At 47.7% G+C, this 60,948-nt stretch overlaps 2 protein-coding genes across 2 annotated transcripts; one reads left to right on the top strand and one right to left on the bottom strand.

Annotated features, from left to right (window-relative positions):
• The first annotated feature begins 754 nt into the window (after positions 1–754).
• Positions 755–27,847, top strand: LOC135389226 (serine/arginine repetitive matrix protein 1-like). Its single transcript, XM_064619292.1, has 5 exons — positions 755–832; positions 11,455–11,510; positions 18,266–20,968; positions 25,176–25,472; positions 27,199–27,847. Exons 1-5 carry the CDS (start codon positions 793–795, stop codon positions 27,511–27,513), a joined length of 3,411 nt encoding a protein of 1,136 aa, XP_064475362.1. The 5' UTR covers positions 755–792; the 3' UTR covers positions 27,514–27,847.
• An 8,115-nt stretch (positions 27,848–35,962) lies between these two features.
• On the bottom strand, positions 35,963–40,087 carry LOC135390072 (uncharacterized). The gene is made up of 2 exons (XM_064620082.1): positions 39,227–40,087; positions 35,963–38,208 (listed from the first exon to the last, which is right to left on the bottom strand). The coding sequence occupies exons 1-2, from the start codon at positions 40,017–40,019 to the stop codon at positions 36,164–36,166; spliced, it is 2,838 nt and encodes a 945-aa protein (XP_064476152.1). The 5' UTR covers positions 40,020–40,087; the 3' UTR covers positions 35,963–36,163.
• Positions 40,088–60,948: the final 20,861 nt, after the last annotated feature.

Raw genomic sequence — 60,948 nt, 5'->3', positions numbered from 1 at the left:
TCGCCTCCTACTTCTGTTCACAACAATCACTTTGTTTACAAACCGTTTGACCTCTGATCATCGACGCAGCCATTTTTATGGTCACGGGTAAGTTGACGTTTGCAATGCCAAAACCTGTCCAGAATGCATTGCGTTCAAGCGACACGTTTTCGTCTATGGACCGATGTGTGATCGGTGTTCCTTGTGGTCCCCCCTGTGGTCCCCAATCTCTAGTCATTCGAGCTCCGCGATATTTCAGGTGCGCACGAAACCCAACAGAGTAGAATACTTTACGTTTCGAGAGGACGGCTGTCCCAAGTGACAATGTACAAAAATATCGATGATTTCCAGCTTTTCTTTTTTTCTTTTTTACGCTCCATATAATACGTGGCTCATAAACCTAGAAGTCAGAGCGCTTTCATCGGCCAACGTCCGTGCGTGACACCCATCGCTCTAGTCTCTGTCCTCCCTTCCTGTAGAAGCTTCTTCAGCGTCCCATTTATAGAACTACTATCACACAATAAGAACCTATTTAGAGGTGCGGAAGCGCTACACTACCTCCTCGCAACACCCCTCCTAACCGTTGCACTACTTTCTGAGAAAAATGTCGAGTAACGCGACCTCCACCCAAAACCCTTCACGTAATTTTAGGTCGGCGAACAGTGCGTGAAGATGATACGGCAAGACAAAAGCGAAAGCCTAACAAGAAATACAAACCGGTCGACCCTCGTATGCCAGAAGAAGAAGGACTCACTCGATTCATTTCTCTTTCCGCAGGAGGAAACGGTTCCTGTCTAAGAGGAAGGCGAGGTCATGCACGTCATGGCTTCACTCTTCCACGTGGGAGTCGCAGGTAAGAAATGTCTTTCTGGGTTACGCGCAGGGCAGGGTCACGTGCCCTTACACAACGCTGAGTAAACAATATAAATATACCCGCGTTCGTTGTGAGAGGCTACGCCCCCTGGAAGAATAAGTGCACTGCACACATCCGATTTGTAGCGAGCTTTTCGTGAGCTTTCCCGGCGGTTGGACAGGAAGTGGTATACTCTACATATAGCTGGGTTGACATAGATATATAATGGTGAATTTGGAGAGGTATCGTTGGAGTGTGCAAGTGCAAATAGAATCAAGACGTGTATGATGAACACACAAGTAGGATGTACGCGACAGTCTGGTGCTGCGTGTATTTTGTTTGAATGGATATGTAGCTCTATTAACGCCGAATGTAAGCATCTCGAGCTTTATAGCTAAAGCGACAGCTTTATGGAGGAAGCATATCCTGATATTCTATGACCACGTGACTGCCCTGTATTGTTATTTTTCTGCAACCACTAGTATTCTCCTGTTCTACTGACACTATGTCACAACGGCACTGATGCTTGCCCCGCCATTATTTCACTATGCATTTCGCTGGTGAATATTGCTGATGTAAACACCATAAATCTGTCTCATCACGACTGCGTCACTACTGGCGCGATGTATTCTTTCTTTCTTTTTTTTTGGTACTGCGTAATAATTATCGTAGGGGTTGGCCCTCACAGGTGACATTCAGGCAGGACAGTATCTTAAAAACAGAGCCTTGCTCGCAGTTCTAATTTCTCTTTCTTAATTTCATTCTCGTGGGAGCAGTGTTGAGAATCGAAGAGCGTCCATATAAGGCACCTTGGTATCAGTGTTGTGGATCTGAAATCTCGGATATGATCTCCATCTCGATACAAATCCACTTGAAATATATTAATATTTCACTGGCGGTTAATCAATGAGTAAAACTTGGACTTATAGTGTTCCCAACAAAACCGTAGAAATGCATCGTTCCAAGCTGTCCTTTATTTTTAACCATCTCCCTCCTTTTCTCGTTCTACCACTAAAGGACTGAATCAGTTTTCTACAGAGAGATTTTCATTGAGATTGAATCCTTTTTCTTCAGAGTGACTTTGGATTTGGATTCAATCACTTTTCCGCAGTGGGACTTTAATTTCGATTGGACCCTTTTTCTGCACGCTTTAACTGCACAGCTTCGATGCTTATGATACTGTTCCCTATCCACACTGTTCCATTGAAAATGAATGACACGCACTTAACCTACTCGACTCCATTTACCGGATATGAGATGCACCGCTGTGTGTCACGAAAGAACGACGTACAAGAATGTGTAACAAGGCTGCCTTGGAGGCCTCTATCGCACAAAACCACCGAACCTGCCTACATCACTCCCTCATTATCTTGTCAACATCTCATCAAGATCTTCAGCTACATTCGTGACGATTCCCATCAGCTGTGAGGCCAACAACGGCAAGCTGTTACCGTCACCACCACCACCACCGCCTGATACTTAGCATAACTACATAAGTGTCACTAAGATGCCTGGCCAACCCACGACCAGATGGGTTAGGCTTGTAGAGCGAGAAATGAGGCGACCAGGCTCTACTGAGGTTGATGGGTTTAATGACGGTTAATGGCGATGAACCGAAAACGAAAGCTCGGGTCACGCGCAGTGCTGCGCGTAACCGATGGCGGTGCTGGTGATGATTATGACGCTGCTGCTACAGGGCTCCCCCCCGTGGCGGATGACAAGGCTGGCGAGGAGGGCCGAGGTTGGCGGAAAGGTCGGGCGCCGAGGCCAAGGAGTGCAGGAGCCGGACCCGAGGCGGCGGGCGGCTCGTAGTGTGCGAGCTGCGGCGCCCAATGCACTCGACGTGGAGGGGGAGGAATGCTGGAGACAGGAGGTGAGGACGGACGTAGGGAGGGCGGGTCGGGCGATACCAGAGGTGCCGACTCCAGGAATGCGGGCTTGAGCCTGTCGATGGCCACAGTGTCAGGTCCCCGTGGAAGATCGAGGCGAAAAAACTTCGCGGCTCGCGAGATGACCTTGTAGGGGCCGTCATAGGGAGGCTGCAAGCTGGAGCGCACAGAGTCCCGGCGGACGAAGACGTGGGTGGCTTGATTAAGATCGGGGCTCACGAACACGCGTGTTGCGGGACCGGAGCGGGTAGGCGTGGGCTTGAGGTCCCGGAAGAGCTGGCGGAGACGGTCGATGTAGGAGGAAGGGTCGTGCACGAGCGGGGCCGAGGGGGTGAAGAATGATCCGGGAAGGCGGAGCGGGCAGCCGTAGACCATGTGGGCCGCGCTGCAGTCATCCTGGCGGATCGCGGCGCGAAGGCCAAGCAGGACGAAGGGTAGACGCTCGGGCCAGGTTGTGTCGCCGTGGTCAGTGGCGCGGAGGGAAGCCTTGAGCTGCCGATGAAGGCGCTCGACCAGGCCGTTGGCAGCCGGATGGTAGGCCGTGGTTCGGATGTGATGGGTTCCGAGGGCGCTGCACAGGTGACCGAAGAGGGCCGATTCAAACTGGCGTCCTCTGTCCGTGGTTACAGTGGACGGGACGCCGAATCGGGAAACCCAGGAGAAGAGGAATGCGTGGGCCACCGTCTCTGCCGTGATGTCAGGGATCGGCGTTACCTCCGGCCAGCGGGTAAAGCGGTCGATGCACGAGAGCAGGTAGCGGTAGCCTTTGGCCGGAGGAAGCGGGCCGACCAAGTCGATGTGGACCTGGTCGAAACGTGCATCTGGCGGAAGGAACCGCGATGGAGGCGAGATGGTGTGGCGGTAGATTTTGGACCGCTGGCAGGCCAGGCAGGCCCGCGCCCAGTCACGGACGTCGGCATTCATGCGAGGCCATATGTAGCGCTCTGCGACGATCTTTTGCGTGCCGCGCACGCCAGGGTGGGACAGCGAGTGGAGGGCGTTGAAAACATGCCGGCGGAAGGCCAGGGGAACGAAAGGGCGCGGGGTACCAGTAGAGGTGTCGCACCATAGACTTGCCGTCGAACCGGGGAGCGAGATCTCCCGAAAAGTAGTGGATGAGGCGGGGGAGGAACGAAGATTGGCGAGATCTTGATCAGCGTGTTGCGCCTGGGCGATGCCGTCCAAATCGACCGCGGGGGGCGGATGGAGAGCATTGACGTCCGGCCGCGAGAGTGCGTCGGCAGCGGCATTGTCTTCGCCTGCGACGTGTCGCACATCGGTCGTGAACTCCAAGAGGTAGGACATGTGGCGGGTTTCACGAGGCGAGTGGTTGAGGGAGGCCGATCGCAGGGCGAACATGAGAGGCTTGTGGTCGGTGTACAGCACAAACGGGCGGCCCTCGAGAAAATGGCGGTAGTGTCTGCATGCCAGGTAGGCGGCGAGGAGCTCACGCCCGAAGGTGCTGTAGCGTGTTTCGGCTGGCGAGAGACGTTGGGAAAAGAAACCGAGAGGTTTCCAGTGGCCATCCTGACGCTGCTGCAAGACTGCGCCGACAGCAGCAGTGGAGGCGTCGACGAACAACGCTGTCTCGGCGTCAGGACGAGGATGGTGGAGCAGCACAGCATCTGCCAGGGCCTGCTTGACCTCTTCGAACGCACGTTCTGCTGCCGGTGTCCACTCCAGAGGGGCAGCACGGGCCTCTTTCGGATGGTCAGCGCCGAGAGCTGCGTAGAGAGGCTGGAGCAAGGCAGCACAGCGAGGCACAAAACGTCGGTAGAAAGTCACGAGGCCGAGGAATGAACGAAGTCCTTTGCGAGAAGTGGGGGCAGGAAAGTCTCGGATGGCCTGGACCTTGGATGCGAGTGGCCGGATGCCTTGCGGGGTGATGGTGTGTCCCAGGAAGGTAAGGGTGGTAACGCCAAACTCGCACTTGGCGGCATTGATGGAGACTCCGTAGTCCTCCAGGCGCGAGAACAGGGCGCGCAGATGGGCGCGATGAGCCTCCGGAGATGGACTTGCGACGAGGATGTCATCCATGTATGCGAATGCGAAGTCCAGGCCGCGGAGCACTTCGTTGATGAATCGTTGGAATGTCTGCGCAGCATTACGCAGGCCAAAGGGCATCCGCACGTATTCAAAGAGGCCAAAAGGGGTGGTTATAGCAGTCTTCGGGATGTCAGGGGGATGGACGGGAATTTGGTGATAGGCTTTGATGAGGTCTATCTTGGAGAAGATGGTCGCTCCGTCAAGATTCGCGGTGAAGTCCTGAATATGGGGAAGCGGGTATCTGTCCGGTACCGTGACGATGTTGAGTGCACGGTAGTCCCCACATGGGCGCCAATCACCAGGTGTTGCTTTGGGCACCATGTGGAGAGCGGAAGACCACGGGCTGGAGGAAGGCCGAATGATCCCCAGTTCGAGCATGTGCTCAAATTCCCTCTTGGCAATGACGAGGCGCTCCGGAGCCAGCCGTCTGGGGCGAGCGAAGACAGGGGGGCCCCGTGTCACGATGTGGTGAGTGACGCTGTGGCGAGGTGGGCAAGAGGCGTGCGATTGGCGCAGGACAGCGGGGAACTCCGTGACAATGTCGGCGAAAGCAGTGGGCAACGGTAGCCGTATGGTGGGACTAATGGCGGCTATATGCGCTGGAGCTCCATAAACGTGCAAAGAAGTAGTGTTGTCGACGAGGCGCTGGCGTCTAATATCCACAAGAAGGTCGAAATGGTGGAGGAAGTCTGCGCCAAGGATTGCGAAGGGGAGGTCGGCGATGGTAAAAACCCAACGAAATACTCTGCGCAGGCCGAGGTCAAGGGTGACGGAGCGTTGGCCGTAAGTTGAGATGGTGGACTTGTTGACGGCCTGCAAAGCCAAGTCTGGTTGTCGGTGTCGTTTTTCTGCGGGGGTTGGTGGAACGACGCTCACGTCAGCCCCGGTGTCCACCAGGAAGCGACAGCCGGATACGCGGTCCGTGATCCGGAAGAGCCGGCTGTTGTCGCCCCCAGCCATGCCAGCCGTTAATGGTTGGGGGGGGGGCGTTTCCCGGCCACGAGCAAGGGGCCTGGCAGTTCCTTGCGGCATCGCCGAATTTTCGATGATACCAGCAGAAGTGGTGCTGAGAGGGCGAAGGAGACCGTTGACGGGATGGCGAGCAGCGACGGCAAAACGGGCGGCGAGGGGAACGTGGTCGCTGCGGGGGAATGGCGTCCACCCGGTTCACAAGGGCCGCCACCGTAGTCTGGAGTTGCTGGAGCGACGTGCTGATGGCATTGATTGCAACAGAAGCCTCAGGTGCCACAGAAGCCTCAAGCGGTGGAAGTGGCGGTGTCCGGCTGGGAGGCGAAGAGCTGGTGGAGTGCTGGTCGCCGTTCATGATGGTGGAACGCTAAAACATCACGTCCGGGTCACCAGTTGTAGAGCGAGAAATGAGGCGACCAGGCTCTACTGAGGTTGATGGGTTTAATGACGGTTAATGGCGATGAACCGAAAACGAAAGCTCGGGTCACGCGCAGTGCTGCGCGTAACCGATGGCGGTGCTGGTGATGATTATGACGCTGCTGCTACAGGCTAATCAACCGGAAGGACTTCCGTACGTCTTGTACAGAAACGGTGAAGCCGAACATGTGAGCAGAACAGCTAACGAAAATATTACTAGTTCTCGATGATGCTCCTCCCGAACCGCAAAGGTCGCAGCAGGACATATAGGAACTAATCCTCGCGTGGAGCAAGTCTAACACAGAGCACCTGCCACCTATTGGGTGTGCTCGCGCTGTCTCTCAAGCGGTCTGAGAATGCTGTTGCGCGTGCCTGCTGTAAGATGATGTCTGCAAGTTCGCAAGGTGCAAACACTAAGGTCCTCCACGCATACACTTGCGAGATCCAAGAGCCGATCGCAGGAAGAGAACCGGTGGTGAACAAAGATATGGATATGGACTTCTTATTGGCTGAATTCAGGGCCGCGGTACACCTATCACATGTCGCCAGGTGCAGAAGGCATCACTTATGGTGCCTGGGAGCTCAAATATTTGCACCGCGCTACTCCACAATAAAAGCGGAATAAGGCACCGCAAAAAGAAATGTCCTATAATCTCGGACATGTCGCAAGACGGACAAGTGTCCGTACGACATATCCGAAAGCGCTGCAAACGTTCACGCAGTGGAAGGACGCATGGTCCAGCTTCCACTGGAGGCTAGCGTGCCGTGCGTCCAACCAGCCGGCAGTGGTACGACCCCAGGTGCACTTCGTTTGCGCTGGTGTTCTAAAAAAATGACAGACGCCTGTCTTCACCATGGGTATTTGACGTGCAGGCGCCGCATACGGCTACACATGGACGAAAATGAGCAAGGAGTATCTCTGCCTAGGCCGCAGCCCAGAACTTTCCATGAAGTTCTTGATTCACTGGATTCACAACAATGGATTAGTACATACATATTGATACTCCTGGCCCGTCAAAACCAAAACTATTCCCGGGATTTTAACTTGAGGTTTGACGAGGACCTGAAATGGTGCATTGCAGGTTGGCTGAACATTAAAAAAAAAGAGCGTCACCTTTACAATGTTCATGTACACATATACAATGTTCAATCGAGAATATTACAGTCTACAGCATTACAACGAGAACGATCATTAGGATGCTTTAACATTGTGCTACCACATATTGAAACATACAGTGACGCTGCTATTTGTCACTGCAAATGGCTATGGCATGTCTGTATTGTCAACATGCGGGGAACATGCCTATCAGGAGGTAGGCCTCTTTACACGTACTCCGATTCATACTAACACACAACATCACTTTTTTTAAATTTTTATTCACAACCTTTACTTAGGTGTCAGAGGTGAAAAATAATAGCATTATTTACACGAGGGTCGAGACGACCTTTTTCGTTTTCTTCATCACCTGTTTTTACGTTTAACGTTCGCAAACAAGTCCTGATGTCATACCGTCCTTGTTAGGAAGTTGTCAGGAGTTGCATCCGGTGCAAAAGCAACTATGTTGGCGAAGGTCATGACATGGGTACAAAAAGACTGTATTGCACACTGTAGGATGGGACAAAAAAGTTATTTACACGTGTTTATTGTCATCAAGTAGGATAGTTATTTATATATACAGAAGGTGTATTTACACGTGATCGAATGGCTGATGATATTTACAATATATGATGAAATGTACACTAAAACCCATACCATACTAATAACTCTAATAATCATACATTAGAAACGAAAGTACTATAGAGACGATAGAACACAAGAAGCTTTCAGGATAATGCAAACACAGCTCAAGTAGTTCGTATTGCCAAATGTAGGCTTGTAGGCTGATTAGGTGAATCACAAAAATAGTGAACCCATCTTCCTTAGCGTTTTGGCTTACTATTTCTATATCTTTAGTTTACCAATCTGCATTATTTTTCTAACAAAGCTAACAATGCTTCTAGTTATTTATACACTTGTATTGCTAGCGAGGTTTGAGACTGTATGACTGTATTTTTATTACAGTTTATTTATTTACGTGCCCCCACAAAAGGGAAATTAATCCCTGACGTGGCGGAAGGCACACGACATGTAGGAATACAACAACAACAACACTAACAGAACTTGAAAAACAAAAATTTGACAAGAACGTCAAATAAAATTGATAAAATACACGAGAAATAAGAGAGAATAAAAGGTGCCTAATACATCAGCTCCACAAGTTGTTCTCTAAGTTCGCGAAGAACATTCACACATCATATAATAATACCGACTGTAGTAAGCGGCCAGTACAAAAGGCAGGAGTTTGGAGTGTGCGGTGACGAGGGACTGAGACCACTGGCGCTGGACTCAATGAATAAGGCGTGAAATAGGTTGACAAGCTATAACCTATATGAAAAGTATCAGGGTGACTCTTGAATTCCCTAAAAATTATTGTCATCAATTTCACAGCTTTATATCCCATACACGCAAAATGCGGTACCTCTTTCGGATTGGCTCCGTAGTTGTGTATGAAAGATTACCGACAGCTCCTCCACAGTTCCCTTAGAAGTCGGCCCAGGACGCACATTCCCCAGGGCGTCAGTCGTGACGTTGCCCACATACGTGAGGCCGACAACGGCAAGCCCTTTCACCATCACCACCACCACCACCACCACCGACAGCTCCTCACCTCACAGACTCACAGACTCGTGTAGCGCTCTCCAAATGGTGATGAACCCCAATGCAATAGTATTCTAGCCCGGTGTATCAGAACATCATGTGTCCAACGCAAATCAATCGGTGAAGACATCTCCCTGCAATGAATTCCCTCCCACGTGGGCATCAGTGGCAACGAAAAAGCGGACCAACTATCAGCTGCCGCCCACCGCAGCAAGGGCCCCTGTTTGCCAACGCCGGGAGACAGCGACAGAAAATATGTTACCAATTATATATTTCTAATACAGCACCCTGGGATCCGGGACATCCTGGAAAATCATCAACTTGATCTCCCGTTGAAAGGACTTTCTCGCAGTACACAAACCCTGCTCTTCAAATTCCGTACAAGAAGCGCTTTTACTAAATCGCAACTATTCAAGATTGACTCTCTGGACAACGCAAATTGCACACATTGTCAGCAAATCGAAACTATCGAACACATCCTGCTTCGTTGCTGTGCATATGCTGTGGTGATGGATAAGTACTTTGGCCATCGCAGGAATTGTGCTGTGGATGATGTCCTACATTCCAGCGATGTACGTGCCAGCAGTGCGCCGTTCAAAGCGATAATACTTCCGAGGCGCTTGCTCTATAGGATGTCTCTCCGACGTAGTCTCTAATTCCCAGTCACGGCAATGTCTGTTCGATCTGTCGTGTACCGACCTCCACCAGCGAAGTGTGTGGCCGTACAGCTCACTAGCACGGAGTCCAGGGTTGCGTGAATGAGAAACATTACGCCTGACTGTCGCTTGCACAAGGTCCGCCGAATGGGCCAGAAAAAGAAGGAGTCTTTACTACTTTAAAAGAAGGATAGTCTTTAGTTCGGATAGTTAGTTAGTTTAGTTAGATTATCAACCACCGCCGAGCGTTTTTGTCGTACGTCAACGATGGAACAGCAGCCGATATTCCCCCCGCTCGGTCAGCATTGCGATGCAGCTATACCGCACGTCCACACCAGTTGTCACGTCACGATGGCGTCGCTGAAGGCCTTTCTGGTGCGACAGCGCAGTACACAGTACCACACCAAAAGGCACAGGACGCACTCGCTTCTCATAAAACTCTCAGTAGCAGATGCAAGCAATGACGGCGCTATTCTGGCGTCACCTGTTTGCCACTGAACCAACGGTGCGGTGGAAACGGTCAAACAGGCTGCACACTGTCGGGAAGCACCGGGGTATCGCTATACAACGCGCAGTTAGATTCGTGCTGCACCACTCGTTCTTCTCGTGGTATCAGCGGTCCGAAAAAGTCGAGGTCTTGTCGTTGATATCTTTCGAATCCTTCGTTTCGGACATCACGCAGCCGGAGGACGTCTAGCGCCTCCGAAGCGGGAGCAGACGTTGTTGCTCACATCGACCGTGGGATATCGGGTTCAATGAGGAGCTGCCCTACCACACACATCACATAGTGACACGCGTGGCGGCACTCATCACGTGTCTACCGTGAAGGCAAAGAAGGGCGCACGCAAAGTTTCGCGCACGGGAGATTCGGGGGGCTATTGCAGGCCTCCCAATTTCGCTACGGTTGTAGCAATTGTGGGGAAACGGTTCTCGGGCGCCTAACATTCCATACCGAACAAGAACAGAAACAAAGTTGTGTGCCTCTAGACTGCTCCTTTAAGACAAACGTCGGCACAGTTCCCTGTCAACAGCTCCCGTGGCAGTGTGGTTAGGATGATCGCTTTCCACGCCGAGACAGGGAGGTGACACGGGTTCGAATCCTGTCACCGGCTGTGCTGTCTGAGGTTTCCCCTGTGTTTTCCGAAGAATTTCCGGACGAATGTGGGCACAGTTCCCCATGAACTCGGCCCAGGACGCATACTAACCATCCTTTCTGTCCCCCATGCACTCCTTCCTGCTGTCCTCTCTCCATTGAAAATTGTCCAAAGCCTCCCTCAATGGTGGCAAAAGTTTCCAGGAGGAAATTGCCGAAAGTCCCACAATCCTCCGGCGAGTACGTCGCCAGTTAGAATTTTTTATCACGTTAGGTGAAACACCCTGTATAAAGAAAATTTATTACATTAACCTGATGTAACGAAAGAAAGAGAGGACTCCAACTTAACGTAACAACAAACAACTTTAAGCAGACGCTTCGCCTGTCATACGACGGGCATCATCAGTGCAAGACTGAGCGGGAGAGCTGACAACCAACCGCTACTTAAGGAGATGACAGTATTGTTCGGGAAGGGGGCACAGTTTTTGTTACAATGCAATTTCGTTTGGTCATCTCCCGGCTTTTGGAGTATTTTCGCATTAACCTGATGACCGTATTACTTGGTCTTACTACGTAGATGGGTAGAAACCCAGCGAACCGGTGGAGATGTAGGAAGGGAGTTGCCTCAGGACAGAAGCCGCCGATATTTCGAACAGAGACTGTTCTTCCCTATGATGAGGACGGTGCCCAGAAGAAGAACAGTCTCTGTTCAAAATATCGGCGCCTTCTGTCCTGAGGCAACTCCCTTCCTTGGTCTTACTACGTCTTTTATGTCTTGATCTTGTATGGCGAAGAGGAATCTTATATGTTGCCTTTCAGATATCGTTACTTCTCTCTGTCTTCTTTTGTTTTAGGTCTGACTGTGATGCTCTTGCTCTCAGCGATTAGTGGAGCACACGGGGAAGAAAACGTAAGTAGGCGAGCGCAAAACAACGTACATAACGAACACAAAGCGACTGGATGCCCCGACGATTACGTTCTCTCTGGTGGTCGAAGTGAGAGTCGTGGACTAAACGGCTCAGAAAACCTAGTACCCTAGCCACACGGCAAACTTAATGCATTAAACGGAATGGTATTACCTTCACCTCCTAACCAACCATCATCTCGAATGACAACGTTCTCTCCCCAGATTCGTTGAAGATAGGAGGCGTACGCCTTCTTTGTGACAATTATGCAGGACATAATTACAACAGAAAAGGCGTACCCCTCCTGCTTCCAACAAATCAGGGGAGAGAACGACGTCATTCGAGATCGATATACACCAGATCGTGATACACTCATATAAATGAACTTCACCACATCGCACACTCCTAGTCAACTGTCATCCCGTGTGACATTGTTCTTAACCCTGATTTGCAGAAAGCGAAGGGGGGTGGGGGGTGGGGGGGCGTACGCTATTTTTGTGGCATTATGCAGTTTATTATTGCCACAAAAATGGCGTATGCCCTCTGTTTTCATACAATCAAATCAAGGGAGCGAACGTTGTCACACGAGATGATGGTGTGCAAGGAGCGTGTTATGCGGTGAAGCTATGTTTTTAATGTGTAGCCGAAGGGTGGTGCTTGGGGGCGACTGCTGCACTCGTAAGAATGAACTTCACCGTTTGGCACGCCCCTATCTAACCATCATCCCGAATGACATCGTTCTCGCCCTTGATGTGTTGAAAGCGTCTTTTTTGTATCAATTATGTGCTGCATAAGTGGTACAAAAAAAAGAAAAAAAAAGAAAAAGGCTTGCACCCCCCCCCCCCCGTTTTTAACAAATCGTTTAACAATCGTTGATCGTTTAACAAATCGTTAACAATGTCGTTTGGGATGGCGGTTGGCTAGGAGCATGCTATGCGGTAAAGTTCATTTTTAAAAGTGTAGCGTAAATAACGTATTAGATATATGATCAACTACTTCGTACGAATGTGGATTAGGAGGGAATAGTCAAAGGAGCACTGACGTCAACCCCGAATCATTTTTTAATGCGTTAGCATTAGGAGTGCGAAAATGGCAAGAGCTGTATGTATATGTGTGTGTGTGTGTGTGTGGGCAGTGTACCGCCTCAGTGGCGGTGAATCGCCCACCCCATTACCATCCAATGTATGTGTGTGTGTGTGTGTGTGTCGGTGTATGAGATGGTGAAGCCTTACTGAGGCAGAGGCATAAGTGGGCATGTAAAGGGGATACAAGACGGTACATGTAGATGGAGGTAAATGATTTGAAATTGAAGTAGTCGATGATAATTAAGAGTAAGAGGTAAGAGGTAGTAGAGGTAATTAAAGGCAATTAAAGCAAGAAAGTTGAGTTTAAAGGTGATGAATGTAAGATATATGTAATTAAGAGAACGATTGAATGAAATAAAAGATTACCGAAGGTAATCGCAGGTTACCGGTGGTAATTCAATGTAATTAAACATAATTAACGTCAGTTGAAAGGGAATTGAGAGTAATTAAAGCAAGTAAACTTGATTAAAGGGAATTAAATGAAATTGAAGATAACCTCAGGTAACCTACGGTTACCTTCGGTAACTAAAGGGTAATTACAGCGTAATCGAAATTCGAAAGTAATTGAGGCTAATTAAAGGTTAATTCAATGGACTTACATACAGTAATCGAAAGTGTCGAACCGGAAGTCAAGTATAGACCGGAGGTGGAAAAGCAGAGGTCCGGTTAGAGCAGAAGTGGGGTACCGGAAGTCGAGTTGAACCGGAAGTCGATACTGGAAGTCTAGTATAGAGGGGGATATGGACAACCGGAAGTCGAGGTCAGACCGGAGGTGGACAACCGGAAGTTGGGTTGAGACCGGAAGTGGATACCCGGAAGTCAAGTATGAACTAGAAAAGGCGCTTAATGCTAACGCATCTTTCTCGCATTTACCACCAAATTGCCACTGATTTTTTGTTTGTTTGTTTGGCTATGGCGTGTTCTGCAACGAACAGAATGAGTTCTCGCGAAAGAACGATGAGCGCAGACGCGAGACCTCCGTTTTGTGCACCTTTACAATATTCTCCACCTTGGCAAGACCGTGTTGGAGAATGAAGGAAGTAGGAGGGTGTTCGTGACGTAGCCCGTTCCCCTGACATGTGACTCGCGATAGCGGGTGTAAGCAACGCGTGAGCTTAGAGGATAGAAACAAAGACGAAAGGGCACGGGGACCTGTCGACGTCATGCGGGGATCGTGGCGGCCATCTGTGGGTTCTTTCTCAGACAGCTTTTTTTTTTTATTTGATTGCGCTGTGTCAGGACACCGCACAGCGAGAATGTATTGCATGGCGGCTCTATTGGACTGCTTGACGAATGGGAAAGCTAATTGCCCTTTAAAGGAGCTATGAACTCTACCAAGCTAGCCCGCCGACCGTGTCGGCTCCAAACGGAGATTTTAACTGTGACACATTTTGTATAGATGAATCCGGTAGGCCACACACACATACATACCACCACATACATATAGCACGCTCCTAGCCAACCATCATTCCGAATGACAACGTTCTCGCCCATAATCTTTTGATAACAAGATGCGGAGCTATTATGTATCAATTATGTACGGCTACAAAATAGGCTCCGCCTCTCGTTTTCAACAAATTTGGGAAGAGAACGTTGTCATGCGGGATGACGGTTGACTAGGAGCGTACTATGTGGTGAAGTTAGTTTGTAAGAGTGTAAAGCAGAACGTTATGTGTACCTCCACGTTGGCGTCTGATTGCGTGCTACAATTCTTCAGATGACGTAACAATGGATAGAGGTATCTGGATGACGGTACGTCTACCCTCCCGTATCCGAAAAACAGTGAGTTTTTGTATTAACGCTGCACATGTTATGGAGGAGAAATATGGAACAATAAATTGTAAATGGAATTACGAAGCGTAGAATAATAATAACCTATACACCTAATACACCTATTACACCCGTAACTAAATACCTGCAAGCATGAGTTCTTACCTCCTTTAAGCTTAGGAGGGAAAAATGTGTCTCAAACCAGTGGCAGTGTAAATGTTTTAGGGTAGTTGAGGGTGCTATACAGTTCAGTCACGTGATATTAGAATATGTAAAAACCAAGAGGAAGGTACTAAGAATTTAGGGTGAGCTAGTTATGAAGCACGAGGCTGTTTGCGCTTTCCTGGAGCACATGGTGCAGTGCTACACTTAAGTGTCAAGTCAATGGAGCAGAGTTTCCGAACTGGCCTCAGTTGTCGGCGCTGTTGGAGAAAATAAAAGGGAGTCAGTAAATCAAAGCTATGTAACATAGCGGGCTGTAACGTCAAGATGGGCTGATTTTCCTCGTGGCTCATCAACAATACAAACAAGATGAAACATGCATGACATGCAATTGAATTTTTTGAATCCTGAAAACAGGATGTTTTTTTTTATCCCTTACAGATGGTTTTATAAAAAGCTATGAGAGCAGCACGGATAGCATTTTTTGGTGCAAGTGATTGGAGTTGCAGGTCTCACACTATATATAGTGAAGCCGAAATCTCCATTTATTTATCTTTAAAATGAATCAATCACCATTTTTTTGGAAATGAGATACACAGCCAAGCAGACATTCCCTCTGGCTAAGAGTATGTAACTTCTATAAATGACTAATTACCTAGTATCGACGAACTAGCTCTTTAATTGGGCAGGTTCGGGCAAAAAGGAGACAGTATAGAATGGAAGGCAGTTTTCGTTCAAAGCCACACTCCTGAAAGAAAAAAAGATAGATCAATAAAAATCGTGAAACGAGCACGTATGTTGGAATATACATAATCGAGTTTCGCTATGCAGATGAGGCGAAACCTAAACCGCAGGCATCGGGAGCGCAGGGAGGACAACGCTCATTCCACGTCAAAGGACCACGTGTTTTGAAGCGATAGATATGGTTGGAGCAAGTGTTGATCTGCTGGCTATAGACCAACAGTTTTATGGGCCAGATAAGCCACCAGAGCGCGTGGCTCAGTGGTTAGCGTGCTGGCCATGTCACGTCGAAACTTGGAGGTACCCCGGTTTGAATCCAGGTGCCGGCTGTGCTGTCTGGGGTTTTTCCTAGACGCTGTGAGACATATGTCGACACAGTTCCTTTAGAACTCGGCCCAGGGCGCACATTCACATAATGACGTTGCAAACCGCTGTGACGCCGACGACGGCGAACTCTTTCTGCACTACCACCACCGGCGCCAGATAAGCCGCCGATTGCGAAGGTCATGTTCTCACTGGGCTCCTGATGCGCGCGGGTTCAGTTTCGGATCATTTGCATATTTGGCGGTGGATATTTCAACGCACGTGCTCGTTTGAAGAATGTTTTACAATGAGAATGGCTTTCAACAAGAATTGCTTCCCGTTCTGCGTGCTCTCGATTGCTCGAAGCCCTTTAATTAAGTTGTTAACTGATTACTTTTATCAATTTCTGATCTAGCAGTTACATACTCTCCTTGAGGGAACGTCCGCCTGGCAAAACGGTATCTGAGCTGCTCTCATAGCTTTTTTGTAAAAAAAAAAACATCTGCAGCGAATACAGACCCCGGAATACACACCCCGGACATAGACATTCCGCGTCTTGTCCCTTCCGGTGGTGGTGGTGGTGCTGGTGAAAGGGCTCGCCGTTGTCGGCTTCACAGAGGTGGGCAACGTCACAACTGACGCCGTGGGGGAATGTGCGTCTTGGGCCGACTTCTAAGGGAACTGCACCGTCATATGTCTGAGTCTGAAAGCGTCTGAGGAAAACCCAGGAAAACCCGAGACAGTACATCCGGCACCGGGATTCGAACCCTGGTACCTCCAAGACTCGACGTGATGCTACCCACGGAGCCGCGCGAGCTGGTGTCCTCCTTCTCCCAGTCTTCCAACAGAAGGAGTTGCTCGGCCACTGTCAACGAATTGTGTTCGTGGATCCTACAGGAAATTACAAAGATGATGTTACCATGGCAGCACGACATCACGTTTGCTGCACGCCCTACTCTTTCCGCAAGTTTTTATGGACAAATTGCATCGGGGACGGTCGAAAGATGAACCGATTCTCGTAGCAAGACAACGGTCACGCATTGTAGCGACGTATAGATTTGTATCGCATGTGCTCTCTGAAGTCACCTCTATAACATCCACTTCGTCTGCGAGTGTAACCGTCGAGGGCCAGAGCTACTCGATAGCAATTGCGGCGACATGACCAGCGCACCCTTTATCGTTGCCGAATTTCAAAGTGGACCAACTCACTTGCCTCAATACCAGCTGAACTAAGCCCACGTAAAACCTGGTGCCTGCATGGGACGTCCGTATGGGTTAGATTTTAAACGGACGTTCCGTCTTGACTGGGCGTCAGACTTGGTCGTGGCCCGTGCGCACTTTATGAAACACGCACACGTACAAGCCACACGCCAACTGGCCTGTCATGTCAACATCGGTTAGGAGCTCGGTTGAAGGTCAAAGTGCATTTCTGGCAGAACGACATTACTGACTTCCGAATCTGCCGTCTCTTGGGGGCCATTTTCTCGCGCTATTCGCGCCGAGAAGTTTGGGAGTCGCCCCCTGGTGTTCACTGAACGAACCGTGTCGTGGGGATATTCCCGGGCAGTATTCGCACATTGCATTGCGTATCAAGGCATTGCACGTGTAAGAGGCTGTCCAGCACTGATATTTCCTGGTGATTCATGACGAAAACGACATATGTGTTCCAAGTAAATCTCATTTTCATTCCAATATGGCAGTTTTTACTGTAAGCAACAAAAACGCAACCGAAACGAAGATCCCCACCAAGAGGCGGCACAGTGGCGTTCCTAGTGAGGGTCTCGCCGCGAATAGGCCTTGTCGCGTTACTCTCAAACCACCAGTCTCCGCGCGCTCCGTAGCCTCGTTCCCAGCGACGGCACAACGGCAGGGGGGGGGGGGGAACTGCCGAAATTGCTCTTCCCATTGGGGTGAATACTGATGGCCGCCGTCTTTCATGAGTACGACTGACGATAACATAACATTGTCATCCGGTAAGCATCTGGGTAGCGTATCACCGTTCGAAAGATAAGGAAAAAGAAGACTGCTTGCTTCGGCGTGCGATATGCACAGTTGTTCACGACGAGGAGTACTGGTCGATGCGATATCTTTTCTACAGCGGTTCCAGAGCGGGAGAGAATGAACGCGCACCACATGAACACGAACGGACACGAAAATGAACGAAAACACACACGGGAAAATGAAGGAACTCGGCAAACAGCAGTCCACACGTGCACAGTTCCTGTGACCACCACGGAGTGGCAGCACTAATGGTGGCGCCCATTCCTTAAATCGCGTTCTTGTGTTTATTGATTAGGACAACGTCCCAGAAGGTCCCTGGGGCGGCCATAAGTTGACCCACTTCACCTAGAAGGTATCGTCATTTGCTGTAATTGACATAAAATATAATTTCCCTATTTTATAGAACTCTGTCCATAGCTACTGCGGACGCCCTGTCTAGTATGGAATAAGGCATGTAGATTAAATACTGGCGATGATCATAAAAGGAAACGGCAAGGTAGAAGAAAGGCGCGTAGTTTTTGCTTAGCACTCGTAGAAGCCGCGGACTGCCTGAAGGTGTCGATCGCTTGTTCTGCGGTCTCCTATTCGGCTTGTAACTCTCTTTGCAGTCCTTATGTGTACCACGTGTCTCAGCTTTCTGCACGCCAAAATGCATATTTTGAGCACTCGCACTGATACAACGTGGCTTGAATTTCCAGGTCGCCTCAGCTGCCGATACGTTAGCGGCCAGCGATTCCAGCGATTCAGCCACCCCTACTACGGCACCGCCTCCGCCGCTACCTACTAGCGAAGACTCATCTACACTTGAAGTCAGACCTTCTTCCGAAGTTGAAGTTCTCAATAAGAGCCCGCTCTTTGTCAGCCAGATCAGACCCACCGAATTCGACTCTCCCTCGCAGCAGTCGCCGCCGACCTTCGACACAAGGGCATTCGAAGAAGCGGCTGCCGCCATTCCCAATATTACTGGAAGTGGATTCCGCTTCGAGACTTTCCACCAGGCATCCGAAACGGGGGCCAACACGAAACCCCTTAACAACACCGGTACTTCACATGTAGAAAGACCGTTCGAGAACTTTGCTGCTCCAGGCGCAGCCAGGCATGAACACTTCTTCACATTTACAAACTCCAATACAACTTCCGAAGTTAAATCACTTCCTCTATCGCTACCGCCGACGCAAGGTCAGGCTCAAGTCGCAGGCGGAGCGCCTAGATTCAGTTTCCGTGACACAGCAAACTCGCAGGCGGATGATACTTCGGATGAAAAGCCGCGACCTACGAAAAAGCCCGTTCGAGTCGCCTTCATTAGGTTCCGAGACGGTACGACAACTATTCGCCAGCGACCAATTCAAAATGCTGGTCCGTTCGCGAACAGTGCAGGTCCTCAGAGAGATGTGCAGCCGCGTACGACGAGAATCACGTTCCAGTCCAATGGAGGGATAACACCTAAGGCACCAGCGTTTCAGCAGCAGGCTTTGCGTTCGGCCGTTTTCCAAGGTACGGTGTCGCCGAGGGAAGGCGATGTTCAGGAACGTACGTTTACACAAGGGTTAACTGCACCACAAGCTACACCACGTCGTAACTTCCAGTCTAGTCAGCGTCCGCAGGCAGCGAGTTTCCCAGACTTTCCTCCTCGACCAGAGCAACCTTCGCAAGCGGTCGACCAACAATCTGTTGTTGACTCTAAGGGCCCCCAACAGCGCCAGGATTTTACTCCTCAACTGCAGAGCTTTCAAAGATTTCCTGTTCAGCCCGCACAGCTGCTTCAAGGCGCAGCAAAAACTGACAATGGAACCCCTCAGCAGCAAAAACAACAACAACAGAACTTGAGGCCCCCTTTTCAAGGATTTCAAAGAATTCCTATCCGTTCCGAACAGCCACTTCAAAAAGTGCAACCTAACGAAAACGCTCCCCAACAACGCCAGGACTTGAGGGTTCCATTTCAGGGCTTCCAGAGATTACCTGCTCGTTCACAACAGCCGCGTCAAGATGCAGAACAGACTGACGACAAAACTTCTGAACAAAGCCAGGCCAGGCCTCCATTTCAAGGTTTCCAGAGGATACTCACTCCTTCCCAACTGCCCCGTCAGGACGCAGAACAGGTTGGCGATAAAACGCATCAACAACGCCAGGACTTCACCCCTACCTTCCAGCGTTCGCAAGGCCCGCAGCAGGTCCAGCCAAGACCACAGCAACAAACATTATCTGACTTCAGACCAAGACAAGCTTCTCGCACATCCACATTCCAGAATTTCCAGACCCCTCAGCGACAGACACAACCAAGTGAACAATCAAACTCCCAAGACGTGCCTGCACGCCCAGATTTCCGAGAACCATTCCAACGTTTCAAAGGCCAGCAAACACCAAACCCACAGCAAAACTTACTCAGCCTGAACCCACAGACCACCAGGGCGCCAGTTTTCCAAAGTTTTTCAAACCGAGATACCCAAGCTGGCCTGCGAGACCAAGTCGCACCACCTCAGCGGCAAGACTTCACGCAAGCCAACGACCGTTCGCAGGCACCGCAGAGGGCACAGCAGCCCGCACGCTTCAATAGCGGCCCAAACCCAACACAGGGCCCAAGAAATGTCCAAAGATTCCCGAACATCCAGCCACTACAAAGACCACAAGATACCTCCCGAGCGCCAAAAATCGAGGTACAGGGTTTCTTGCAACCACCGCCGCAACGACCTCAGAACCAACCACGACCGACACAACAACAGCCTCCAGTTCTTCGCAACTTCCAACAGGCTGGCAATCCACCTGCAAGAAACGCATTTCAGTCACCTCAAGCTCGACCAGAACAAGCACGTCAACCACCGCCTCAAAACTCCTTCCAGGCCCGGACACCACCACCTCGTCAAGACTTCTCCCCACCTGTGTCGCCACGTGACGACGGGCGGAATGCCGTGCAACAGAACTTCCAACCGTCTTCTCCGCCACAGGCTCCAAGGCAACAAAACAACTTTCAGTTTAACAACCGTGCTCCAAGTAGCGCGCCCGCTCCTCAACCGAGGCAACCTGCAAGACAGCCAGCAGGTCCCCAACCTTCACAACCAAATGCACAATCGGGAGGCCTCGAGCCGTTCAGAAATGATTTCCAAGCAGCATTGAGACAGAGAGCATTCTCGGCGTCAACGGTTGCTCCAGAGGGTGCGAGACCTAGTTCTCCGACGCCGTCAACGAGCGGCGACTCAACGCCCAAACGGAAGATCAACCGTGTTGTCTTCATTCCTGGCAACTTCGGTGTGACGCCTACACGTCGTCCTGATCCTTACCGGTCAAAATTACCAGGACTGGCTGGTTCTGACTACCCAACGTACAGCGAAGTTCCCTTCACGAATTTCCGCTGTGACGAGCAGCAGTATGGTGGAATGTATGCTGACGTAGAGGCTGGATGTCAGGTACAGCACATTTGATTATTTGCGTAATTCTGAGAATGCATATTCCTTGCTACAGGGAAAACTGCAGTATAGTGTATTGCTCATTGATTTGCTATACAATCTGACAGCTATTATACCAGGAGCAGGATTGCAAAGTTTACAGGAATATGCGGGCTGGGTATGAATCGATTTAACATGAAGCCTGAGATTGGGCGGATACAGAGGAACACAAAACAAACACCACGCTTGTCTTGTGTCCCTCCCGTGTTTGCCCAAGCGATCTTCACAAAGGAAAACCCACATCCGCAAACACACTTCCATCCTGCTATGGCGCTCACACTCCTGGGTTCCCTGCGAGCCGAGTGTCCTTTTCATTTCTTTCTTGTTTTAATTTGTTAATTTATTAATTTTTCTTTTTGTTATTCCTTTTTCTTTCTTGTTTATATTTTTCATTTTTCTCTTTCTTTTTTTGTTTAGGGAATAGCAAGCCGGCGTGCCGCATGGCTGACCTTTCCCCTTTCTTTTCTGCCAATAAATTCCCCCCCCCCCTCCTCCGCTCACACACTATCGCATTCACGGGTGGAGTGTGTAGAAGTAGGTGGTGGTGACGGTGATGATAACAGCTTGCCGGTATGAAGCTATGAACAAAGAAGCTGTTTATATTACACGAAGGAATGACCCGTGCCGAAGCTATTACGTAATTACTGTTCTTCAGTGGTGTTAACGAGAAGCCTAACAATGGTGGCTCCCTGGTCCCCTATCTAGCAAACTTTTCTATACATGTGAGTTTCCCGTGTTTTCATCGATTTTGCATCAATGACTCCTCACGTTTCTAATTCAGTTAGTCGCGACGATAATTCAGGGGAGATAATGTTTACAAAAGACACGTGCTGTACTCCTCCGTCTTTCTTGGAACGCCAGTACAAAGCGCGAAATAGAGCGGCGTGGTTGTAAAAATAATGGGCCTAGCTACATGCTGCACAGTGTTGCTCGCTTTACTCCAACTTGCTTTCCTGTATCAAGGACCAGATATTGAGTTATAATAGTAGAGAAAGTGGGCTTCCTCGACAACAGCGACGGCAATAAATGTAGAAAAACTAATGATGACACGGGATGCTCCCCTGTGGTAGCCGCACCCTACCCCGCTTCCTCGAAGAGTACAACATGATGGGAAAGGTAGGGGAATACTACTAAAACCAGGCGGATGAGGAGAGAGAGAGAAATACATGATGACGATGATATGGGGATGACTTCCGCTCATTGAGCGGAATGAACACGAAATTGACAACCGGAAAGCTGATCCAAAGAGCGCATTGATGCACTGCCCCGCGCAAGAAATATGTAAACCGAAACCGATTAATTACTCGAAAAAATCACAAAGTGCCGATGCGTTTTTTTTCTTGCAATATTTTTCACTGAAGGTCCCGATGCCTAAACAGAGGTTCCGTAAGCGTGCGAAGTAAAAGTTAAAAGTTAAGATGTTTATCTAATTAGTGAGCGTATGCAAATGAGCCGCTCACTACTGAGCTTATGGTCGATGTCCCAAGGATCTTTACCGAAAAGAAATTTCTTCGATAGCGCCACCTGTTCACGAAATATTCAGCCGGGGGATTTTCGTGAAACACCCTGTATATTACCTCTATTAGAGGCGACCCTTCTAAGAGTGTAGCATGAGGCGTAGGTTATGAAACATTCTCATGCACCATGTAAATATGGTACACGTACTCAAAACGGATAAAACAAAGAGGGTTGGAGTACACTTACACGTAACGCAAAATAGACAGAGCTTCACAACAGAACACCCTGAAGGCCGACTATTGCACATAATGATACCGTTATCACTGGTGACTTGCGGAAACCGCGGGGTGTACGACTTTTTGTGACAATCGACATAACTGCAGAAGTGTCACAAAAAGGCGTACACTTCCTGCTTTCATGAAACGATGTCACTCGGGATGATGTTTTGGTAGGAGCGTGTTATGCAGTGAACAACAACTAAATTAATGACGATGAGATGAGGTGTGAAGTTCTCCTTTGAGAGTGTAAAAAGCGAGGACGTACATGTAACAGTTCACATGAACGCTAAGTGTTAGAACAATTGCGTACGCTCCTCGGCCTTTGCAAATCAGGAGACAGATTGGGATGTATCGACCTATTTTTGGACGTTTGGCATTGTGCATAGTGTGTTAAGGATAGGCGGACCTATCCCATTTCCTACAAACAAGTCAACGATGTTATTCGGGGGCCTTTTAACCTACGCGTACGCCTTTTTGTGACACTTATGCTGTTCATAATTCTCACAAAAAAGGCGTACCCCTCCCGTTTTCCACAAATCAGGGCAGATAACGATATCATTCGAGGTTATGGCTGGCTAGGAGTGTGCTATGCGGTGAAGTTCATTTTTAAGAGTGTACGCTCTAAAAATAGGGGGGGGGGGTGATGCCGAAATAGCTTGCCGTTGTTGGCCACGACAACAGCACAAAAAAAAAAGGAAAGAATAAAAAGGCGGAACGAAGAAACTTAAAGGGTTCAAGGTGGCGTATGGGCGGGATGAATGATACTGATGAGTGATGAGCCTGAAATGCAAGGGCGTACGCCTTTTTGTGGCGACTATTACGACATCCGGTTTCGCAGCAAACACGGTCTGCGCCAACCGCTATGTCGACTGATACTGCTATCGCTTCTGATTTGAGGAGAGAGAGGGCCGTATATGCCTTTAATGGCAATTCAAATTGCCACAGAGAGGCGTACGCCTCCCGTTTTCAGCAAATCAGGAAAGTGAAAGCTATCATTCTGCATGGTGGCTGGTTCCTAGCATCCTTAGTCGCGGAAGGACCGGAAGTCTTCGTGACACCGAAAGGCTTGTTTATGTTTACCCGTGAAAGTCATGTATATCCAAATTGCCGCAAAAAAGACGTACGCCCCCTCTTCGAATCAGAAGCGATAACCCTATCATTCGGTGCAACAGTTGGCGCACACCGTGCTATGCGGTGAAGCTTTATTTGTAGAATGTATGCAGTGTAGAATGTAGTCAGAGTGTTAACTAGCCGTATAAGGGACGCATAATTCATACAAAGCAAATTGGGGAATAAAATAAATTGCCGGGTCCGTGTAATACGGACGGCGATGAGTTAATTGTGTGAGCAATTACGGCAATTTCATTATTCTGTTAAAACAGGGAGGGAGGGAACAGCAGCATCGGCTCGCTGTTGTTGGCCACATAGAAGTGGCGTCGTCACGACTATAGCAAAAAAAAAAAAAAAAGAAGAAGCCGGATGGAGGATAGAGGATGAAGGGCGGAGATGCGCAGAGGGCGCATGAGTTCGTCGGGGAGAGCAAAGTGTTAGATGGGTCGTTGAGCAAGACCTGCCTTCTGCAGAAAGAGAATAAGGTTTCTTGCTTTAACGGAACGTTCGGCAGGACTTCACCACGTAACAAACTCCTAGCCAATCACCATTCCGAATGATATCATTCTGTCTCTTGATTTGTTGAAAATGGGAGTCTTGTACACATTATGCATGTCCAAGAAGCATGCAATCCAGTGCATGGATGACGTGCGTAGCATGACCGAACTTGTCCTCAAGCTCAAGGTTATGTTACCCACTTTGTACAATGTGATAGTATTGTAGTGGTTTTGCTTTTATTTTGGTTATGACATTGTACACTCTTAAAAATGAACTTCACCGCATAGCACGCTCCTAGCCAACCATAATCTCGAATGATATCGTTATCTGCCTTTTTTGTGACAATTATGAACAGCATAAGTGTCACAAAAAAGGCGTACGCCTCCCGTTTTCAACAAATCAGGGCAGATAACGATATCATTCGAGATTATGGTTGGCTAGGAGCGTGCTATGCGGTGAAGTTCATTTTTAAGAGTGTAGGGTTTCCGAACAAAAACGTATTAAAATGTCGTCTGGGTCACAGAAGGTTTTTCGACTACACACAACGCTTTTTTTAAGCGATGTAACATTTCTTTGGGAATGAGTAATCCGTACACAGCACACGGAGCGAAAGGCTCAAGAAAATATCGCCCCTTTCCAGAGGACACCAGCTGGTTTATTCGTCGCTTTCTTATGTATGTTCATATGTGTTGAGATTTGTGCTGCTCAGGGTGTCTAGCGCGTAATTCCACGATGATGCTGATATATATATATCCATATATCTACTTCGCGAAGTGTATCTGCCTTTCGGACCCACATTGTTCATTTGTCCTACTCTTGTGCAGGTTTTCCACTCATGCCAGCCCGGCAACCGTCAAAAGAGTTTCCTCTGCCCCAACGGGACCATCTTCAAACAGGAGCTGTTTACTTGCGACTGGTGGTACAACGTTAAGTGCGACGACTCGCCAAACTTCTTCCACCTTAATTCCGAAATGTTCAAACCACCCAAGCCAAAGCAGAGAGACTCCTCCGATGTGCCAGACAACCAGGAGTCCACAGGGAGAGCCTCGAGGACCCGCCCTGAGACGCAACCAAATGCGCAGCGGTCTCAGTTGCCACGAAGCCAACCACAGCAGGTTCAGGTCGGTCTTCAACACTTGAGTTGCTTAGAAATAAGCCACATTTATAAAGTGGACGCTGTCTTAGCTTCAGCTCGTATCACGAACTTGCGGTCGTGATTGAATTTTGACGGAGTCCTCTTGATAGCTGGTAAAAGTTTTCGAGACTTTTCGCACATTTCTGATTCGCGCTTCAGGTTCAACAACACGCCCAATAGTCCGCCACTGTCCTGTTGCTGTTGCAGTGAAGTTTGCGCAGCGCCATTTCGGGCCCAAACTGCCACCGATCCCAACAGTAGGTAGTTTCATCAGCGGGTTTTGCATGGTGTTTCAAATGGTATGGGGCCAAGGAAAGCTACAAAACATGTAGGAAATCCACAGACAAAGCGGTGCTTCTTGAAGAGTGCGAACAACTCGAGACCGTGTATATGAAAGTGCCACGTCGTCTGTTAAACTACCGGGCGTTGCATAATTTGGGGCGCTGACGTTGCTGCTCACTCGCGCCACCTGGCTCAAAGCAACAGGCCCTAACTTTATCGTTGTCACCGTTTGCTGTCAAGTGGACAGACACCCTTCAACACTATGGGATCTATGGGATAACGCATACATCTTTAAAATATATAGCGCCGCGAGCAACTGTTGCAATTGCGCCAAATTTGTCTGGGCTGGTAGAATTTCAATGGTTGCTAGTGCTTAACGAGGATACGTTATTTTCGGTGCGGGCCTTAGAAGCATTCGGGTACCTGCCAGGAAATGACAAGAAAAGGCGCATCGCGTCCTTCGTTCACTTTGTGGCACCCCACAGAATAAAGATGCTTCAAACGAGAACGCTTATCACATCAAGCACTAGACAAATATTTCAAAAATCAAAAGATGACAAAAAATTTCGTCTACGTTGAGCCATCTATCTCCTACACGTTTTTTTTTATTAGCTATGCTTAGCCGAAAAGACTCGTTAATATTTTAGATTCAAGCTACGTGGAAGGTAACGCATTGTGACACAACAAGTAAGAACAGATAACAGGATGGTAGCAGAATCCCACTGTCGTGCGTGGTGGTGGAAAACTTGATGGAGTACGCACTGCCCCTTTGAAGGAGCAAAGGGATGACATTTAACGTCGCTCGAAATCCTGCCTCATCTATCAAGCTCTCTACCAGGAGTCATCCTGCAAAATATTTTCGCTCTGCGGTGCGTTATCGCTGTGCAATCGAATTTACAAAGAAAAAAAAATAAAAAAAAGGAAAAGAGAAACAGTCGGAGACAGCCGACACCATTCTCGCGTGACGTATTGGAGACACCGTGGCTTGTTTCTTTGTTTTTCCTTCGCAGCTCATGCGCCGCTTCTGCATGCTTAAGCTGTGCAGCTGTACGTCACTGGTCACCTGAGGGGAATAGCATACGTCACGACGTCCTCTCTTTCTGCGATGCGCTCTTTTCACGAGGAGAAGGATTTTTCGAAGGGTGTGCGGAACAGAACCCGCGTGCTCGCTCTGTAGGCCAACTGCACTCGTCATTCTTTCCCAGGAATCATTTTGTTCGTTGGAGAACACTGCACCGAAAAAGAAAAAAAAAATGGTGCCATCTCAGTTCTTCTTTAAGAACGAGAAACACGTCTTGTAATTCTAAAGAACATGCCATCTTTTGGGAAATATACGACCTGCATTTCTGCGTAATAACTGTAACGATTATTTACTCTTGGAGTATAGTGCACTTACTTCCGTACCATAATTTTCGAGTTTTCTTTTTCAGGCACAACGATCTCAGCCACCACGGCATCAGTTGCAGAGCTCGCAAACGTTCTCGGGACAGCCAACCGTGGCACGTCCAGAGGCCCGTGGTGAGGTACGGCCAGCCGCATCCGACCCTCAAACACTCGGCGTGGTACAATCTGCTGCTCCCAAGCCTGAAGTTCTTGGCGTGGTACAACCTGCTGCTACCAAGCCTGATGTGGTACAGTCCGCCGCTGCCGGGCCTGTAGCGCTTGGAGTGGTACAGCCTGCTGCAGCAGAGCATCGGGAAAAAATAGAAATAGTCGCGACTGAAGAACAGCCTGAAAAGGAATAAGATGAAACCTATTTTAATTTTTCATTGAATAACCATCGCAATGTCACATCAAATTTATCACATCACATCATCCTGTTACTTCACTCTCTCTCTCATCGTTTTTGCACCAAAGGTCTTGAAAAAAGAACGACTGGGCTCCACATTTTGAAAAGGGGATACATTAAACACGGTTTGGCAGCTCCTCACTGCTGGGCAACGCTATGCCATACCTTCAGTGCCATTCGTTTGACAAGGAAAAAGTAAAACAAGATAAACACGTATTTTGGAATATCTACGCGTTCATACGCTATGAGTTCTGTCGAGTGAGTGTACGTGTCAATAAAGTCTTTGTTTGAAGTAACGGTTCTCAGTGCAGAAGTGATCAATAACTGCAAGTATACATGTATTATCAGTAGAGTACCCACCTTAATGGTAACGACACACGGGTGATAACGAACGGTCATGAAGTGAATAATAACATCTAATATAAATAATACTAGTACAAAAGTTTTACGTCTTACTGGCAGGAGTCATGGCCACCATAAATCAAGTTTGCTAACAGGATATTTCCTGTGGAACGATCACACAGTTGTCCACAGCAAGATTAACTGGCATTCGCGTTCTACGACTGCATCTGAACACGCATCACGCTGGCATTTGGCGTTGGACTTATTCCTTGTCAGTTTCAGTGACGACCTACCACTGCAAGCAGTGACAAGCACATGGACATAGCGGCATGGACGTACACGAAACTCCTTGCACCGTAGTAGTAGTGCCAGGGATAGCCGCACCGGAATGAGATTTGGCATTAGTTGGTACCCTCGTTATGCTCTTCTAGCTCATCCATAGAGTGAGCTCACTATATCTTCGTTATCACGTAATTTGCCGAAGCCACGACGGTGTATGATTGGGTGGGAAATAAGCAATGTATACGGCGAAGAAGAGAGTTGCGCATGAACAGCAAGCAACAGCCCATGGGTAGCTCACCATATACAGCAGACTAGAGTCACTGTCAATAGCTTCGCTCAGAGTATAGGGATAACTTCATACGGGACGTTACGCGTTACGATGCGTCGTTCGTGATTGATGATAGACAAAAAAAAAAAAAAAAAAGGAAAAAAGACTCGATCTTTTCCGACAGATGCCGACAGACGTCTGGCAACATTGACAGCGCCGCTCTCCCATTGGACAAATTCTGCAACTCGGCGCCATTTTGTTGACACGCCAGTGAAACCGCACGTTCTTAAAAATGAACTTCACCGCATAGAATGCTCCTAGCCAACTATCATCCCTAGTGACACCACCCTCGCGCCTGATTTATTGAAAACAGGAGGCGTACTCTTTTTTTTTTTTTACAAAATATGTACCGCATACGCTGTACAAAAAGGTTTAGGCCTCCCGTTCCCAACAAATCAGGCGAGAGACCAATGTCGTCCGGGATGATGGTTGGCTAGAAGCGTGCTATGCGGTTGAGTTCAGTTTTAAGAGTGCAGTTTCGTTCCGCCCAGGCAAAACCGACCCTATGTTGCGGTAAACTTTTTTCACATCGCGAATTGCAGCGCGTTGACCGTAACAGCACATGCGATTTTGTTCAGAAGTCCATGATCCATTGTCGTTAAAGGGAGGCTTCGCAACAAAAAATGGATTTCAAGCTTGGGGTATTCCCACAATCATTTACACGAACTGAACGCAGTTGTGAAATATCTCACTTGACAGCAAAGGTGGAATCGTAAAAACGACTTTTGAAATTTGAAAAAGTCTGGCTCCCACCGAAGGTCGATAGAAGTACTTCTTTCTTCCTCTGGTCTCCTGCGCTGTTTCCTGACTCTCTCAGGAAATCAGTTGACCGCTGTCGCTTTCCAGCTGTGTCTGCGTAACCTGATTCCGAATCTTCGTCCATTGTTTTGTTTCGGGAATGCAACACAGCGGCTACAACCCACGTGGTATACTACTTGTTCGCCCCATGCAGGGTGACGTAACGCGTTGGCCATCGGAGGGGAAAGTTTCTGCGACTCCTCTCCTCGTTCCAGTTTCGGTTTGATTGCTCGCATAACTCGTCTACAAGAGAAAGAAACAAAGTTGATGGCAGGCATACTGTGGATGCTATGCACAAACTACGATGTGCAACCATTTTTTCACCGATCGTTCCGAAGTATCCCTTTAAGAAAGAGGCAAAAGCGTGGTCGAATAAAGAGAAAGAACGGACGTCTACAGACGGGATCCGTCATTAATTCATAGCAGACGAAGTTTACAGAGGCAATACGACGTCCGCACACGGCGCCCCCTGGAGTAGAGCTTGTAGTTGTACATCAGTTGCAGTACTCTGAAGCTATTCAGGGACTCTACAGCAGACAAATGACAAAAACAAAAAAACAAAAAAAAGCACCCACACAGCATAACCAGCACGGGGATTCGAACCCGGGTACCTCCCAGTCCCCGTGCTGTTTGGGGTTTTTCCTGGTTTTTCCTCGGACGCTTTCAAACATATGCCGGCACAGTTCCCTCAGAAGCCGTCCCATGACGCACATTCCCCGAGGGTGCTAGTCATGACGTTGCCCACCTGTGCGAGGCCGACAACGGCGAGCCGTTTCACCACCACCCGAACAGCATAGCCAGCGTCGGAATTCGAACCGGGGTCACCTCCTAGTCTCAGCGTGGAATGCCATCACCGTAATCACAAGGCAAAGGGAGCTGGTGAGACAAATCTCGGCACAGTTCACTGTGAAGTTAGCCCATACGCACGAACTCCCCCCCCCCTGCGATAATTGCGACGCTGCCCGCCTCAGCGAGGGCCGACTATGTTTTTTTTGTTCCGCGTTAGTACCGCGAAACAACTGTGGTCATGAGCGGCGTACAGATATGGACATATGGAGAGAGGACAGCAGGAAGGAGAGGGGGACAGGGGTTTAGTATGCGTCCTGGGCCGGCTTCAGGGGGAACTGTGCCGCCATTCGTCTGCAAAGTATTCTGGAAAGTTCGGAAAACCCAGGGAGAACCTCAGACAGCACAGCCGGTGTTAGGACTCGAACCCACCACCTCCCAGTCTTCAGCACGACCTTGGCTACCCCCAACGAGCCTTAACTCGCCATTTCGCCGGTAGCTGACAAAGTCAAGCAGTGCCTTCACCCCCGCCACCAAACGACAGTAGTAAAGATTACGATATGTTTTTTCTCCCTTTCCTCTTTAAAAGAGACGTTTGTAAGGAAGGTTCAGCCATTCTTTGATCTGTTGCCGCTTCGCGGGTTGAGCGCGTTTTGACGTCAGAGTCATGGTTGCGCCGACCATGAATACTGAATCCAACAGAATCCGCTTCTCAAGCAGCTGGTGGGCGTGATTTTGAGGCAGTCCGCAGGCTGATCGTCACATGTTTTGTCGCGCTTCAATTAATACCCGTATAATCGTTCGGAACCGCCGCCGTTCAGTCCGCAGCCGCATGCGACATGGCGGCTGCGCAAGGGGCTAACTACGAGAGTTCAAAGACGGAGTGTCCTCGTAGGACGGGGTGTGAACGTGTCTTCTGTCCTTGCACCGTGAACGACAAATTTCTGGTGTACGAGGAAGAACTGCTTTCAGCGTAACTTTTACGTGGAGTTTGGGAAATTTTATAGTTACTTTAAGAATACTCCAGATTATTCTTCGTCTCCATCTTAGAGGGGCACTAAAGGACAAAACTTTCTGCTCGCTTCGTTACGTTGACACCAATGCAAAAGGAACGCGATTCATTCGTTGAGTCGTTCGTTATTCATAATCGACAAAAAACAAGAAAAAAAACAAGATAGAATAAAGAAAGAAAACGCAGTTCACGCTTGCTTTCTCCCTGTGCTTGTCATGAAGTCAGACAATGCGGAGAGGCTGCTTATTGATCTCCTCAAACATCCTGCCCAATCATCGGGCGGGAGGTCATTTGAGGAGCCGAGACCTCTCCGCATTGTTGAGAAGGAGAGGGAGAGGGGAAGCGTAAATTGTGGTTTCTCTCGCTCATAAATCACGAATGATGCAACGGACGAATAGCGTTCCTTTTGTGTTGCTGTTAACGTAAGGACATTTTTCATTCCGCGAGGTGAATTTTTTCCACTTTAGCACTGCTTTAAGTCATCGACTTCGCCGGAAGAACAGTTTCGGTTTTTCGAGACATCGGCGGCTTCTGATCTAAGGCCTCTCTTGCCCTACGTGTGATTTTGAGGAGAAAGTCTAGTACGTAGGAGAGATTTGTTATTGTTCTTCTTCCGTTCGTCAGTCACGACGCCCTGGCATCTACTGTGAACGCCTAAGACCTCCTACCTTTCTTTGTCTCATATCAAAAATGTTGATGCCGCTTCATCCCTTTGAAGTCAAACACAAAAACGGAACCGCCGGAGGACGGCTAAAAGCTACGCACATATTCTTAGGATTCCGCCCTTTGATGTCTTCGCCGACGTTAACAAATATACTGTGCTCGTCGAGTTACACAACATTGCGCAATATGACATCCCCTTTGATCTGCTTCTGTGTGTAGCAATGTTTGGTATTCATGAGCTTCTTCTTCCGGTCCGCTTGGCGTCAAACTCCGGGGACGAGGCTGTGGGGATTGCTCTTGTCAAGCCATTACTCAAAGAATGAAACGAGCCCGGGAGTGATTTTCGACGCATATTTCGAACGATGCTCAATGATTCGCGGGATGCTCCGCATGTCCGAGTGAGTGGGGTCGACAACAAAGACGGCGGTGAACTGCAAGGCGAACGGGTGTCGGTGGAGTTCAGCGGAGTTTCCCGCTACAACGCAACGATACTTTTCGAAAATTATTTGATGAGGTTACGCCATGGTCATCCGTATTTTCGGTACGCCTTGTGCACGACATTACGAGACAATATGTCCACCACAAAACAGCAACATTATTGACCTTACTTTTTGCCAATGCCGAGCCTCTCCTGAAGGCAGAAATGAGCAATGAAAAATGAGGACGAGGATATTTTCCGCAGTTTTCTTTTTCGTTTTTTTTTTTTTTTTTTTTTTGCACTTTGCGGGATCGAATATCTGTCGTGAAGCTGCACTACAGTAGCCTGCGTTCACGTGAGGCAGGAAATTTGATTCCAAAAGTTTGTTCTCTCAAAAATTGCCGAAAAAAAAAAGAAAATAAAGGAAAGACACCCCATCTCTTGATGTGTGGGGTCAAAGTGATCGTTTGCGCGTCTCTTTGATTACACTCTATGAAATTCAGAACTATGAGCTATATGAACTATAGAGCAATATGAACAGTATGAACGACAATATGAACAAGAGCAAGTATATACACTCTTAAAAATGAACTTCACCACATAACATGCTCCTGGCCATCCATCATCCCGAACGAGAGGCGTAGCCTATTTTGTGCCGTTACATAATGGTACAAAATACTCTCCGCCTCTCGTTTTCAACAAATCGGGGACGAGAACGTTGTCATTCGGGATGATGGTTGACTATGAGCGTGCTATGTGGTGAAGTTCATTTTTAAGAGTGTATGAACATCAGCAGCGATCGTTCGCGGTCCCTTTGATTTCACTCTATGAGCAGAACTTCACAACATAACACGTTATGTGCAGTGGTTCCAGGCTGCATTTCAGTGCAGAGGTTCATTCTGAACGTGTTATGCGGTGAACGTCTCTTTTCAGAACGTAGAAGCACCTACACCATTCACCATAGTATGCACTGCAAGGCGATATGAGGACATATTTCTGAATGCAAGATTAACTTGGAAGTCGCATTGTCTAGGATTGTTCTTGATTCTGCACGATATTTCTGAAAGTACAAAGTTCTTCAGACTCCTTGTTCGCCAACCGCTTATCCTAGCCGATACGCCATCCAAGCGGGTCAGCTGTTGTGCGTAAGCTCCCCAGGTTTCCTTGTTCCCAGATCGCCTGTGGAGCCTTTCCTCATTGCACATACTCTACCAAATAAGGGGACAATATTTCAAGGTGAAGCGCACGTGGTTTCTACTGTGGAACCGTGTAGGTCTACGAGTACCCCCTTAGTATTGCCGTGTGATTGGACAGACACTTCGTCACGTCATTTCTCCGAACTTTCTCCCCCCCCCCCTGCGCAGAGGCAAAATGTCGTAGCGTGTTCCAATGAGCCCAATGAGTCCAATGGTTGTTGTTCCTACAGTCTCTCGCTTCTCAATGAAGTGCTCCCTTTGATTAGTGCGATATATACAAGGTGTTTCACGAAATCCCTCGGCTGAATAATTCGAAAACGGCGCCACCTATTGGGAAACTTTTGTATTAGCATCCTTGATGGTTGTGGTTTTATAAAAATAAATTATTTCTAACTAGACATCCTTCTGGAGATAGTACACTGTAACATAATGATTACGGATTGCGCATTCTCTACAAAAGGCCTCATCCAATAGCAATGCTACCCATCACGTTAACAGCAGCCCACTTTCGCCCCGCGCGAAATAGCTTTATCGCCATTGGCAAGTGATTGTCATTATGGCGATAAAGGCGCATCCATCTGTCCATCTGTCTTGTCCATCCAATGACACGACCGCAATCCTGTTTACGAGTTTAGTAGAAAACAAGAAGCCATATCAAACCCTCGGTCGCGGCTGTTCCTTACCTTGCGGATCCCTAGCCACCAATGCAAGCGGATGAACACGAATTTGAGCGCAGGATAGCTGAGCGAAAGTACGCATTCGTGCACTGCTCCGCGCGAGAACTTTGTAAACCGAAACCAGTTAATCCCTTAATGTTGGAGCTATTTTTTTACTGGTTTGGCACTGTCTCAGGGTGACCATTGCTACTGCACAGGTACCAAAGCCCGGCGAAGTAAAACAAAAAGTCAGGATGTTTCTTTAATTAACGAGCGCATCCAAATGAGAAACTGAGGTTTGTGGCCGGTTTGTGGCCGGCGCATCAAGGTTGCTGAACGAAAAAAAGTTTCCCGAGAGGTGGCGTCGTTTTCGAATTATTCAGCAGGGGGATTTTCGTGAAACATCCTGTGTCAGCATACCACGCCTGTTTAGTACATACACTGTTAAAACAGAACTTCACCACATAGCACGCTCCTAACCAACCATCATACCAAATGATATCATTCTGTGTCATGATTTGATCAAAACAGGGGGGAGGTGCCTATCTGGGACAAGATAATCTGTCCCAGATAGGCGCCTCCTCTCATTTTCAACAAATCAATGCACAGAATGATATCATTTGGAATGATGGTTGGCTAGGAGCGTGCTATGTGGTGAAGTACTGTTTTAACAGTGTACATACGTATGCAAACAATACAGTGCCTCTTTAGTAGTTAGAAGGCTGTGCAAGGTCGTCAAGCTCCATCATCATTGCGCCAAGAAGTTGCAGGAGGGTTTCACTATGGCGGGCTAGTTTCACACCAGTACAAACAATCGCTTGCGTAGGATATAGCTGACAAGACTCACATAGAATGAACACGGCCACTTGAACTGTTTGGGGTTTTGGCTTAAAAGCCGTTGGTTTGCTTGGCCCGTTCGCTTGCCTGTGGTTTCGATAAGGTAATTAATAATTCTTTTCTATTTTCTGATTTCCTCTTTTAACTCGGGTGTGTGTGTGTGGGGGGGGGGGGGGGGGGTTCTGTCTGTCTTTCTGCTTTCACATTTTTTTGTTGTCTCCTTTGCTTTTCCCTCCTTCTTGGCTGTTCCCTCTGCGATACCTTGTGTGGTGCGGAGGGGGCAGTCTTTGTATTTTTTTTGTATGTATCTTTTTCCTGATCTTTATGTTTGGGGTGTGGGGGCGCTAGTGGTTACCCGACATTGTAGCCCCTGTGGGGGCGCTGGCTGTTCTGTTACGCTAGTATTTCAGGGGGAGACAGAATGGCAGCTGGAGCTTGAGCTTGATCTCAGGCAGCTCTTTTGGAAGCGTGGTCCGCAGCATGACACGGAATAAACCAGGTCTGTTGTGAGTAAGCCTCCTTTGTGGTTCTTCCCATGCGTGGCTGATGCGGGCGAACTCGGGGCTCCGGTCGTGGTGAGCGGAGGTTCCCACAAGGGGTATGAATTTACTAAACCACCGTGCCAGTTTCTTAAGGGAACACGGAAAGCCATGGAACATATATCTTTTCACTGCGTCACATGAGCATACTACCTTCAGGAACGCGGTTACACAAAATATTTCATTTGGCAAGTGCGAATTTACTGAGGAAATTGCTTTGTAAGAGAGCGCGGCATGGCGACGACCTCGCCCAGCGGCTCCTCGCGTCTCGTGACGTCATGAGGCCGAGAGTTTTTTTTATTGCTGACCAAGGAGCATCTGCTAGCGAGAGCGACCAGTCAAAACGCGGAAAGAGCGGCGCTGCAAACAGAGAAAACAAAAAAGGCACTCGCCTCAGTATTTGCGAGGCGCATGACGTTGCAGACTGGCAGCCGAAGGGAGTAGGTGGGCCTCACTCATGAGCTCTCGTGCGCTCCAGGATTATATGCGAATGTGCGTCTCAGGGCTCGTAATCCTAATATCTAGTTCTCCCGACACATTCCTTCTAAAGTTTTTCCATGTTTATTTAAAACAAAAAGTGGCAATTCGGTAATTCATATCAAAAGGAAAAATGCACATCATCCAGTTATACTATATTCATCTTATACCCGGGTACCCTTCATGGTACCCGCATGGTATGCAGCTCATGGTAAAGTCAACCAACCAAAGTCAGTAAGTCGGAGAATAGCTGCGTGCACGACCTTCTGCAATCAAAACGAAGCCACACACGCATCTGTCCTGAAATTCGGTCTGGAGGTGCAGTCGAAATGGCTAGCGAAGTCCCCGTTGCTGAAGAGGGGCACTATACACTGTTCCTTGAACGACCTGGGACATGTCGGCCTATTTGTCGACACACAAGAAAGCATACAGAATCGAACGAAGAAATAATATTGCGCTGTATTCCATTGCTGCTGGAACATTGATTGGCCGTAACTAGAAAGGGCTTCGTACATAATATGGTAGACAAGGCGAGCACCATATGACCAGACTACCAGAGCACTGTTCCAGGGATCCCGATCGATGGCGTCACTGACGTTCAGCCCCTGGATGGCGGCAATTCTCTTAAGGCATTCGAAATAACTTTCCAGTTGTACCGTGACTTTCCCAGAAGGGGCAGCAAAGGCACGCACAATCTCTCTTGCAATCAACGCACCCAGCGTAGCGAAGTTGAAGTAAAACGGGATCTTAAGTTTGTCCGCAAACAGCAGCGGTGATCCTTGATATGCTGTTGGTACGGTAAGCAACTTCGTCGAAGAATAATATGTAAGCTTGTGTGAGAGCTGACTCTCAGTCAAAGCCGTAGTATAATTTTCGTATAGAACCTTATAAAGCATCTTCATCTTCAGTCTCTTCGCTTGGACAAGGATAGCCAGGAAGTTGCCTTGAAGCCTCCACCGCCGGTGATCAATCTCATGATGCAAGTGTCCAAGGTCTTCAACATTGTAAGTCGATACGGCTATTTCCTGAACAATACGTTGAGATTCTCGAACTGTATCCTCATCGAGCGCGGACAAGAGATTGTCGCTGAGTAGTTTGTCCTTAATGGCATCGACGAGTTCCATGGCAGCAACCGAACCTTGGTGTTGCCCAGGCAATGAAGCGAGCAGATATGGCAATGTATGCATCAGGACAGAACTGACTGACTTCATGCAAGCAAAGGAATACAACCACTTATTCTTCCTGGCATATTTCCGCAACAAGTCATACCTCAGCAAGCCAGCTAGCAGATTGACCAGGTAGTAAACTTTCGCAACTTGCAGTGTCTCGTCGTTGAGGATATCGTGAACCTTCTTTATCCTGTCGGCACCTGTGACGCGAACGCTGTCGTTTGGATGAAGCTTGAAGTTGTCAGAGAGCACGTCGTCGACTATCGATCGGATAATTTCGTGGTTTACGATGGGAAAAAGATCCGTAAAGTTACCGAATGTCGTCGTCGTAACCGTAGTCGGCCGTAATAGTTCAGCATGAATCTGGTCGTCCAAAGACACGATGGCGTCGACGAGCGCTTTGGTGTCGTTCGGAAACTTGAAATGATAGCATACAATTGTGATGATTTTTTCCTTCAGTGCACTCAATTGCGGCGGGTATCCATCTGCCTCCAGGTCACTGTAGGCGCCGTACAACTTGCCGATGATCGACAGGCCAGGGAAGATCTCAAGCATGCAGCCGTCACCCTTACGTAGGAATTCAACTCGGAATAGTGCGTATATGCCCGTTTCCAGTTGAATATCGAACATGAAGCTAAATATGTCTGATTGTGATTGAGCGCGCAGGATGTCTGTGAGGTTCAGCAACATAATGGCTTCCTGCAGAGCCCCGGTGATGGTCCGGTTGACCTTTTGCATGTAGTATTGACAGGAACCAAATAACGTCGAAAACACGTGCATGCCGTACTGGTCCGGTTCCTTAATTGAATGCGAAGATAGAGCGTCAATCATGGTCGAATTATACCTGCCAATAACGTCAGACACGAAGCTCCCTCCATTCTTCCACTTGCCGCAAACGTAACTGTACATGTCGTCGCACGGGTGAATGTCGTGGTTGACGAGAGCGTCAACGTCCTCTTTCATGCGCTTGCACTCAGGCGTGGTGCACGCAACCGCAAGTTTTTCGGCGCTGAGGGGTCCCGTAACTATGACGACGATGATTCCGGTGGCTAGGATGACCACCAGGAGGACGAGAACGCCTGACATGAGGTAGTACGGTTGTCCTTGGTCCAACACTTCCTGTCGCACTCGTGCATGTCTTGTTCTCGCTGTTGGAGAAGAAGGTAAGAGGACATGAACCTAGATTCAGTTCAATTCCGAGTATTTTAGTGAGCAGCAAGTTGCAAAAATAAAAGTCGACAAATTGTAATTTAGGTGATATTTACTCTGTAACGGCGTTGATTTCCATGTTCAGCAACATTAGAAACGACGGCACCGTACACCGACGTCCCAGACGGGTACACGTGGTTTAGCGAATAACGTTCAACAGTTTTTCGGATTCTTCGTTACTTTTCACGTTATACTATACTTCACTTGTGCAAGAATGACTTGCTGTCTAGAGCAAAACTACAGCAGCAACACTTGTCCAGATGTACCAACTGGTGTTGTGGCGAACTGAAGAGAAGAAAGGGACTTAGAAGGCATGCAGGGGCTTATAGGGACTCATAGGGCAGTGGTACGAAGGTGTTTCTAGCCAGATGAAAAAGCCGGAATCTCCAGATGAAGACAGTACCCTAACCAAAATGATTACGTTTTACGGGTTGGAGCATAGTGCGGTTGTCTCAGTTTCAGAAACCTTTCTATCGAGAGAACCAACACAGTCTTCCTGCATCGCAGTGCACATGGAGACCCTTTACCTGTGTACCACAGTTTAAGGTAGTCGCCACATGAACGTCATCGTGACGGCATTTATGAGTCTTGCCTCGGCTTGCCTCCTGCCTTTATGTTCGGCTATTTTTTTTTCCGATGGGATAGCTCCTGAATATCCCATCCCTGTCAATTATTATTAATTTGAGTAAATTACACGCGCTCTTCACATTGGTGGGGTAAAAAGGTGATCTTTACTTCGGAAATTTCTGCCTTCACCTCCCGAAAATTTACATAATTAAACTTCCGTTACACAACATTCACATCAGGAGGCTGCAAAAACCTAGTAAGAATTAACAAATGCCGTTGACCGCATGACTTCAGGTGTTGTTGTTGTTTGACTATAATTCAATGAAACGTTTTCTGGGACACCTTGTATACCTTCGTGACGAGGGAATACGTAACAAGATGCATACGTACAGGTTGCCTTTCTTTCAATGCCTGGGCGTCGGTATTTGCTCTCGCGTCGACTACTCAACTTAGTTTCTGAACCCAGGAATGAGCGCAGCTTCTCGAGCACTGACGGAGCCCGCGTTCGGGGCTTACTCGGCGCTAAGCTGTCAGGTGGTGGTGGTGGTACCTCAGGCACAGTCATGCTAGTTGCGGTTGCATGAAATGACACGCGTGCAGGGATGTTACGGGCCACACAGTCGTCAGAAACGGCGGGAACAGAAGCAATAGAACCAGGCGTAAAGACTGCAGGCACAGCAGCAGCGTCCGACAGGCTACCAGGAGCAGAGAGGCTTTGAGGCATTCGAGTGGAAACTTCTGATAAGCTTGCGACCTCTTGCACGTGGCCTGTTGGTATCGGTGACATTGCATCGGTATGTGGGCCGCTGGAGAAATTACTTACACGGGGATAGTCTTCTTGTCTCGGGCCTGGCGTATTTGCTTCTTGTGCGAGATTCTTCACCCCGGTCTTCGAGAGGGCCTGCTCCGCTTCCTTAGATGGTTCGGGTTTTCGGTTCTCTTTGTCGGGTGATTCTTGTGCTGCCTTGTTGAGTGGACTTGGACTGGAACTTTGGCGTCGACGTACTTTAGTCGACTTCTTTTTCTTGCGGCGTACTGGAGATGCCACGCCAGGTTTGTTATGGTCGTGGGGCACTGGAGCTACGTCTTTTTCCGGAGACGAGCCCGGAGATGAGCCCGGAGATGAATCCGGAGACGACGGTGCCTTCGACACTGACCGCGGGTCACCGAAGTCTTTTGACATTGCGACTAAACAGTTGTGCCAGGGCGAAGACCAAAGTGGAATGAAACATGTAAACGTGCGGTGGTAGCCGCGAGCCTTCGACGGGAATATGACGATGGCAATTAGGTCAGTTACGCTAGCAACTCCAGTCAACGAAACCGAGGGATGAGGCTGAAGAAGTGACGACGTGTGCCTGCGAACGTATTTGAATGAATATACAGGGTGTCTGAGTTAAATCTCCGGGTTAAATAATTCGCGAAAGGGTGCACTGATCGAAGAACTTTCTTTTTTACAAGTATCTGTGCGATACCACCTAGAAGCTGCGAACCGCGTGAATGAGTGGGAGGCGCTCATTATTTAAATAAAAATTCAAATGAGTTGCTTGAAAAACATCACTTCTAAAGCAGGGTGCGGTCGGCATTAAGATGGGTACTGCGTCTTTTGGGACCTTCAGTGGACACCATTTACAGAAAAATCTGCTACCGAAGGGAGTCATTTGTTGCAGTAATTAATTGGTTTCGGTTTACATATTTTTGTCGCGGCTGGTAGCGGTGAAGCGAAAAAGGACGTTCTTCCACTCCCTTATCCACCAATGAATTACGTGTTCGTGAGCTTACTTCGCAACGGGGAGTGCTGGAGAAAAAATAACAGCGTCAAACAGGCTACGCCAGTCCCCGCCCCGCTTATCTGACTTTTATGCGCCCTTTCTCTGTTATGATCGCAAGGACGAAACACAGTTAATCACATAGTATCTTGGTATCACATGCTTTCCATTTTTTCTTCAGCACTCCCCATTGCGAAGTAAGCTCTAGAACACGTAATTCATTGATGGATAAGGGAGTGGAAGAGCGTCCTTTTGCGCTTCATCGCGACCAGCTGCGACAAAAAAATGTAAACCTAAACCAATTAATTACCGCAACCAATGACCCGTTTCGGTGGCAGATTTTTCTCTAAAAGGCGTCTACTGAAGGTCCCAAAAGGGGTAGTGCGTATTTTAATGCCGACGGCGCCCTGCTTTAGAAGTTATGTTTTTCACGAAACTCATTTGAATTTTTATTTAAATAATGAGCGCCTCCCACTCATTCACACGGTGCGCAGCCTGTAGGTGGTATCCGACAGATACTTGTAAAAAAGAAAGTTCTTCGATTGGTGCACCCGTTCGCGAATTATTTAGCCCGGGGATTTAACTGAGACACCCTGTATATACATACTATATATAGTATATAAGAAATAAAAAGCGAAAGATAGAAAAAGAAAAAGCGATAAAATTATCGCTTCTGATTCGAAGAGAGAAGCGGACGTACGCCTTTTTGCGGCAATTTGGATATATGAAAATTTCCACATAAAGGCGTACGCCCCCCTCTCCCTTCGAATCAGAAGCGACAATCCTATCATTCTTCGCAGTGGTTGGCGCACAGCGTGCTATGCAGTGAAGTTCTGTTTTAGAGTGTACCGCAGGGTAGGACTGCGGATAATTTCTACCAACTGCATTCTTAGAAATGAGCTTCACCACATATAGCACGCTCCTGGCCAACCATCATCTCGAATGATATTGTTACCTGCCCTGATTTGTTGAAAACGGGAGGCTTACGCCTTTTTGTGACAATTATGAACAGCATAAGTGTCACAAAAAAGGCGTACGTCACAAAAAAAGTGCGTATGTCGGCACAGTTCCCTTAGAAGTCGGCCCAGGACGCACATTCCCCCAGGGCGTGAGTCGTGACGTTGCCCACTTACGTGAGGCCGACAACGGCAAGCCCTATCACCACCACCACTCATTTTTAAGAGTGCACTCTTAGAAATGAACTTCACCACATATGGCACGCTGAAGGCCAGACACTCTGCAGAGTGATACCTGTGTGACTCTTGATTTGTGGAAAGCGCGACGCGTACGCGTTTTTGTAACTATTGTCATTCCTGCATAAGTGCCACAAAAAGGCGTACGCCTCCCGTTTTCAACAAATCAGGGGAGAGAACGATGTCATTCGGGATGGTCGGCGTCAATGAGCATGATATGTGGTGAAGCTCGTTTTGAAGACGTTTCTTTTGACGTGCACCGGAAATCTCGAACGTATTGCTCTCAGGGTGTCGAACCGAGCCCGAACCCGAAAACCGTACCCGAACCGTTATTTTTGCCGGAACCGAACCCGAACCGAAATTTTCATGACACTGTTGAACCCGTACCGGAGAGAACCGTAAAAAAATAATAGCGGTAACCGGTTCGCAACAAAACGGTTCGGACATAAAAGAGGTCTGCATAAGAGTTCCTCTCAATCCCCGAAGAAGACACATTGGTATCATCATCACGCGTCCATATCATGTATTTCGGAAATTTTCACCTAGCAGTCAAACGAGGCCTATAGTAAGTACACTTTCAGCGTCTTTTTAACACATTGAAGCGCAGTTGTCCGTGTGAGCGCCGCGTCTAGCGCCCCACGCACGCGCTGCGGCGTCGACTCTTCAGAGACGAGGCGCCAAGCGGACGAATGAAACAGGAATGGAGTAGGCCAGTTATGTAGCTCTATAGGACGAATATGTAATTAAGTAAGCGCCCAACATTTACCTTTACACGCGAGCAGTAAAAATTAAACAAGTCCGAAACATGAGAAGTAGAGAAGGAGCGTACGCAGAACGGTGCCTGTTCGATTGTTCGTGGTTTGAAAAGTAAATGCAGTTCTGCTTATTGGTAGTGCAATTTTGTCGTGGCACATTGTGTTTGTGTTCTGGATTGACTAGTACATTGCTGTGAGCTTGGACACAGTAAGACTGGCATGCTTATTTTCGACATGCTTCAGTATGGTTTCAGATCGATTCACGCTGCGAATGCAGACTACCGGCAAGTATCGCCGTGTATATAACGCTGTCCATCTTATTAGGCTTGTTATCTTATTGTCTTGCTGGCACCGTGCGTGTGAAAAAAGAGATTTTAGGAACAGAAAGTAGCAGAACTACACCGCTTCATCAGCGCGGACTCTATTTGCAATAAGAATTAATCGGTTTCTCCTTTCTCTCGCTAAAGGGAGTACCTGACCGCTAAAAACGCCAGTGCAGACAACAGCAGTAAGCTATTAGCCACGCATTTCCTGATAAAAGCAGTTTTATGGAACATATAAAATGGAAGCGTTGAACCGGTTCGATTTTTGACGTGGCCGAACCGGAACTGAGCCGGCACGAAATCAAGAAACACGAACCCGAACCGAACCGTTATTTTTTTGCGGTTCGACACCCTGATTGGTCTAGGCACATAGTATGCGTTGTGATGCGATGTGATGTGATGTGAATAAAGTGTGTGTGATGCGTTGTCTTGAAAAGAATATGTGTGCGTTGACGCTAGATCCAACTAATTAATGTCGGGTGTCACGGTCACTTAAAGTTTACTAAATTAGATGAGTGCAACACCACGCCCATTGTTTTGTTGTCTATACGACCGCTTTCCATTCTTATGAGGAATAACAGAAGGGTTAATCAGTCGTTGCCCATGCAACGAAGACATGTGTTCTTTTCGCGCATGCGCCTTATTGCTGCTTATTGCATTTCTAGTGCTTCTCATATAAATGGTGTAAAAAGAGACTATTCCCTTTACAGCAGGCAATAATTAATTATTTAATCTCTAGTATCAGAGGGTAGCTGATCATAAGGTAGCTCAACGCCATAATGTATGGCAAACATGCAAGCGGATGGTCACAAAGAAACGAAGAACACAACCTCGCAAAGGCCACACTGTATCACGAACTCATCTCTCAATGAAAGCAGGGAAAATTTTCGACGTTTCATTTCACTGTATACCAGTAGGCGGAGTACTGAACGCAAGAAGAAAAAAGAAAAAGGTTCATCTTCGCACCCTGCCCACAAGGTACCATAACACACAATTAGCGACACTTTTTACGGGAACTTTATACTGGTCTAGATGTATTCTGGCAACTGGCCTAGACGCTGTATAGTACGAGCTTTAGAGTATTATTCACTATTCAGAACTTTATCTTTTCTCGCCTTTTCCTTCACCTTTCTCATTTCCGTTAGGGAAACTCTCGTGCAAGGAAAATCAACGATTGCATGCCATGCCACGGCCACTTGCACGCGTCGCTTCGCTCCGACGAAGTAGACGAAGTAGGGCACTCAGGAACGCGGCGCTGTGGTGCCTCGGAACCTCGTCTCCATGTTTTCTCAGCGAGTTTATTTATTTATTTATTTATTGTGACTAAGACTTTTCTAGCAACGGTATCGTGCTTGTCCAGCACATGGTAGAGGAGGCGTGTTGAACACGCTCATTGATGACAAAGCCTCTCACGAGCACATGTCTAAGTCAATGAGTGCATGCTTTTTTGTTCGTATACAATGACGGGCCATTGTTTATTATCGTACGATAAACGAAATCACACATGCCAAAAAAGAGCGTTCCAATTAGGTGTACCTAGAAATTACAGTTATCATTAGATATGTCACGCTCTTAGAAATGAACTTCACCACATAGCACGCTCCTAGCCAACCATAATCTCGAATGATATCGTTATCTTCCCTGATTTGCTGAAAACGGGAGGCGTACGCCTTTTTTGTGACAATTATGAACAGCATAAGTGTCACAAAATAGGCACCGCCTCACGTTTTCAACAAATCAGGGACGAGAACGTTGTCATTCGGAATGATGGTTGGCTAGGATCGTGCTATGTGGTGAAACTCATTTTTAAGAGTCCAGTTTCAGGGATTCATGTTTTCATTGAGAATCTTCATTTCATATGAGGTATTTCACTTATAATCTCAAGACCTTCCTTGAAAGTGGCTTGTGTAGCAGCTCAGGACACGTTGGACACTTTTCATGTAAATTCACTCTCCTGTGTGGATCATCAAGGATTAAAGAGCAATAGACAGCTCGGGGAAAGCTCAGTTCCTCAATCTCTACTTTGACTCGTTGTGTGATCAGCGGTGTCACGTCAGTTTCACCGCAAGACTATCCAACACATTTCTGCAACGTTGATCTTGATCTTAGATTGAGCAGTTGCCGTCTCCGAGTCGTTTATGAATCTTTAGAGGTTGTGGGGGGACGTTATCGCCGGCACGTGGGTGTAGCACCAGCTGTGAGACTTATCTTTTCTATCTTGTTTACCCGTGGTGGCAAGGGGACGCCACCGGTTCCTTGGGGAGGTGTGACTTCGGGTGAACTGAATAAAAGCGGGGGGAATTTCGTTTTGTCGGGGCTGTTTGCCATGGGGGCTTAGGCTGTTGGTCTGGCTGTCGGTTGGATGTAATAAACCTTGCTGTCTTCTGGTAAGCTGGGATTCGTGGAGTGTCTCCCTCGTACGCTGGACAGACGGGCATCACCCCGGGTGAGGGATGGTGATCATTTTCCCACAAGGTCAAACTCCGTCTGCGACGCCTCGTCTCCATTACGAGACACAACGTCGGCTTCGGCACCATGTTGCTTGTTGTTGTCGCACGTTGGATGCTTGTTCATGCAACTACGCGCACAAGATTCCTATGTTTTGAGGCTGGCTCCTAAGTCTTCTTATGGGAAGGGGATAGGCAGGAAAAACCGATGGGGCCGCTGCAGGCAGCAGAGTTCTTTTTCCTCCTGGCCTGAAGTCGTCTTCTTTGAAGTGCTGGGAACAAACGACCGAGCGTAAGGCTTGCACCCAGCGCGTTTCCTTTCGCTCACCTTCACTTCATTTGCGTTGAGCCATGCATCAGAACTGTCTGGTTTTACGGTATTTCGTTGTACGATAAGCCTGAACTTGCCCTCTCTGTTGATGGACACAGCGGCACCGAACAGTTTTTCGGCATATACTGCGTCGTCCTCAACGAGGATTACTGCTGCCACATTTCAGTTCTGTCGTACACGACTTAAGTAACCGTCAGGCAGAAACAGGTTCCCCGAACCTCAAATCAAAGTGCTGAATATGTGCAGCACGTGATGGAAACCAGCTGATATGCGCTTCCTCCCCGTCCGCCCGTCCGCGTTGTGCAGCGCCTTCTCGGTGGAATGCCGAAGCTCTACAATCACAGCTCTCCTATTGGTTACCTAAAACGGCGGCAGGCCAGAGCGAAGCGACGCGCACAAGTGGCCGTGGCCATGCGTTGTCAAGAGCTTAACGTCCCTATTCTGTCTAAATGCAGAGCTGCATCGCATAGCACGTTCCTAGCCAACCATCATCCCGAATGACAACGATCTCTACCATTATGTGATGAAAACGGAGGCGTACGCCATTTTTCTGGCAATTATGAACTGCATAACGCCACATTAATGGCGTACCTCCTCCCCCGTTTTCACCAAATCAGGGGAAAGTACGATGTCACTCGGGATGATGGTTGGCTACGAGCGTGCTATGCGGTGAAGTGCAGTTTTAAGAGTGTGCACTAATCAATCAGCGTAGTGCCTTGAGCTTGGGGTCAAATCCATTTTCAACGCCCTATTTATATCGTTCGTCAGTTAGAGCAAACCCCGAAAACCCCGAAAAATGAACGTGCCAAGGCACAAACTCAGCAGCCCGTATAACTTCGTGTTCATCTGAAATACGAGATGCAGGGCCTTTTTGTCATTTACTACCCGAAAATCTGCTTTTCCACCCGACACGTACCCATGCGGGCGTTACCTTACTTTGCAGTTGCTGAAACAAAACCAAAGGTTTTCCCCAAATATACTTACCCCTTACTTTGAACAAACATAAAACGCGAAGACACAAGGGTCTAGATATGCGTCATTTCTATATTAACAGGCAGCACGTATACGCACCCCAGGGTGAACCACGCACGAACGGCCCTTACAGTCTCTGCTCGACATGACAAAGCTCTCACGCTTTTACGTAGATGTATGTTCCTGGGACTCTCTTATCCATTACAGATGCGATAAAAAGAGAGCAGTGATCATCTAATGTCACTGGAGCCCGGTTTCCACTGATTTTACGACCATCGCGGGCGTGCCACGTGCCATGCAACAAGACTCTCAAGAAAGACAAGAAAGGCTCTCGCCGGGTCCAGACCCTTTGACATTCGGGTTCTCTTGCTTCCTTCTGCTCCGTTCTTTTTCGCTTCCTCTTCTTTCAACTTCTTAAAATAAAATAAACACTCTAGAAGAGCGTTCGCCTGTGAAGCGTCAACTGCTAATTAGTTTAAAGCGCTCGCAGTGTTTCCTGATTAAGAGGCAGACATATCCTCGCCTGGGTCGTGCCCCGTCAAATGAACGAGGCCTGCTCCGCGGATGCCAAAAGATGTGTGCCCAGGAGGCGCCTCGGGGTTTAAATTGTTATAACAAGGTGCTTTCTCTGCGAGTTCCTCCACGGTAAGGCTTCATTCTTGAGTGCGCTGCGTCCATTCTAACGTGATGAAGCACAGCAGCTGTTGTATTTATATAAAAAGTCCGAATGCCTCAGGGAGATTACAACTAATGACCGAGTGCATGTGCTTTTAATGAGGCAGAGAGAACATGGCTTTTGGAGTAAATTGCTCGGATGGAGCGTTTCCGCTATACAGTAATAAGAAAAAACAGACGAAAGAACGGGGAGCTAAGAAAATGTTCAGCTCGCGTTCAGAAGTTTTGCTCTGAAGTGCGTGGCAAAAGTACCGCCGGCTACTGGCTATAAAATGTCGCTCTTTTGTTGTCCACGGATGGTAATGTGCGGAAAGATGTGAATCAGCTCGTTGGTTAAGATTACGTTCGTGTAAATTGAACAGAATGGTCGCTTAAAACGTTCACTACCAAGGAACTCAGACTCCGTCGCGTTGGTGGTGGTGGTGCTGGTGAAAGGACTCACCGTTGTCGGTCTCACAGAGGCGTGCAACGTCACGGCTAACGCCCTAGGGGAATGTGCGTCCTGGGCCGACTTCTAAGGGTGGTGGTGGTGGTGGTGTTTGAGCAAGAACATGGTCATATCCAATAGGCCACTTGAAAAAGTTCTAGGGAGCAGTGCGCCATGCTTTCCCCACAACTCCCAACCTGCACCGCGACTGCACCAGCGGCGCTGCGTGTTCTTCAAAAAACCAATTCCTTACACATGTTTACAAGTCCCAAACGCCGCCACACCAGCACTGGACAGCTATTTCGACCATCTTGGGCCTCTTTAGCAGTGTGCCGGTGGGCAACGTTTGAATGGGTGGAGGCAGAAGGTCACGTGGACGGTCACGTGAAGATCACGTGCTTCATTCGATCGTTACCACGATCTTCGTTATTAGAGAGTTTTAGCGAGTCGTTTTCGCATGAACGAAACGACTGATTCGAGTGTCGTGCATGCGCATTACGAATGGGTGCGCGTGTCGTTGGGTGCGCGGCCCCCGTACGAACGACCCACTCGCGCTGAGTCGTTTCGTTGTATTCGGAGAGCACGACCGATTGACATCGCGAAGGAAGATGCCGGCTGTTTACAGTGGCGAAGCTGCAGTGGGACTGTGAGATGTTTACTGGTGCCGATCATGTATATCCTCTGCGGTAATCGGATGCCATTCATTAGATCGTTTCAGCGATCAGCTGTGGCACAAGGACATATAGACCGTGTGAGAAAGTTTGTGAATATGTAAGGCGCATTAAAGCTATGCAAAGTGCTCATCCCTGTGTCGTTCCCTGTTTGGTTAACTGTCGAAAGAGGCCCGCACACGGGTGATTAACACTTTTCAAAGCAAAACTTCCTCCAACATCATCCTGATGCATCAACATGTGATCGAGTCTCCCAATTGTGCCGGCGTTTGCTTGACAACACGTTGATAACACGGTGACCGACGTAGTTCACCTCAACTACAGCCTTCCGCAAAGGGGAAAAAAGTCTGAGAGTACACCGCGGTATGTGATATATACTGCAGGAAAACATGCGAATGATCCAGTTGTTACTCAAATCCATCTGGAATACATTAAAAGTCTCTACGGTTCGCTTCCCATTCGCTTTTCGAATCGACGGGATCGTTCGTTTGGTTCGGGCACAGACGACTCGCTAAAACTCTTTATTTCCTGGAAGTATGCCTCAGGGGGAGCGTCTCAGATAAGTGCCTTTCTAGTTTTATCTTTTCTTTTTTGAATTTAACGTGATCAGCATTCCCATTACACTGTGTAATATACAATAACACAAATGAATTAAAGGTATAGTAAAGCAGCAAAGCTGCAATCTCAGAAGTACGGCGGCAACACCGCGTTGCATGCGCATAACACTGTGTCTAATACAAAGAAGTCGGGTATGTGTCGGCTTCGTAGCCATTATGAGCAGCAAACCTGTCGGGATCATAGATCACTGTTGCTGGACGAATTGGGAATTATTTCCCACCAGACGTCGCTCCGAACCGTTTTGCCGCAATTTCGCGTTTGTCAACTGATTAAAACTATTTTGTGTTTACTGTCACATGCAACTTGTTGTGTTGGGTTTACAAGCAACAAGCTGCTAAACTACGCCGCGGAACGTTTAATACAATCATTTGAAATATCCCTAAGTACGGTTTTAATACCCTTAAAATACTTTGAACGTGAGCTGTCATCAAAATCACTTCGGGTTTATATATGCTGAGTGATTTATGGAGCACGATAACACACAAGCATACAAAAGGAACCCTATGTATTATTCTGTGCGTTGCACTGTGCACCTTGCTCTGAATTTGATTATTCGTCGAGAGTAGGAAAGAAAAAGCAAAACGTTCTGCAAGACAGTATAACACCTAGCTCTTTGCATTCATTGAATTTTTCAACGTATGCTGGGCACACAGCGCCATATTGATTTTGCGATGTACGGCAGAATGCGTTATGAATTATTAAATTTTCCTTCACGTCAGCACTCTCTGAGCAAACATCTCTGAGCGCAACAGCACGGCTTCGCAAAAAGCACACAGTCGTCGGTTCACGACGCGTTGGAAGAGTTATGCCTTAGACAAAAACGGCACTCCTTGACCTTACTCTATTTACTTCATCTTCTCTTTCCTTCTTTTTTTCTTTTTTACGAGCTAGCGTTTTCATTTCAGTCCGTCTCACTGTTTCTTACGTTGCGTCGTAAAATGCCATGCCATGCTATGCTGTGTGCGCTATTGTTCATGTCCAAACACTGTAAACACGGTGCATGCATGCATGTAAAATGTATGTGTAAAAACTGAACTGATATCATTCGGGATTACAGCTGGTGTGGAACGCGCTACGCGATGAAGTTCTGCATCTCTTTCTTTCTTTTCATTATTTCATTGCAGTGAGGCCCCCTCTCCGATTCATGAACAGCCGCAATCTCGGTAGGCCTCGAGATGATCGTATGTCTTCTATCCCTGTTTCAGTGAACTAGAAAAGGCATAGTGCAGCGAACGGAGGGGACTGCGCCTTGGGACGGCTGTCAGAGCAAACGGCGAAAGTTGCGGCGTCGCTACTATCGCGAACTACAGTACGCGGCCTGCACTCTTAAAAAAAAGGGTGTACTTTAACTCCTTTCCTTGCCACATATATAACACCCTTTTGGAGAGTACAATTACGCTCGAAAGGGTGTCTCCTCACTCCCTCAAAGGAGTAGCATAACACCTTCTCCCTGCCGGGGAGTAATATTAATCTCCAGTAGGGAGAAAGGTGTTATGCTACTCTCTTGAGGGAGTGAGGAGACACCCTTTTGAGCGTAATTGTACTCTCCAAAAGGGTGTTATATATGTGGCAAAAAAAGGAGTTAAAGTACACCCTTTTTTAAGAGTGTGGTCGCACAGGCATGCTTTGCCAAGCGTGTCGTCTGCGTCTCAACAATTTTGCGAATTGAGATTTTCATTCGCTGCTATTCTGTTGAGCACAATTAATTATAATTGCAATTAATTGTGCTGAGCAATTGAGATTTTGAGATTTTTGAGATTTTGAGAACAATTGAGATCAATTCAGATTTTTGTTCTCGTCTATTCTGTTGAGCACAATTAATTATAATTGTAGTCAATTGTGCTCAACAGAATAGAAGAGAATAAAAATCTCAATTCGCAAAATTGTTGAGACGCAGACGACACGCTTTGCAAAGCATGCCCGCTGCGACCAGGCCACGTACTGTAGTTGGCGATAGCAGCGCCGCCACAACTTATTAATTATAATTGCAATTAATTATAATTGTAAGTAATTGTAAGTGCGCTAAATGCATTCTTATTCTGCGCATCCTCCTTACTAACTCTATGGCGTCTCCATAGTCGTCGATTGCAGCGCCGCTGGCTGTCGATGCCGCGATAGTCGATCGGAGAGCGCGGTCGTTCCACTGTATTCTTCTAGTAACCCCTTTAACACGGACAGCCTTCCATGATCATTGAAGCCATTGATCATTGAACATGCGCGTAGCGTTACCAAGTGAACAAGTTAACATCTGAACCCCTCAGGCAAGATTAGATTCAATACTCTTTGAGAAGTTCCTACGTAAGACGCTCGGTGGCGCTAAGTGCATGTTCAGTGCAGATGACACGCACTGTCCTCACTCGAGGTTCACTGTCTGGTTCTGAATCACTCGATGGGGGATAGTACCGCCATTCTCTCATGTTTACCGCCGCGACCTTGGAGCACAGTAAATCGTTTTACACGTTTATTCGCTCAAAACAAGTGTATTCTTATAAAAACACCCGTTTCTATCCCGCAGACTGAAGCAAAGGCTGCAAGAAGAGCATTACAAAAGGTGTAATATCGATATACGCCACATTTTATCCAATGCGGATCATTAAGGGTGTAAAGTGAGGTTTTGAAAGGTGATTACGTCCAATTTTTTTACACCCCACTTGAACTAGGAATATGGTATTAAAAATTGTGTTTAATTTGTGAAATAAAAAATTCTGCTGGTTTAACGGCTCCGCTCAGCAAGCAATCACATTGTAGACGACAACCTGAGTTTAAAACACAGTATTTGACAGGGAAGGATGTTAAGAATTTAGCTGGCATCTTTGACTCTTGCAGGCGTACGTGTTAATTGCAAAAACGCATTCCTGTCGCCGTTAGAAACGTTTTCCGCCCCTCTACACTTAACGAACATGCCCCAACAAATTGCAGTATATGATCCACCCGATACGCCAATATAGGCTACTTCGCACTCACGCTGGCCCCGCAGTGTTACCAAGCTAACGAGTCATGCCTGTGACGCATTGCGCTCCGGTTTAGGTTTGTACGATGGAACCACGGCTGGAAGTCTGCCGTGTTTAGGGTGGTACTTCCCATAGAAGCAGGAACGTCGAACTGTATGTCTCAGCAAACAGCCGTGGGAGCTTGTATTATACCAGCTATTTCAGAGGGAGTATTTGCCAGAAAGCAACTCCATCCTAAAAGGTGTTTTCAATAGAATACTCCTCTTTTACGGGCGTTTTTAGTTTTAAATGTCCATTATAAGAGTGTTTGATGAGGAATACACCTAATTAAAGGGTGTTTTAGCGCAAAAGGACGCTCTTTCACTCCCTTATCCATCGATAAATTACGTCCTTACATTAATGAATTACACCAATGAAGTACACCAATGAAATACGCCCTTGTGCGCTTCGCCGCGACCAGCCGCGACAAAAATACGTAAACCGAAACCAATTAATTACCGCAACAAATGACCCGCTTCGGTGGCAGATTTTTCTCTAAAAGGTGTCCACTGAAGGTCCCAAAAGGGGTAGTACCCATTTTAATGCCGACAACGCCCTGCTTTAGAAGATACGCTTTTTGACGAAACTCATTTGCATTTTTATTTTAATAATGAGCGCCTCCCACTCATTCACACTGTGTGCAGCTTGTAGGTGGTATCGGACAGATACTTGTAAAAAAGAAAGTTCGTGGATTGGTGCACCCGTTCGCGAATTATTTAGCCCGGGGATTTAACTGAAACACCCGGTAGATGAATTCGTCAGGTGACGAATTCAATTCCTTCCTTTTTTTTTTTTTTTACATTCAGACTCAAACTCAGTCGTCTTCACTGCCTTGAAACACTTCGCTGCATAGCTGCTAGAATGGTTGCTGGTGGAATGGGAATACTTTTGTCAATATTCGTTTGCTGTGTGCTGATAGATATGAGGGTGAATCAAATTCAAACGAGACTTTCATTTTATATTATTTTATTTGTAGTAAGAAATAAACCAAGTGTGAATTATTTTTCTGCGTTATCTTCCGATGTAGAAATGCATTTTTCCCTGTGGATCGGTAGCTTTTTTATCCCCTCTTCATAAAAAGAAGTGGGTTGTGTCAGCAGGCAGTTGCGCACAAACTGCACAAACTCCTCCACTGCGTCGTCGTCGTCGTCGGATCGTTGGCCTCCCAGTGCTTGTTTAAGTGGCCGAAACACGTGAAAGTCACAAGGCGATAAGTCAGGCTATAGGGAGGGTGTTCCAGTGGCGTCCAGCCCATTTCCCTTAATTTTTGCACATGAGACGGCTGTGGGCGAGTGTGGGGTCTGGCGTTGTCATGGAGGAGAATGGCTTTACGTGTTGGTTGGTCACGTGTTTTGCTGCGATAAGCAAGCTTAAAGGGACTATGAAATTTCCCGAACCCCCATACTTTTTTTCGATGGAAACTGTTCTTCCCGCAGAGAAACTAATATGCCACAAATTTTTCCGGACGAAATCGCTCCACTCTGCGAGGAGCGCGCGCTGGAAATGTCTCTTCCGCGTTCCTCCTCTCCCGCGCATATTTCCTTGCCGATGGTGTAACTGTACGGACCGCTCTTCGGTTCCCCGTTACGTCACCGGTGTTGCACAATGGCAAGTAATGCCGCGAGCTCGCGCTGTGGCTGCCGCCACTGCCGAAATCTGCCGATCGCGCGAAAGCTGCTGTCATGGAGATTTCCACTCCCGATGAACGCATACGCGGGATCCTACGGCGCATGCTCCTGGCGGGATTCCTCGGCTCGGCAACACGTCACGATGACGTGTTGCTGAGCCGGCCGTGGTCGCGTCAAGTTACCCGTTGTGTCTCCGCTCGGCAGCTCGTCACGGCGCGGCGCCAGCTGTCCTCCCTTCGCCGCTCCGTTTAAATTCGCTCCCGAGAAATCCGCTCGCGCGATGAAAGTAAAATTTCGGTTCTAGACTCAGAAAAATGTCTTCTTTCGAACGAAACGAAGAAAAAATCGTTTCATAGTCCCTTTAACCTCATTCAAAGGTTCACAGTAACATGCACCGTTCATTGTGCGACGATCGTGCAAAAAATCGACGTGCAAAATGCCGCGTTGGTCCCAAAAAACAGTTGCAAGCACCTTGCCAGCTGACAACCGAGTCTCGACTTTGATAGAGGCTTTCGTTTTCAACCTCGTCACGGCACTCCACAAATTCCTTATGCCTGGCAAACACACGCGGCCTTGAAAGTGTTCGATTCCCGAATTGTGCTGTCCATCTGTGCAAACTCTCAGTCGATTTTACACCCTCACGAGCGAGGAACTTTATAATAATACGTTGCGCAATCGACGGGTGAACCTGTTTCTCGAACATCGTATGACGGACTACTGAGGAAATGTAACGAGACCGATCGGCTTCTCACGTAACTATACTAACCCACTCATCTATAGCACGCGCACAAGCGGCGGCGCGCGCCAATTGGTAGAACGCGCTCTACAACAAAAGTCTCGTTTATTTGATCCACCCTCTTATATGTGCATATATAGCTGCTGTGCGGCCAAACATACGAGCCATGATTAGCATTTTTGCTTTTCTGAGCAAAAAGAAAGAAAGAAGGTGGTGAAGTGAACAATATGCAGTTGTTAGATCCACAACTGCGGGCAGGCGTTTAGGTTAAACAGGCTAAGGTTACGTTCAGAATTTCACGACTAAATATGTCTTGCAAAGTAGATGAGAAGTTACATCTCCTTCTCTATTGAAAGGCATACACACACACACACACGCACACACACACACACACACACACAAAGAGTGATCTGACAAAACATGAACGTGCCGTCCTTCACTACTTGCTAACATGCTATGCACGCCCGCATGAGTGTGTTCCAAATAAACCTATTAGATGATGCTCGAAGTCTGCTTCCACTGCATTAGAAGCGCCGGTGGACTAATCGAACATAGATAATTGTGCCAAGAACTAATGCTGAACTGTGGGATCGTGAACAATATATTCGTCTCAAACTGTACACCTTCACACGTATACTTCTCATGAGCACTTAGGCTCCACTTTCCCAACTATCTGCACGGAGATTCCATTCCACCCATCTCTAAGATTCGATCCTCGACGACGGTGCTTCTGGGCTCTGATACAAACACATACAGTCTTAGATTGGAGAGGTCGCTTTAATCCGCGTACGTCCTGTGCGTGATGTATAAGCTGTCCCTATATACCTAGGAGGAGGGAATAATGAGGCTAAATGCTAATTTGAAATTGAGAGCCGTTCAACGCCCCCCGGATGATAAAGTTTTAGTCATTCGGCTCCTCATATCCCTATCCCTATATCTATACATATCAATATTCCTATATCCCCATATACCAAGGACGGGGGATAATAAGTCAGAACGTTATGAAATGCTAATTTGAGATTCAGAGCCGTTCAGCGCTCCCGGGTGTCAAAGTTTTGGGCAGTCTGCTCCCTATATCGCTATCCCTATATATCAAGGACGAGGGATAATAATTCAGAAGCTTACTAAATGCTAATTTGAGATTCAAAGCCGTTCAGCGCCCCAGATGTTAAAGTTCTGGCCTGTCGGCTCCTGATAACACTATCCCTATATGTCAACATCTCTCTATCCCTATATACCAATGACGAGGGATAACAGGTCAGAAGGTAACTAAATGCTAATTTGAGCCGTTCAACGTCCCTGGATGTTAGTTGAGCCAATCGGCTCCCTATATACCAAAGCCCCTAAGTCCCTACGTACCGAGGACGGACGATAATAATAATTCAGAAGGTTACTAAATGTGAATTTGAGATTCAGAGCCGTTCAACGCCCCGGATGATAAAATTTTGGCAAGTGTGCTCCTATAACACTATCCCTATGTCCCTATATACCAAGGACGAGGGATATTAAGTCAGAAGGTTACTGAATGCTAATTTGAGATTCAAAGCCGTCAGCGCCCGCGGACGTTAAAGTTTTAGCCAATCGGCTCCCGATAAGCATATCGCTATATACCAAGGACGGGGGATAATAAGTAAGAAGGTTATTAAAGGCTAATTTGAGATTCAGAGCCGTTCAATGCCCGCGGATGCTACACTTTTTGCCAATATTCTCCCCATATTGCTATCCCTATATATCAATATCTTTCTACTCCTATATACCAAGGACGAGGAATAACAAGTCAAAAGGTTACAAAATGCTAATTTGAGATTCAGAGCTGTTCAACGCCCATGGATTTTACAGTTTTAGCCAGTCGGCTCCCCATATCCCTAATCCTATATCCATATATATCAATATCTCTCTATCTCTATATACCAAGGACGGGGATAACAAGTCAGAACGTTACTAAATGCTAATTTGAGATTCAGAGCCGTTCAACGCCCCCCGGGGTATTAAAATTTGAGCCAAACGGCTGCCTATAAACATATCCCTATATACCAAGGACGGGGGATAATAAGTAAGAATGGTACTAAAGGCTAATTTGAGATTCAGATCCGTTCAACGCCCGCGGCTGTTGCAGTTTTAGCAAGTCGGCTTCCCATATCCCTATGCCTACACCCCTATCTCTATATACCAAGGACGGGAATAACAAGTCAGAAGGTTACTAAATGCTAATTATTGATTCAGAGCCGTTCAACGCACCCGGATATTAAATTTTGAGCCAATAGGCTCCCTATAACAATATCCCTATACACCAAGGACGGGGGATAATATATAAGAAGGTTAATCAAGGCTAATTTGAGATTCAGATCCGTTCAACGCCGGTGGATGTTACAACTGTAACCAATCGGCTCCACATATCCCTAATCCTATATAACTATATATCAATATCTCTCTATTTCTATATACCAAGGACTGGTGATAACATGTCGGAAGTTTACTAAATGCTAATTTGAGATTCTGAGCCGTTCTACGACCGCGGATGTTAGTTTTAGCCAGTCGGCTCCCCATATTCCTATCCCTATATCCCTATATATCTATCTCTATCTGTATATACCACGGACGAGGGATAACAAATCAGAAGGATACTAAACGATATTTAGAGATTTAGAGCCGCTCAACGCCCCTGGATGTTAAATTTTTAGCCAATCGGCTCCCTATAACCATATCCCTATATACCAAGAACGGTGGATAATAAGTAAGAAGGTTACTAAATGCTAATTTGAGATTCAGAGCCGTTCTACGACCGCGGATGTTAGTTTTAGCCAGTCGGCTCCCCATATTCCTATCCGTAAATCCCTATATATCTATCTCTATCTGTATATACCACGGACGAGGGATAACAAATCAGAAGGATACTAAATGATATTTAGAGATTTAGAGCCGCTCAACGCCCCTGGATGTTAAATTTTTAGCCAATCGGCTCCCTATAACCATATCCCTATATACCAAGGACGGGGGATAATAAGTAAGAAGGTTACTAAATGCTAATTTGAGATTCAGAGCCGTTCAACGCCCCTGTATGCTAGTTTTAGCCAATCGGCTCCCCATAAACCAAAATTCCTAAATCCCTACATCTCAAGGATGGGGGATAATAAGACAGAAGGTTACTAGGGCCCAGTTTCACCAACGCTGGTCAACTTTGAACCGAGATCAAGCATTGCTAAAACTTTAAGTTAACGCTCAATTCTTTTTTGCGAACGCTAGTTAGTGACGGGATGAATGTTTCAGCAATAATAACTGCCTTTTGTGAAGTACACTTAAGCGTTAAAAGGACTATGAAATTTCCCGAACCCCCATATCTTTTTTTTTATTGTTGTAAACTGTTTTTCCAGCCGAGAAACTAATATGCCAGAAAATTTTCCGGGAGAAATCGCTCCACTCTGTGAGAAGCGCGCGCTTGAAGGGTCTCTTCTGCATTCCTCATCTCCCGCGCGCACTCTCCCGTAGATCGTGTAACTATACGGGCCGTACTCCTGTCCCGTTGGGGTTGGCATCTGCCAGTCGCAACTATAGAAGGTCACAAGTCTCTGGTCGCGTCTGATGGCTGAAGCAGTACGTCTCTCTTCATTGCAGGCGTTCGGATAACACCCTATAATGAACAGCTTTTTGTGTGTGAATCGTTTGCTACACGGCGCTGTACTTTTTCATTGAATGTAATCGTCTTCTGCTTGGCGGCCGTTCACAACAAGGAACCCAAGCATCTCCGTAGCTTTGAGGTTTTTGCTGACTGGTTACGTGGGCCTCTAGCGATTCATCGCAACCTTGTATTGGTTGTATCGCCGTCACCAATGGAAAATGTCTGGTGGTTGCCTGGCTTTGCAATTATATTTACGTCAGTTGCAGTTATTGTGGTGTATAAGATGACAAAGCCCTTTATTACAATGATGTGAATGCATATATACAGGTGGTTAGATACTACTGGCGATGAGGATTAACATGACCATGTGGCGACACCACATTTCCTCCCCACAGGAAAGGTATATTGTAGAAACAAAACCCCAAAACAGTCTTCAATTCGCAAACGTTGCGGCGGTTTCGCGGCTACCCCTGCGTAAAGGTTCTTGCCGTTTTGCTTGCGGCTCCTGCGTCGAGGTTGAAGTAACAGGCTCAAGTGGAGGGTCGACGGTAGATGCTTTACGATCGTTGTGCACAGGCAACGTTGATGACCGTGGAGAGTCGATCGACGACTTCACAGTCAACTTCATCCTGATGATGGCCATTCTTGCGATACTTGTGGGACGCTTCTTCCGATACTTTGGAGAGTCTACTTGCGTTCCAGACCTTGCCATCATCGAGCAAGAACGAACTGTTTCCGTGGCTTGCAACCAGGGTTCGCCGAATGGACCCAGTTTAAAAAAACCCACCCGGGTTTTTTTGGGTCCACCCGGGCTGAAAAACCCAATAAAGCCCACACGCGGGTGAAATAAAGAAACGAAGGGAAAAAAAGAAAAGAAGGAAAAGGGACGACTGCTTCGGAGGTTACTTTACCGTAAATTCTACAGCGGCAAACAATTATTTCTTCCAGAAACATGAAAAATAGGCGGAGGACGGCTGTTGCGTGTCATATGCAGAAGTTCGAAAAAAAAAAATCCCAGCACCCGAAAAACCCACCCGAAAAACCCGAAAAAACCCACTGGGGCGGGCTTTTTTAAAAAAACCCGGGTTTTTCCGAACCCTGCTTGCAACAATCATCCTTGGTGTGGGGAATAATCTGTCACCCTTCGTGACGTGTGTTGGTTGTTTTACGCGGACGAAGTCCCCGACTTTGAGAGTAACGACGTGAGCGGCGCGTTTGTTGTCGACATACTTTTTGGTCGCCAACTGCTTCTTGAGTATTTTCTCTCGCAGATTCTGCAGAGCCACGACTGGATCTACATGTAAGTTTGGAATTGGCAGGCCGACGACGTTGAGTCTTCTTCGTAGACTACGTCCATGTAAGAGAACGGCTGGCGAGTATCCAGTTGTAGCGTGAGGTGTTGCACGGTACACGCCCAAGTAGTCAGTAAGTGCAGCTTCGAGGCTTCGCTTTTCGAGGATGGCAACTTGAATGAAACTTTTTAGGATACGGTTAAAACGTTCAATCACTTCATTTGATTGAGGGTGATAAATAGACGAGTAAGTATATGCTTAATACCACGGTCGTGGAGAAACTCTTGAATGTCCGATGAAGTAAATTGCGGCCCGTGATCAGATACAATTTCTGTGGGGTATCCTTCTCGACTGAACAGTGTGCGCAGGAAGGAGATTACTGTAGCCGACGTAACTGTGCTGCAGAAGGAGACCTCAAGCCATTTACTGTAGTAGTCCATGACACTGAATATGAACTTAGATGACTGCAGCGCACGGTGTACAGGACCGACGATGTCGATGCCTATTTTCTCCCAGGGTCCACCCGGAAAAGGAATTGGCTGAAGTGGTGGGGAACATGTCTTAGCGCTTTTATCTCCTGACTAGCAAATCAAGCAATTGCGGACGGAGCGCTCGACATCGGCATCCATCGCAGGCCACCAGTAGTACTGCCGAATCCGTTGTTTCGTGCGCACGATTCCTCTTGTCTCGACAGAATGCCGGAACCAGTGCTGTCGATCCAGCAGATGATCTCTTCTTCATCTTGAAGGGATTCTTGAATGGAAGGAGTAGCCAAAGGTGCTGGAAGGCGCGAAAGCGCGTCTGCAATTACATTTTGTTTCCCGTTCTTGTAAACGACGTCGAACGTGTAATCCAGCAGCCGCATACACCACCGTGTTATTCTTAATGGGCGATGACCCGTACCTTGCCTGCTCAGGAGTACCTGAAGCGCTTGATGATCGGTCTGTAGCGTAAATCGGCGACCCCAGAGGTAAACATGCCAGTGCTGCACGGCCCAAACACAAGCAAGTGCTTCCCTTTCGCCAACGGAGTAGCGTCGCTCAGCGGCTGATAATGTTCTCGATGCGAAAGTTACAGTCTTCAGGTCCCAGCCATGCTGCTGTTGGAGTACAGCTCCAAGGCCGTATGCAGACGCATCCGTAGAAACTGTAGTACGCAGATCTGGATGAAAAAGTGCAAGCGCAGTTGATTCCATAAGCAGTGACTTCAGCCTGTTGAAGGCGATTTGCTTCTGGTCAGTCCAGAGAAACTGTGCATCCCCTCGTAGAAGCTCTCGCAATGGTTCTACTTCATCTGCCTAATTCTTTAGTTGAATTTGGCGTAATAACCCATCATTCCCAGAAACGAAGAGAGCGTCTTCTTATCGTCCGGGGTAGCAGCATCTTGTATCGCATGAAGATTTGAAAGGTTAGGAGAAATGCCGTCCGGACTGACTGTATGTCCAACAAAAGTCAGTTCTTGCACTCCGAAGACACATTTGTCGTTCAGTTTGAGTCCTGCATCAGAGATCAGCTGAAGGACACGATGAAGATTCTTCAAGTGGCCTTGCTCGTTCACTCCGAAAACGATAATGTCATCGAGGTAACATTTGTCACCTGGGCAATCCTTGAAGAGGTCAAACATTTTTTTCAAAAGTGGACGGAGCTGAAGCCAAGCCGAAGCAGACTCGCTT

The sequence above is a fragment of the Ornithodoros turicata genome, chromosome 3 (assembly GCF_037126465.1).
Source record: "Ornithodoros turicata isolate Travis chromosome 3, ASM3712646v1, whole genome shotgun sequence".
In the NCBI taxonomy this organism is placed as follows: domain Eukaryota; kingdom Metazoa; phylum Arthropoda; class Arachnida; order Ixodida; family Argasidae; genus Ornithodoros; species Ornithodoros turicata.
The sequence above is the reverse complement of the archived record's forward strand: the minus strand, read 5'-3'. Positions and strand labels throughout refer to the sequence as shown.

Excerpts from the sequence above, each read along its gene's own strand:
- LOC135389226 (XM_064619292.1), top strand. The coding sequence starts at position 793 with ATGCACGTCATGGCTTCACTCTTCCACGTGGGAGTCGCAG. Across the intron at positions 833-11,454 it reads CTTCCACGTGGGAGTCGCAG|GTCTGACTGTGATGCTCTTG; the intron begins GTAAGAAATGTC and ends CTTTTGTTTTAG. Across the intron at positions 20,969-25,175 it reads ACGTAGAGGCTGGATGTCAG|GTTTTCCACTCATGCCAGCC; the intron begins GTACAGCACATT and ends ACTCTTGTGCAG.
- LOC135390072 (XM_064620082.1), bottom strand. The coding sequence starts at position 40,019 with ATGTCAAAAGACTTCGGTGACCCGCGGTCAGTGTCGAAGGCACCGTCG. Across the intron at positions 38,209-39,226 it reads CATTGAAAGAAAGGCAACCT|CGAGAACAAGACATGCACGA; the intron begins GTACGTATGCAT and ends CTTCTCCAACAG.